Source organism: Athene cunicularia, assembly GCF_003259725.1.
Source record: "Athene cunicularia isolate RWA chromosome 5 unlocalized genomic scaffold, athCun1 chr5_part2, whole genome shotgun sequence".
NCBI classification, from domain to species: domain Eukaryota; kingdom Metazoa; phylum Chordata; class Aves; order Strigiformes; family Strigidae; genus Athene; species Athene cunicularia.
This window is the reverse complement of record NW_020799102.1, coordinates 8,082,183-8,154,271: the sequence shown is the minus strand read 5'-3', so window position 1 is coordinate 8,154,271 and position 72,089 is coordinate 8,082,183. Positions and strand designations below refer to the sequence as shown.

General features: G+C 38.9%; 1 protein-coding gene across 1 annotated transcript; it reads left to right on the top strand.

Moving 5' to 3' along the window:
- The first annotated feature begins 14,401 nt into the window (after positions 1 to 14,401).
- On the top strand, positions 14,402 to 61,162 carry MUC2 (mucin 2, oligomeric mucus/gel-forming). The gene is made up of 51 exons (XM_026850183.1): positions 14,402 to 14,471; positions 16,118 to 16,382; positions 18,767 to 18,881; positions 19,588 to 19,678; positions 20,077 to 20,186; positions 20,426 to 20,642; positions 21,078 to 21,203; positions 21,955 to 22,072; positions 22,390 to 22,528; positions 23,166 to 23,276; positions 24,299 to 24,368; positions 27,506 to 27,643; positions 28,233 to 28,397; positions 29,008 to 29,102; positions 30,042 to 30,168; positions 30,838 to 31,093; positions 31,930 to 31,982; positions 32,261 to 32,370; positions 32,803 to 32,954; positions 33,391 to 33,529; positions 34,099 to 34,209; positions 34,482 to 34,661; positions 35,706 to 35,945; positions 37,216 to 37,372; positions 38,567 to 38,695; positions 40,473 to 40,620; positions 41,515 to 41,558; positions 42,111 to 42,308; positions 42,687 to 42,716; positions 43,089 to 43,574; positions 44,456 to 44,722; positions 46,102 to 46,611; positions 48,048 to 48,748; positions 49,909 to 50,083; positions 50,519 to 50,766; positions 51,865 to 52,048; positions 52,180 to 52,384; positions 53,038 to 53,216; positions 53,468 to 53,470; positions 53,872 to 53,941; positions 54,262 to 54,362; positions 54,528 to 54,559; positions 54,732 to 54,909; positions 55,513 to 55,617; positions 56,209 to 56,249; positions 56,901 to 57,023; positions 57,508 to 57,606; positions 58,255 to 58,383; positions 59,014 to 59,053; positions 59,345 to 59,474; positions 60,916 to 61,162. Exons 1-51 carry the CDS (start codon positions 14,402 to 14,404, stop codon positions 61,160 to 61,162), a joined length of 8,157 nt encoding a protein of 2,718 aa, XP_026705984.1.
- Positions 61,163 to 72,089: the final 10,927 nt, after the last annotated feature.

The window sequence follows — 72,089 nt, the reverse complement described above, 5'->3', positions numbered from 1 at the left end:
AGGCGAGGGATCCGTAATACCAGCGCTTTAACAAGAACGTGTAAAGCATTTGGAATAAAAATAAATTTACCATGGAAATGCTGGCTATACTTTCAATGGACGATCAATAAGATATGGTCAGCTAGATCTGCCAGGCATGAAAGTGCTTGATTTCCTCCTCCTCCTGATAGTCCACCACTAACAGTGTGTTTCTTTCTCCTGTAAATCAGAGCAACCAGCAAGTAAGGTAAATTGCAACATTATTTGTGATCTCTTAATCAGAAATGAAAGATGTTATTGATTTTTCCAGATCTTAAATCAGGCCCAAAGGGAACTACAATCATGTCCTCTTCAGTGGTGTCTTCCTTGGTTTCTTTCTTAGCACCACAAGTCAGGAGTTCAAATGTTTATTCTAGGAAATATATGCCAAGTGTGAGAAAAACACAAACTAAGCATAAGAAACTCAAAACTGGATCTGAACATATAGTTTAGCTTCAGGGAGTGAATACAGTATATGAAGGATGAGCATGACTGTGCTTCTCTTTCTGTCTCTGAATTGCAAGTATAAAAATAGTCTTCTTATGCTCCCTGCCCCCAATCAGTTTGGATTCAGCAGCATATCACTCTGTAAGAAAAATTCTGTAATAAAATTAAACGTGGGATCTTATGGTAAAGGAGAGCAATATTTATTTCCAAAGTCTCTAAATTAGTTTATTTTATCTTCTTACATTCCTTCTCTCCTAAATTTCACTCATTTGCCCTTGCACACCCACAGAGTTACAATCATTGAGCCTGGGATACCAAGTTTGGCCAGGATTGTTGGTGGGCTGAGGACAAGAGACACTGCTGTCAAGTCCCCACTGCATTTTTTTCTTCTTGATTGGTCTTGACAAACTACTTTGGACAGATCTTGTAGTCACTGGCTGTTAAGATGTGGTCCTTTGCCACAGAATATGGCTTATTTAAGCTTTCATAAATCTTAGATCTAATTACTGCTCATTGCCTGTTTTTCTCCATTTGAATGATATGTTTTTAATTTGATTTCTTGGTGAACTAACAGGAAAATGAATGGTATATGTAACATGCTGCTGCTTCGTTGCCATCCTCCTTCTATCAGGATGAATGGTCTTACTCTTCCATGGTCATCCGTGCTGTGGTCTTAAGAGAGTGCAGGCTTTTCTGGATGTAAACAACACTCTTCCACTTTATCCCTGGGAGCCGTGTCTTAGGAACAGTGTTCTTCATTATAATTGTATGCTGTTCTTTCAACCCTTGTTCTGCCGATTCTTCCAGTACTTAAACACATACACACTTCCATTTGTATTACATTCACATTCATACCAGTCCCAACTCATGTGCCATTAATTCTGAAGAAGTTTTCATAGGCTGAAATGGATCTTTTACTTTCATCTATCATCTTGAACAGGTTTTTTTTCAGAGTCATAACTAGTGACTGAATGGACATTTCTGGTTTGGTCAGGCTGTAGAATTAATCTGTCTCACGTACATTGATGTTAATGTTAGCTGTCCATGGCCAACAGAAGCAAAAAGCTGTGTGAACAAATACAGTGTCACAATTGCAAAAGCAAATCTGAGGAATGTGCTGATGCTCTTATGATACCTTTCAGGATAGAAACATCATTTAAGCATCTCAGGAGTACTCAGCAAGAGATGATCTGTTTCATGGTGAGCAAGCCAAGCACATAATAAGATTTTCCAAAGCTTAATGCTTCTCACTTCCTCATTTTAAATATGTTGTTTAATATGCATCTCTTGTCATAGTGGCATTACTTGATGAATTAGTAATGTTATTTCAGACACATGATTGTGCCTCTGCCTACTAGCCTGCTGTGTCCTACGCTAAAGTGCATTTATTCAATTTTCAATTTCTTTAAGAAAAGAAGTCTTTAAAGACCAAATTTGTGGTATTTCTTTAAGAAAAAAAAGTCTTTAAAGACCAAATTTGTGGTTTTTAGAATCGACTACCAGAACATTAGTGGATCTTACCATTATCTAGTTCTGGAAATCATTGCCTTTTAATGGTTTAACCCTCACTCAATGGCACTTAATATATAACGTATACACTTAGCAATGGGAAAAATGGGGTAGAAGAAGACATGCAACCACAGTCGTCCACATTCATAGCTGTCCATATTCAGTCCATCAGATGTATCTGAAAACATCGAAGGTCCTTGTAAGTGGTTAACGGATCATCACTAGAAACTCACAGGTGAACTTTTTGACACTTTCAGGAATGCATCCCATCCTGACTCTTGTTTTTCTTCTCTGTACCTTTTCTAGTTTTAAAATATGCTTCTTGGAATAGACTGACCAGAATGGGAGGTAAGGTTTGGGTTTTTTTTTAAATGTAGTCCCTCCATGAATGCATATAGAGTATTACAGTGTGTTTTGTTATCTATGCCTTTACTAACACTATATTAAAGATTTGACTGTCACTGGTCTCTTAGATGGTATTATTCTGATACATGTCACCATGGTTTCAAGATATTTTTCCTGAGAGCTGATGACTAACATTGTGCTCTTTTTGTGTGTGGGGGTGTGTGTGAGATAGATACACTGCTTTATACTGGTAGTCACTGACTTTTTTCTATTGTTTTATTCCCTCTCAGTATTGCAGGCTAATTCTGCAGTTCTCTTTTAGTTTAGTTTCGGCTCTCCTGGATACCCTAGGATCTTAACAAATCATGTAACTTACACAGTTCACTGCTCTGAAACTTTGATGGAGCCCATTGGTTAATTCTGACTTTCTTATAGTTTGTTTAAATCTTTAATAAAGTTGCTAATCCAGGAGCTGACCACCTACAGGAGCTTGTCCTTTTAAGAGCTTTTGTTGAAGCAGTTTTAGACTTGAGCTTCTTAAAAACACAAGGAATGCCATCCAGCCTTGGCATTTTTTTTACTATTCATTTTGTCAATTTATTCTAAAAATCTCCTATTTTCATACCCTGTATTGCAAGAATACCTCTGACTCATACTCCATAAAAAGTGGCCGTTATGTAGTAGTATCTCTGTGTAGCGAGTTATCACCTCTGTAGTGAACAGTGGTAGAAAATCCTCATTTAACTACTGTCATCATTTCTTGATTGAACATTGGTTTTGTCATCTTCCACTTCATTAAGTAGCAATTTTCCTGCTTTTAATAGATTTGAATATTATGTTATTGTTTTCTAATGACTCAAGGAACTAACTGTTCCTTAAAGCCTTTTTAAGCCTGTCTTATGTTAAAATTAATATTTTTGTTATTATTTGGGTCTTACTTCCTTGTATTTGTTTGTACTAAGAGGTTATTTTGCCTCTATTACTGTGTTGTTTGGCCACACTGGCTTTTGTTCTTACTTCTAGTCCTTTTAGGTCTGTTTTGACCGGTGCTATCCACCTATTCTGAGCCTCTAATATGATGCCTTCAAACAGTGACCAGGATACTCTTTATTTTGACTGTTTCACTTGTTCATGGGCATTTCCTATTTTTAAAGGTAATTATTAATCTGCTACTAATGGCTTTATTATTGTGTTGCATTATGTACATTAAAGCATTATTATAGCATCTCATATCTCCATACCTATACCTATAGCAGACAAGTCCCCACATAAACACATTGCAAACCCCATTGTCTCTTCACTTGATAGTCAGATTCCCAACATTGTCGCTCTGGTAGTCTCTGCCTTACTGAAAATCTTATTCTTAGCTAATATCCATGTGCAAGAAAAATAAACAAAAATCCCCCCAAACAACCCTAACCCTAACATTAAAAAATAACATTATAAATGTGTCACAATAGAACTTGTGAGTCTAAGCAAAAAAAAAAAAAAAGTCACCTTTAAAACCACATGTTGATAATGTAGACAAAAATGACTCCTTGACTCAAAACTGCTGCTGTTTTAGTACCTGCAATACATCCCACAAGGATAACCCATAAGCCTGCAAAAGAAAGAGGCTACTGTGTCAACTTTCTGAAAAAACAAGTAACATATGGCTAGAGGTATTAGGCCTGTGGGTGCTCTAGATCTGTCTTGTCTAATACTGTGTCCGGCACCTATGTTACAGAGGAGATATACAAACTAATGAGTAGCAGCACTGGGGAGATATAGAGAGATCGGGCTGTGTCCCATGGACATCTGTTTGGCAGCTAGCAATGCTCAGAATCATTTGAATATTTTCGTTAGGTTTTCTAAGAGTCAAGAAAAAGGTTCCTGGGAAATTGTGCTGGTTTTTGCTGGGATAGAGTTAATTTTCTTCCTAGCATCTGGTATGGGGTTGTGTTTTGGATCTGTGCTGAACCCAGTGCTGATAACGGAGGGATGTTTTCGTTACCGCTGAGCAGGGCTTACACAGAGCCAAGGCCTTCTCTGCTCCTCACCCCACCCCACCAGTGGACAGACTGGGGGTGCACAAGGAGTCGGGAGGGGACACAGCGGGGACAGCTGACCCCAGGGAAATCCCACACCATATGGCATCATGCTCTGCATATAAACTTGGGGGAGGAAGAAGGAAGGGGGAACGTTTGGAGAGATGACATTTGTCTTCCCAAGTCACCCTTATGCCTGATGGAGCCCTGCACTCCTGGGGATGGCTGAGCACCTGCCTGCTGGTGGGGAGTGATGCATGAATTCCTTGGTTTGCTTTGTTTGCTTGTGCAGTTTTTGCTTTACCTATTAAACTGTCTTTATCTCAACTCGCTAGTTTTCTCACTTTTATCCTTCCAATTCTCTCCCCACCCCACTGGGGCGGGGGAGTGAGTGAGTGGCTGTGTGGGGCTGAGCTGTCAGCAGGGGTTAAACCACAACAGAAATACAGCTTGAGTGCTGTATTTTACACAGTATTTTACATGGTATTTTACAGTACTGACCAGACTTTTTTTTTTTTTTTTAATAGACTTTTTTTTTAACTTTTTTTTTTTACAAATTTTGACTCATATTTGTTTAGTGATTTTTGTATTGAAGCAGTTCCAGACATGTGAGATATATTTGATTACTAATAGGAAATGAGAAGATGAATGGTGGCACTGAAAGATATGAAGGAACTAAAATCTTGTGTATTTTTCTACCCAAATCACAATATTTAGGCAACCATTATTCTGACATGACTTTCTTGGATTGAATGCAAATATCTGTTTATAGATTGTGTAGAAAGTTAGAAATTTAAATCTTCTATTATTTTCAATTTCAGTATGTATCCTTGTCTCTGTTCAAATAAGAAAGCTTTTTCCTAAGACTCACATAAGACTGTGCACATACTCTTACTTAACATGCTCAGTGACTCAGTAGTACGCACTAATCTTATGTTCACATCAGATTCCTGTTATATTTTTTAAATTTACTTTGTGAAATGGGAGTTACCAGATTGTATGGTAGTGTCTCAGCAATCACACAAAGAGGATACACCTTCTTAGTCAATCAGAGAGCTTATTATGAAGGTAAATACCCTAAGTTAAGCATCAATCACTTCCAAGTTCATTCAGGTGTGCTTTGTTTACTGGCTTATTTTAATATTATTTATATAACAGGAATCAAGATAACATACAGTATTATTTAAATACTGTTTGTCTTCATAAAACAATAATCTGTTAGTTCAAAATTACTGCCTGCACCCTTCATGAGAATCTCATCTGTGCATCCCAGTTTAGGATGAGGTGAATTGTTCTTTCCAAGTTCACTGAATTCCCCTCAGATAAAAATTATTTTTTCTCTTTGCAGTTTATTTTGGCTGTGTTCCACATACTAGCTTGCATGAGAGAGATCCGGCAAGTTCAAGGTCACACCATGAAAATGATGGTTTCATCAAAAGAGGAAGTTTTTCCTACAACAGTTACAGAGTAGCTCCTCTTAAAACTCAGATAGTCCATGTTTTGTAATCTGTTTACTCAGTTCATTTTCTGTGTTTGATATAGTTTTGTGTATAATCAATACTGTCCCCTGTACACTTAGTAGCAAATTAAAATCTCGTGCACCCTCAGGCAATTCAGGGGGATTTTTTGCTTTGATTTGAATGACCCAGTCTGAAAAGTTTCCTGTGATGACAAAAGGCTTTAAGACAAGAGGTGAAAGAGGTGAAAAATGAAAATGAAAAATTTCTTTAACATATTTGTATTACCATAAATTTCTTGCAAAGAAGGGGAAAAGTTTACCCCCAAATGTATTTAACAGAAAACAATAGGTTTTTTGGATGATGGCTAGAAGTATGATTTACACTCTGTAAAGGAGGAAGAAGCGTCCTATTGAGGAGGGGGAGTGTGAGAGCTGATGGGTGTGAGAGAGCTGATGGGTGAGGACTTGCAGCTAGCCAAGGTTAACCTACCACAGCAGGAAAAATACTCCTTTTATCTAATTACAGGTTTGACTGACTAGAGCAAAGCTTAATGCAGTATTGATGAAGTACTGTTCTGAAGTGGAAACTTTATTCTGGTCTCTGTCTTGGGAAAGTACAGAGAAGATATTATCACTTATCTCCTGGACCTGCTTTCAACTTAGCCTTTTTATTAAGCTATTTGCTTACAGCAAACATCTCTTACAGAGTTGTTATGAAATAGTTTCTCTGTAATGTTTCTAACATACGGAAGCATTGCCGGAAAAATAACTGTTCTTTAGACTGGGCAGAGAAAGAGGATTTTACTCTGTTATCTACGTTCTGCACACTCTTACACATTCTGTTGTGGTATGTTCAACTAAGTCTTACTGTCTCGGTCAAGATAAGAATTTAACTTTTTATTTTAATCTTTCTCTTTGGATAAACTGAGAAACATCTTTGTAAATGACCTTAAACAATTTGGGCTTATATCCATACCCAAGATCCTATTCCAAGGACATGAGCTATATTTTGTTTCAAATGTTTGGATTAACTGAGACCATGCCCCTCCTCCCTCTTCTCAACAGCAAGTCCCTCTAATTTCTGCACTGTAGAGTCATGCTCATTCCTGCTTTCCTTGTCTTTGGAACATTGAAACTCTTAAGTATTCTGTGAAAAGTTGAAGAGTTTCAAAAGGACGAGGGAGTCTTAAGCCTAAGGTTTCAGGTATTAGAATAGAATTGTTTAGTTGGAAGGGACCTACAACAATCATCTACCCCAACTGTATTCTCACAGGAGATGGGAATGTGAGTCCCCCAAGACAGATTTAAATATGTCAGCCCTCACTGAATGTGAGCTGTAGAATGAAAAAATGAGTCCTCCTCTGGCATCATTTTGACAAAAGGATGGGTTTTGACAGGCACAAAGCACTCATGCTCATGAAGAGAGTCGTGTCTATGAAGGTATTTGTCATGATCCGCAGAAAAGAGATACAATTCAGATATATTCCTTTTACCAAGATTTTCCTTTAGCTTGGTCCAGGCAGCTCCTTGCTCAGAATGATGGATGTGTACATCTTGTTCTGAGCTCTTGCTGCATAATGCCTAAGTACTTTTGTGGTTCTGTATCTTTGGCTGTGTGTTTAATTCTGCAGTTGTAAATATTGGGACAGGACTTCTGTGGAGACACATACAGTAAAACTGTGAGGTATTCTGATACTCTGGGAAACAGTTCTTCTGGACATCAATTTGAAATGATAATCAGAATTTTTTTTTTCGAAATTGTTTTTATCCAGCCCTTCCAGAAATTGAATGTAGGTAGTCCTAGTAGATGCAACATATCACTGTATGACATTGACTGTCAGTCTCACTGCTGGTGTTTTATAGTGCAGATGATCTGCTTCTGACAATTGACATCTAAAAGAGCAGTAACTGAAAAGAAGCAGCATTAAGGAATGCTCAAAAGCATTTTTTGGTTTTCCTTCTGGTTCTGTTCTCTGTATTTTTCCCTTTCAAAAGGCACCTTAACAGGTGATCAAATTCAAGTTTTGAAAATGAATGGAAAATAAACACAAACAGTGCAAAATGTCATGGAAGTGTGTGAAGGGAAGTATTTCTCAGGTTGTCTTATTCATCTTTCCCTCTCCTTTGCTGTGTGGGAGGTAGCAGCTCTCAAAGTGTTCTTCAGTATACACTTATATTCACAATATAGATTTCTATATTGACAGTGTTGTCTTTTTGATGATTCAAAAGTTAATTATAATGTTGTTAGAAAACGTGCATGGCAGCTGGAAGACTTGGATATGAGTCAGATGTATTCTTGCATTTGACGTAGTTTTACCCTCAAACACAGCAGAAGGCATTATTAATTATGTAACTGCTTGTTTAACATACAGAAAAAAAGTTAGTTTACCATAACTATGGCAAGTGTAGTAAAATGTACCAGCAGAGTCATAATATTTGATGGGAGGAGGAGGAAGACTAAAGGTTCTTAGCTAAATGGTCATGCAAGTGAACTCAAGTTTCTGTAGTGTCCTGTGGAACCATCACCATAGTTATAACATGGCTCAAAATATTGTGTAACTCAGCTATTTGATATTAAATATTTTAAATTTATGAAATTCTGCCAGATCAGTAGAAGTATTGGCTGCATGCCATTAATTAAGCCTTTCCATCACGAGTCAAACAAAATGGGAAAAGTTTATTCTATCAGCCAAGTGCCTAGACTGGACATTTTGTAAAATAGGAGGATATACTATATTGAGCTGACATTCAGAGTAATATTTGGAGGGTTATTAAAAAAAATTTTGGTTTGAAAGCTAAAAAATAACTCATAGCAGGTCTTGACTTGGAGGCCATATCTGTATTCTGATGCAAAAAGGAAGGGAAGAGTGATGGGTCTGCTCTCTAGATTTGTTTGTGACAGTAAGGTGAGTCTGATTTCCCATATGGCATCTGAAAATATTAAATAAATGCAAACTTACTTCATTTCCATCATCAGTGTCAATAGGAATTTTGGGACAAGGAGATGGTAGAAAATATTAGTAGAGGAAAATGGCAATAAAATCAAGTATGCTCACTTTGTTTCATCTTCACACTCTCTCTAACATCTCCTTGATATGTGAACTCCATTGAGAGAACACCTGTTCAGGTACACAAGCTTTGCCTAAAATGTTTTCCAGCTTCTTAGAGAACTGTGTTTTCAGAAAGAAAAACTTCTGAAGAAGATAGAGAAAAAAAATGCACATTTTTGCTAGTATTTTTCTTGCCAGTGTTTCCTAGAGAGAAAATAAAAAAAAATTTGGAAAATCCCACTCCACTGGGGCAAAACTGCCAGAGAGAAGGGAACGTGGAGTGCAATTCCCTTGATGCCTTTTCCATGTCATCTTTTCTTGGCTCTGCTCATTGCCCTATAGTAAATCCCATAGATGCCTGAGCAAAGAACTGTTCCAATCTTTTTTTTTAAAGAATCAAATATTTTTCCATGTGTATTGATATAGAAACTGTCATGCCGAGGCTTTTGGCAGACATACCTTTTCTAGAAGGTAAGTGTTAGTAGGAAAGTTTACTAGTTAAAGTTATTACTTACTACATTTATTTCTGATCTCCAGTAATTGTGTGTCACATGTTTATCCCCATTTGTACTTAAATGGAAGAGAAAGAAATGTTTTGCAACCTCAGTCTCAGAGTATGAGCTACTGACAAAAAGAAGGAAGTATTATGAGTGGAAAATGATGCTAATCTTAACATTTCTGTGCCAAACCACTTAAGGAAGGGCATGTGAGAATGTTATCCTCCAGCTAGCAGCTAGCATCAGCAGATACCTTACAGTATTGTATTTGTCCGAATAAAAAAGAATGCAAATAACCCAAAGACTTGCTCAAGGTCACAACGATTAAATTAGTGGTAGGGCTGAGATTAGTCCAATCAGAAATTGAATACTTTAAGGTAAAACGATAGGATAGATAATTACACGATATCAACCTGTTTCCAGAAGGGACCTAGGATCAATCAAAACTATGTGGATTTTTGTAACATCTCCTTAAATAAAAGCTTGACTATTGAATACCTTACTTTTTGTAAAAGTTCTTTTTGTAAAAATAGTGATTAGTGACTTCCCACTAGAAAGTCTGAGAGAGCAATAAATTGGTTATAGCCATGGGGATTTTTGCCATTTGTTTCTAACTCTTTAATAACATAAAACCTATAAATTAATAGTTTTGGTAATTTTATCCCAGTTGCACATCTATATAAACACTGGCTGCTTTTATGTTGATAATTTTAGGTTGGTCTGTTGGCAGCACACACACCAAAAGGAAATGCATCCTCGTTACTTCTACATTATTGCTTTGAAACTCTCTTTCTGTACTCTTCATTCTGCTGCTTGTCTCTGTGTTTTCTTAAGATTTTGTCAAGGTGTATTATGGAGTGCTTACTGGTGTCTCAGTCAAGGAACTACCGTGATTATGTGTCAGACATCTCTTAATTCATAATCTGCCTATATTTTGCCAGAGCTCTTTTAGCATGTCTGCCAGGGAGTTCAAGCAACCCATCTCTGTGCTTGAGACAAAGGGAGTGATGTGTATATTGTGCAGTTGGATGGTCATGTGGAAGGCTTTGTGTGCTCTGGTGAAATGCTGGCTTGTGGAAGAGTGGCAGAACAAAATGCAGTGGCTACTTCTGCAGGGCAAAACCACCAATAGAACATTGCTTCTTGGTTGAAGAGCCTGTGGTCAGCAGCAAGTCAGGAATACACGAGCAGATACGGAAAAAATTTCAGTCACCAGGTATAATTGTACTTTCTGAGGTAGTTGTACGGGGGTCATGCTGGGATTGCTGTGACAATACTGCAGTGAGTTTTCCTCTTGGTACATCAACAGATAGAAACAGACCCCAAATTCTTGAAAAATATTTTATTCTTCCTAAAACAATAAACATAGTCAGGCCTCTGCTCAGTTTTATTTTAAAGTAATAGGAATTTTCCATCTAGGCCATTTTTTTCTACAGTGTGAGTCAGAATGAAGATAATCTTCTCTGTAGGTTCTTTTTTTAACAGCAAAATAAATTTACATTGTAATTAATATGAACATTAAAAGTTAGTTATGCTGATGGAATGGTTAGAAATAGTCTCATAAAAGTTTAAGGGTAGGGAGGCAGTGAATGCATTGACACAACTATGACTCAAACCACATTTTTCATCTCTCCTTCTGCATCTGCTGCTATAACAAACACACTTGCCATGCAATCAACTTTTTCTTTTAACTCTGAATTTTAGCACTGGCTGCTGTAGCACTGGTACTGGGCCTCCGAGGTCAGGCATATAGTGAAAAATTATGGGAACTTGTATTTCTACTCCTGGACTTTGGGAACTTTTAAAAAACTATCACTGTTAAGAATCAGCAGTGGGACCTAAATATGAAAACATTCCTTCTCATCTCATTCTGGTGATGCCACTTGCACAGTGAGAGCTTTTACCCAGTTCAGATTCCATATGTTTTCAGCTGTGGTGTCCCTACTGGGAGAGGATTGAAATGCATGCAGAATTAAGAAGTATCTTTGGTATTAAAGGTAAATGAACACCTCGTATTGGAAAGAGGAAGATGACTTCCGATTAAGATGACCAGAAGCAAGGAATGGCATGAAGGTCCACAAACAGGCCAACTCAGATGTAGAGAACTGATGTAAGCTTAAAGCAAAGATGTTAACATTAAAGCAGAATTATCATTGTTCCAAAATTGATTACTTCATGTTGTCAAACAATTTATAGTAGATAAATAATGCATACATACGGATGCAGACTTGTCTGTGTATTAACAGTAAGATTCTTCTGAATTAAAATTCGTAATCCAATAAACTGTAAGGTAGCTGTCTACCTCAAAGACTGATTATTCCTGGAAGTTATATAAAGCAGATGGTAGACAGGATCATTACCCTTCTGGCAATAAGGAAACAGAGATGGTATAGTTTAGGACACTTTCTAAGGGAGCAAAAGTGCAAATACTTGTGAATTCTGACGATAAGGATCTGTCCTTGCTTCTCCTCAGATCAGCACAGCTGTGTAAGCTTGAGTGCAAATTCTGTAAGAGTGGTCTCAGTGCTCAAAGGCATGTTGCTTTCCCTTATTCTTCAGTTTGGGATGCCACAGCTATATGTCAGAAGAAGGGTCAATGATAGATGATGGTTGGTTATTCTGAGAAGAAAAGACTGGAGAAGGAAAATAGTCCTGTTCTATAGCCCAAGAAGGAATCATAGTCCCTGTAGGGAGGCCAGAGCTGGAGCAGAGAAAATCAGTCACTAAAACTTAGCAGTGCTTGGCTAAGAGTAGCTCTACAAGGGGTTAGGCCTATCCACATCACCCAAAGTAAGGTACATCTCTCACCTGCATAGGAGAAAAACACCAGCATATTGAACTGAGGGACGGTGCATCTTTAGGTAAAGGATGATTACCTTGCACAGTCCCAGCAAATAGTAAAAAGGCTGGTTCCAGACCCAGAAATTTCATGGCAAAGATACCTGAAAGGAGAATATGCAAGCTTCCAACTTACACCAACTTACATGTGAGCATACACATCCAATTTAATCTAAAAAAGGGGTCAGGTCTGCTGTGTACATGGAGTTGCTGTTACAGTTTGCAAAAACTGTATATGAATTAAGTCATGGAGACTCTTTTTTTCTGGAGCAGTAATTGTTTCACACAGGAGACTATCTGGAAAAACATGAAAGGAAAAGAAAAGCTCAAAATAAATTCCTTCAGGAATCACCTAAATATTTTTAGAAAATATTTCTGAACTAGGAGTTTTGGTGGCATAAAAGACAGAAAATTCCAAGACAGCAGATATCTCTGAAGTATTATAAAAAGGTAAACCTGTGAAAGTAACCATGGGGAAAGGTCTCTGTAGACAGTGTGTCTTCTTTTTTACTCTATTTTTTCCCCCACTGGTTATTACTGGTTTTATTTTCCAAGAAGGAAAATTAATTTTTATTCTTCTAGTGGTAGACTCTCAAAGGAGAAAAGGGCAACTACTTAGTTTCAGTCATGAGTGTTGTGTGTCATGAGTTCTCCCACCTATGTAAGAGTGAGATCAGTGCAAATCTGTATCCTCAAATAGAAAAAGCAGAAAGTATAAAAACTTTTGAGATGTATTGAGAGAAAACAGGAATATATTCAGGTTGAGGCTAAAAAAGAGATAAAAATAGCAAATAAAAGAAAACCACAGCTAAAGACAATGCCTTTATGAGAAAAGGGTGTTTCTGGTTGGATAGAGCCGTCAAAAGGGCTAAGTGAAGAGTTTCCTTGGTGTTTTGCAAAATATAAAAGTTCTACTTGTAATTTGAGCAATGAAAGTAAGGAACACTCTGAACAATTAAGAGGATTAGAGATTTCTGGACACTGCACTGAGAAACTTTTTATGAGAAAATACAGAACCTGGGCTGGGAGCTTTAAAAAGTAAACCCTGTCAGTGTTATGAAGCAGCCGTGTTAAAAGATCTGTTGAAATAAGCGTATTTTACCTCAAGGAGTCTGTGTTTTGACTTCTGAAGAGAGCTGCAGAAACACCGTCTCAAAGGAATTTTTCAGAGTAACTAACAGTGCGTGTGGAAATCTTGTATTTCTGAAGCAGCGTTCTGAACTGGTTCTGTTTTGTGCTTCTTCTCCCAAAGACCCTCATCACCTTTCTCTGCACAAAGCATAGCTGACCCTATGGCTTTTGCAGGATCTGACAAGGAACAATAGACTGTAAATTTATCATTCACATAGAAGGTAAGCAAGAATGGGCTGTTTAGGGGGATTCTGTCTCAAAACAATTGTTATTCAGTCTGAACAGTGATGTTTTCCCCTTTCCCCCACCCCTCAAAGCTTTTTATGTTGTGAGAATCACTACAACCTTTTTGATGGACATTCTGTTGCACCATGACAATGTTTGATAGAACATCTCTTTTGTTGTGGATTCCTTGAGCTTAACTTGTCACCCCATCTCAATTATTGTTTGGGCATAACATGCTGGGCTATACCTTGTTTTAGATGCTCCCCAGTGATTTTCAAATGAAAGGAATTCAGCAATTGCCTGTAAAATAACTTTACAATGCATGGTGTATAGTTTTTTTATTTGTAAGAGTTACTGTTGTCTATGAGGAGCTTCACAAGCATCATTTAATTTTTACAGAAATAATTCTATGTGATGGTGAAAAATGTAAAATCCTTTGGCTTTGAAGCCATTGTTTGAGGGTATCATATCCTAAGCTTCCTTCAAGGGATTTCTTTGTTTGGCCACTCCAAAATTCATTATTTGTTATAGGAGTTACTGAAGGTTAAACTTGACGTGAGCATTTGAAGGATTTAAAAGCATAGCATCCTGTAGATGAAATAGAGCAATAAAAAAATTGCATGATTGCTGAATCAATATTATACCATTTCCTGTATACTGAATTCCTTAATTTATGGTTAAAAATACCTGTCTGTTTACTTCTTATCTTCTGTAAATATCACGCCTATTTTTTTTACCCCTCCTCTTTCTTCCTCCCTTTGTATCTCCTCCTCTGTGATAGAATCAATTGCAGCAGTGGATATTATATAAAGAAAAATTTTCAGTGGAGTTCCCAGTTCACCCACCTTAGCCACCATGGGGCTAAGAGTTGCCAGCCTTATTACGCTTTGGCTGGCTCTTTCCTATGCAAATGAAATAAGAAAAGGTAAGCTCTAGAAATTAAATGGTAGCAGATTGTCTCCTGTAAAAGAGGGAAAGAATTAAAATACCACTGCAGGGGTAGAAGGAGACAGTGCATTTAAATAATGCACTGGATTATTAAGGTGCCTTCGATTTCTTAAACTTTCAAATGCTGAGGCTACATGGATGGCTCAGCCAGCATAGATAGATACTGCTCTCTTTGGAGATACTAATACCTATATCTACTGCATTAATCTCTAATTTGATGCGTTTGGAAAATATTTTCAGTGTTACTTTTCTTTCCGTGTGTTGATACGTTTCTAGGTATGGCAACTACTTGGCAGAAAGCAACTATAGGAGTTTGGGAGGTTCATTGCTACAGCAATGAAGAAAGTGGATGATTAAGCCTTCTGTTACCTTGGAATGTATAAATACTTTCTTCAAAAGTGAATGTAGTAACATTGGACAAAGCCCATTTTGTCATTCCAGAATTAACAACCCTTCTGTATAAAAGCTCTAATTTTTTTGTTATTAACTTTGTTTGAAATGTTGAAATGGAGCTCTCATACTGCAAACTATTTTTTTGAGGAATAGGTGATGAATTTTGTGAAGTGATCAGGTCTGGGGTGTTGGTCTTGGTCTGCTGCGTCTTGAATTCAGCAAGGGGAGGAAAGCATTATCTTGCACTTGTTATCCCAGCTGTGAGCTCTGGGAGAATGCTGGTGTAGCCTTTTCTCTGGGGACACAAGCATGCCAGCTTGGCTGGACGTGTCTGGTGTGACTGATACCCCCAATGCACAATAACTTAGAGGCCCACTTGGTAGTTTTGACTTCTCAAATCAAACACCGCAAGAAAACCTTGTGAAGATGAGTGACATGTGTGGTTTTGTACCTTAGCAAGCTTCCCAAGTGTGCTCAGGTTTTATGTTCACCCCTAATTTACAGCACCTTGAGATTTATCAGATACTGTTAATTTGTATTATTTGTTGGTATAGATGTCGGGGAAGGGAACAAATATCATTATCTTCACCTTTTGCTATTGCAAAAAAATAATTTTTAAAAATTTTTTTTTGCTTCTGCCATAGTTATTTTCTAACCTATCTTCTGAAGAATTTCTATTCTGTACTAATTCACTGTTAGGAAAAGAAGGAATTCTTTAAAAACTCCTGTTGTGCACAAGTCCTTTCATAACATTTAACTTATTTGTCTTCCAGAGTAGAAGTGGTACTTTCTTGGTTTCCTAACTGTTTCCTTTCTAGTGCATGTTGTATCAGGGAAGAAAATAGCTCTTAGAAATATTTAATATTGCTAACAATAATACTGTGATTCAGATAAATTAATGTTTGGCAAAGCAGCTCCATTGCACTGATGTACCCAGCTTGGTAGTGATCAGAGAGTTGTTTCCCCACCTCATGCAGAGAACGTCCTTCACCTCAGTGAGGAGTATGAGACATATCCAGGTCTCAGCCATCGTTAATGTCTTATTTTCCATTAGAGATTCACATCTCTTCTGCCTAAGAGGCAGATACTTGACCAGACTTGAGATGTGTGGAATCACTGTGCACATAATTGCAAGTGGATTATACTGTAAAATATACCACTTACTTTCTCTTCACGTTAGCTCATTCATTTCACTTTTTTAATGCCTTTATCTTTTTCATCACTTAACAGGAAGGACAAGAAACCATGGCCACTCCGTCTGCAGCACTTGGGGAAACAACCATTTCAAAACTTTCGATGGAGACATCTATCAGTACCCTGGCATTTGCGAGTATAATTTTGCTTCTGACTGCCGAGAGTCTTACAAGGAGTTCTCTGTCCACATTCAGCGTGCTCTGAATAGCAATAACCACCCTGAAATCCAGTATATTCTGATAACAATCAAGGACTTTACAATGTACCTCAGGCCAAAACTGGCTGTGGTGGATGGGCATATGTAAGTACCTTTAGTGCAATAGTATTTCAGGGAGATGTGCTGGGAAGATAAAAGCAGGATTCATTCTTTACACAAGTGTCTGTCTACCATTAAGGTAACTGCTACAAGCATTTTCACAAGGAAAAAAAAAATCCCTTTGAAATCCAGCATAAAAATTGCTTTGAGGAGGAGCTTCAGTATTAATTGTCATTTCTGCACTGATATAAGGGATTATTTAAATGCAAGTCAGGAAGAGGTTTGGGTGAATTGTTCTTCTGATTGTGCAGGAATCAATGCAGCTAATGAAGTGGATCTTTCACTGACATAAAATGATACAGCTTCATCTGTTTTATGTCATCACCTTGAGTTTACCCTAGCGGATGGTCTAGCAAATCCTCAAAAATGAAGATGCATTTCTGCAGAGTCTTTTTATGTTGTATTGTGGCAGAAGAGAGGTGTTTTTTTCTGATCTTCATAAATAATTGTTTAAGGTCCTTAAGGTCCTATGGACATTCCTCAAGCTGTTATACTGTAGGTCAAAATAGACATTGTGTGTGGCAATACGTACTTTTTCAGTGAGCTATAGTATTTTTGTTCTCCTGTAACATGGTCGCACAAGGAACTAGTACTGGTGCTAAGTAGTGTCTTAACCTAGCCTTTCCTATCGCTAACCTATCCTTTCAGTCTGGGTATATATATACACACTGAAACAAGTGAAGTAACTCATAGCTTTGGACATAGTTCTGAAGATGGAATTGGCTGTTAGTCTGTTTTAGCATAATTTTAAAAAAATCCATTCTATTGTCATGGTAAGACTGGGTTTTGCCCATAACTCAGCTTTTACTCTGAAGTTTGGAAGACGCTGCAATGAAAATCTGTTCATATATAGAAAATAACATTCTGTTTTCCAAGGATCAAACCAGAATGCATAACAAAATGACATGAAGGAAAAAAAAAAAAAAAAAAAGAAATTGTTTTGCTTAAACCAATCCTCTTTTTTTCTTAGGTAGTGTTCACAAAACAATAGATGCCTTCTGAACAGGTGTTTGCTGCATGAGCAATTTAGGGTTTTTGTAGAACTTAATTTCCCGTATTAAATCCCATTTAAATGACATGTGATCCATTGACATGTAAAATATTATTTTACCCTTCTGAAGTGAAAACTGTAAAGTAGAAAAGTGTATGAATTTGCCTTTTGGTACCTAATACACTGATGGACTGAATGTCTTAGTACTAGAAAAAAAGACAAATATTCCATGTTGTGATAGCTGAAAGATGAAAGGCTGCCCAGGGTTTTATGATCCCTCTCCAGAACAATGATCTCTCACGTCTCATTGCCCAGAGGATGAACAATGCAGACAAAAGTAACAATAACGGCTTCTGAGTTCCCACTTAGTATGTAGATGTGTAAGTCATTTGGCCATGTTAATAATGCCTGAGGTAAACAGTTGGAAAAATCCCAGTGACGGGAAATTAGGAGATAAAACTCTCCCAGCCAGATAGTAGTTAAGAGAAGATGTGTGTAGACAGACATGAATCCTGATAGGTAACAATTATATTGGCAAATCTGTAGAAAATGAACTGGTTATTTTGACTGGATTCCAGTTTACTTCTGTTTGAACAGACTCTAGTTTATTTTATACGTTGAGGCTGCTTGCCACAATCCCTCTGTTGCTTTCACCAATTTGACTTGTTACATAGTGCACTAAGACAGACGTACAAGAGCAGGAGAGAGATCTAGTGAGTTGATTCTTTAGCAGACAAAAACATTTATATTCAAACTTCTGCAAAATACCTTCTGTCACCTTAACATGCCTTGCTGTCACCATTAACAAACTTGGTCCTGTCAACCCTAAACCAATGAAACAAACTACTGAATTCCTCTTACCATACTCCTTTCTTTTCAAAATTTTGTTGGCAGTCCCTGTATCTGCTTTTTGAACTCTCTCTTGAGAAGGAAGATACTTGCAAAGGAACGTTCATTCTTTCTGAAATGGTTGTCGGATCTTTTGGTAAAGAGAAGGTTCCATTTATGTTGTTACTTCTTTCATGGAAGTAAATTATTAGTGACTGTTTGAATGTCCTCTGATAATATAACAATGAGGATGGCATTTCCTTTGATTAAGTTGAAGACAGCTGGAATTTTGGCTTTTTTCTTAAAGAACCAATATCCTTGAGGAGGTTTGGCTTTTGAAATTGGTTTGCCTTTTAAAGGCAATGAGTTATTGCATGAAGTGTCGGAGAGAGAGGTTTTTATGCCTCATTAGGACACGGCATCCTGTGCAGGTGGGATCAGGTAGACAGAGCCTGATTTCTCTGTTCAGTTGGGTATTTGGCTCATTACAGACATTCATGTCACCTCTTATGCTTCTGTACTAAAGCAGAGTGTCTGAATTTCTTCCTAGTGTGAAGACACCTTACTACAGCTCTGGTGTGCTCATTGAGAGCGATGACATTTACACTAAGGTTTATGCCAAGTTAGGCCTGACTCTGATATGGAATCAGGAAGATGCACTGATGGTATGTATGATCCAAGTTTTTTTGGGTTTTTTTTTGGTGTTCCCTGGGTTTAACAGACTACTGTATGCTGAACAGAAGTAGAATATCACAAATTGAACGGAGCTAGAGTGTTAGGCTGACTCATCCAGCTGACACTAATAGTACCTTATTTTTAAAACTGAAGGTGTCTTTCTCTGCAGTGTGATGGAGTATGATGCAGTATGGCATGAGGATGATCTTACTGGTCTTAAGAAAGGGAAAAGGAGCTTTCTGAGAAATAGCTAATGTTTTTTCTATAGTACCCCTGCAATCCAATCTGCATTTTCCTTCATTTGTCTTTTAAAGGACTGCCATCATCAACTTTCCTAATTCACAACAAGACTTAAATTTTGTCCTAGAAGGGAAAAAAGGAGGAAAAAAAAAGTCCTCGATTTTAAGAATGTTTTCATCTTTATCACCATGATGGCTACTGCCATTGTTGAAATACAGGACCTTCAGTCACTTATTACTATTTTCCATGTTACCTTTTGCATCTAACTGGGTGCTTATTAACTCTGTTACAAATACCCTTGCAATAGCTACTTCTCTAAGAGTTTTGGGTTCACCATCACTTCTGTCATTTAGTGACTTCCCTTTTGAGTAAACATACTTGCTTTGGAAAGTCTTCATGCTCCAGAATCTATTTTCCGGGTTTTTTTGTGTTTTGTTTTTTCTTTCCATTATCTAGGTGGAGCTGGACAGCAAATTTAATAACCATACATGTGGTCTCTGCGGGGATTACAATGGAGTTCCAATCTACAATGAGTTTATCAATGGACGTGAGTTATCCTACCATACTGACAGTTATCTCAGAAGATAGGTTGATAAGCATTGTGCATAGGAGCATCACAGGAAAGCAAATTTCACCTGAGAGATTTTTGTGATTGCCCCAGAATAAACATTATACTCCAGTGCTGCAGTCCTGGTCTAAGGTTATTTTATTTCAGATGAATCATCTTGGTTTTTTCTCTACTGGCCTTCTTTTCTTGTTACCACTTTAAATTTTTAAGCATACTTAGACATAATTAACATAATTCAGAGTAGAGATCTATGTCTGACAGGCATAGTTGACACCATAGTAACTGTTTTCCTTGATCAGTAGAGTCCCAGGAATCAGATGCTCCTTGTTGTCAGTTTTTGGGGCTCAGCAAGACTTCTTTGTAATTTTTTCTCATAGCTGCAAGCTACAATTCAATTACATACGGGAATTTACAGAAGATCAGCAAACCCAATGCCAAATGTGAAGATCCTGATGAAACTCAGGCTCTTCCAAACTGTAATGAGCATGTGAGTATTCCTCATTGTGAACTTCACTTGCACAGACACATAGAGATGTCCTTGTACTATGGGGGGTTAGTGTGTAAGGAGCTGGGAAGATTTTGCCTCTTCCAGGGCAAATGGTTTCTTCTTCCCATCTTGATTAACTGTTGCTGTTCAAAAGATGACAGTTTCTATGACCAGACAGGAAGCATCTAGAAGCTTACGTGCTTACAAATCTCTTAAATAATATTACTCTTCCTCCTTAGCGTGATGAGTGTGAGAGGTTGCTAACTTCCTCTGCATTTGCTGACTGTCGGTTACGCCTTAATTTGGAAATATACATCCAAGCCTGCATGCAGGACAAGTGTGCATGTAATGGACACGAGGACTCCTTCTGCCTCTGCAGCACCATCTCTGAGTATTCTCGCCAGTGCTCACACGCAGGTGGCCGCCCGGGTGAATGGAGGACACAGTACTTCTGCCGTAAGCAGCTATATGAATTTTACAAAGAAACAAATATCTCATGGATGTGAATGCTGTGAAACATTTAAATTCATTAATTCTTTACAAAACTATAGGCATATGTTATACATTTCATACCAGTAGTGTGATAAACTACATACTATATTCTACCTGTTTTCTTCTATTACCCTTGCTATTAAGAAATTTTTTCATGACGTAGAAATTCTGCTCCCATTGAAAAACTGTGAGGTCTGATGCTGCATGTGGCTGGGATAAGCGCATCTATTCAAAACCAAAAGAAGAAAATATAAATGACAGAGGAAGCAGCTCAGAAATAGACAAACATGCTTTTGGGTTGCTACTGCCTTGAGGGGAGTAGGAGATATGATCTGTGGTTTCTCAGGAATGATGGACTTTACACTCAAATAACTGCTGCTGTCTTTCTCATTCTTTCAGCCAAGTCCTGTCCCGATACCATGGTCTACAGAGAAAGCAGCTCACCCTGCATGGACACTTGCTCACACTTGGAGATCAGCAGCCTGTGTGAGGAACACTACATGGATGGTTGTTTCTGCCCCGAAGGCAAGTGTTATTGCAACTATTGTACATGAACAAAACCAAGAGCTCTGGCAGAGGAGATCATGGTTAAAATATCAAACGTAGTCAAATTACATCTTAAAAATTAGTACTGTTATTCATTATTTTCCCCTCTAGGGGAACATAATTATAAGTTTGGTGGGGTTTTTTGTTTGTTTGTTTTGTGGTTTTGTTTGTTTGTTTGTTTTTTTTTAAAGTAGGTCCTAATTGATTAATTAATCAATCCATAATTTTATAGTTAAATCATATTAACACAATGACAGGTAATAAATCTGCTTTTTACTTCTCAACAAATGGACTTCTGCTAATATATAGAAAATTATGCTTTCTAGGCTGAATAGTTCTGAGACAAAGGACATCATTTGCTCAGACAGTGATAATGAGGGACAGCGAATAAAATTCTCAGCCTTAGGAAAAAACGTTACAATGATAGTCTACAGAGTATACCAGAAGATCTGAATATCAAAACATGCAAAATTCTAAGATTGTTCTTGTATATTTATATTAAGCTTTTAATCTGTGTATGGTTATATAAATGGATAGATTTAGATTTAGATAAAGGGTTTTCCAGGTATTTTATGTTACAAAAGGTAGAAACTGTATTCTCTACAGTTTTGATAATCTCAGTTTCTGCTTTCTGTGTCAAGTTGAAAGCATGCCTCCTCTGAGAGTTTATCCTCTGAGGAAATTGCTTATTTCAGAAAGAGCTGGAGTAGTTTACTGTTGTGCTTTACAGGAACTGTGTATGATGATGTTACGGAAAAAGGCTGCATACCTGTTAGCCAGTGCCACTGCAAGCTCCATGGAAAGGAGTACTCACCCGGAGAAAGCATTACCAATGAATGTGAAGAGTGGTAAGAATCATGGTTGTTTATCCACCTTTCTTTGAGTGATTGTAAATGCGTCTGCATTTTTCAACCTTCCGGTTAGTCATAGGAGACTTCCTGAATACATTCTGAACTTAATATTTATGTTGTGTGTCTACACAACCGATTTTCTGAAAAGTTTTCTTACATCTATAGCAGAGGGGAAATCTTAAAGGAAATGGTCAAAGATGCAGTTTTAAAACACCTGGGGGTATCTTGCTTTTTGCTAGGTATACGGATGCTTCCAGTGCTCTAGGATCCTGTAAAATCTACAGGCATTTATTTAATTATTTGTCTGTTTATAGCACCTGTAATTCAGGCAGATGGACGTGCAAAGATTTACCCTGTCCAGGCACATGTTCAGTTGAAGGAGGTTCCCATATCACCACCTTTGATGGGAAGAAATACACCTTCCATGGAAACTGTTACTATGTGTTGGCCAAGGTACTGTGTACTGTAGGGCTTTTCTCTTGCAAATACAAGTGTCTGGGTGCTGATACATAGCAGCTGTGAACTGCTCTTTTATTCCATTTTTATGGGATGAGGGAAGCAGAAACGTTAAAAGCTCTACTGAAAAATTCAGGATGGGCTGTCATATCCCGGGGGGGAGTCGGGCACTTAGTTAACTTAGATAGAAGACTATGTATGCTGTCATTATCCAGTGGAGTCCTTCATCTATAAGAAATCAAAGCATCCCTCTGGCTTCATGGATAGGTAGACTACAAAAATTGGCAGTTCTCAGGATTAGAAGCTCTCAGCCAGATCTGTAATAGCTGTTTCTGTGTCCGAGTGTCAGTGACAGCTGGGAAAAGGAGCCTAGGCTGCTATTTCATTCATTTGTCCCTAAAATATCCTGGCGCCTGTTCTTCTGGAGAATGGCAAAGATCTTGTTGAACTAGAAACCATACCACTGAAATTGTTTGAAAGATGGTTAAGCTGCCAGAGCGAGTGCTGAAACAGTGGTCTTAATAGCTAAGTTCTATAGTAATTATTATTGTAACTGATGACTCGTCTTTGTTTTGGAAACAGCCTGTGAGATTTTTGATTCAACTAATGGACATGTATTTCTCTGTGACTGTAGGGTACTGTGAGTGACAGCCATTCTCTCCTGGCAGAGCTGGCTCCCTGTGGCTCCACAGACAGGCAGACATGTTTGAAGACTGTTGTGTTGTTGGTAGACCACAAAAAAAATGTAAGTGTTCTGTGGGTTCTGCTAGATATGTTGAAATTAGGCGTATTTCCCTTGCCGTGGAGCAATAACTAATTCTTACGGAATTGCTATTGTGGATAGATAAGCCACTTCAGACAGGCTGAAAACCAGCTCAAACTTCTGCCTCGAGCACTCAAAATAGACCTGAACAAAATATGAGATTCAAAAAAAGCTGACATTTTCCCCTCTTCACTTCCCTGCTCTGTGCTATATGATTGTTCTCACCGTATTCCAGCCTAACTGGAAGTAAGAGCACCGTTCTTCCTCACCTCACAGTATTTTACTTTATTCAGAATTAATTTTATAGATCTTTTTAGGTCTTTTTGTACAATTTAGGACTTTTTGTACAAACTTTTTTTGGTACAGTCCAACCTTCTTGAATATTTATATTTGCATTCTCTTTAGTATTCTGTTTGGTTATGGGAATATCTAGAATATATTTATAAATAATTTTACATACATACACACATAATTTCCTTCTGTGTTTCTGGTCTTCCTTGTCCTTGTCAGCACAACTAGAACCAAACCAAACCAAACCAAACCAGAAATCCATCATTTTACGTTTCTGTATGTACAGATTACAATTTTATGAGGAAGTTTAGCAAACTGCTTTCTTCCCATGCCAGAGTCATACTAAACCATTACACTGAAGGTGTGGCACATGCTTTTATAGGGAATAGGAGCTTGCTATAGATCCTGAAGGCCCAATATTTTCTTTTACTTCCTGAAATCAAAGTGCCCAATACAATCAAGCTTTATATTTCATTACTGCTATAAATTGTTGTAGGCAGGTATAAGTGAAACACTGAATAGCAACGTGAAACCTTACTTGTATCCTACGGGTCTGCTGCCACTTTAGATTTTCATACAGATTCTTCCTTTCAAAGTTTTAGTCACAGTCCAAATGTACAAAATGTCTCCCTTTTTTTTTTTTTTTTTTCCTTCAGTAGTTCCTTTTCCTCCCAGTACCTGGAGCTTCATTGATTCTATTTGCTGTTATACAGGTGGTGGTTTTCAGATCAGACGGCAGTGTGTTACTGAATGAGATGACAGTGAACGTGCCTCATGTGTCAGGTAAGGGACATAGCCTTGTGTGTCATGTGTCACACACCGGACCTCATGTGGAGGTCTACTGAAAAGGTCTACTTTTTCAGAGGCATATGGAAGAGAGACATATGAACTTTGTTCAGATTTTGGAACACTTTTGGGATTAATGTGATTTAATAGTCATCACTGAGAATTTAATGGGCAGACAGGCTCTGTATACAGTGGATGACTGAAAAAAATGTCCCTTCACTTTTTTTATACATTTTGAATATACTTCAGCACGTAGCTTGGGAAAGAGGAATTGTCATGGCTTAAATATAAAGTAGATAACCTGCCAATAAAGAGGGGTATTTAGCACTTTCCAAGTCTGGCTACATGATATGGGCATGCCCTCGCTCTCAGTTATGGTGAGGCTTGGGCATATCTACCCCACCTGACTTCTCCATGTATTTTTTTTTCCTGTGGGAAGAAAGTCTAACAGAAAGTAACTGCTGTATTTTCTGGTCAACCAGGGCAGGAAAGAAAGATGTACCATGTAGCACCCTCTCATCTCTCAGATCACTTGAGACATCAGCATCTTTTTATATAATTAGTGGATTTAGACAGACACTTTCAGAGGCTGACTCAGATCACCTAATTCAGAAGACTAACTTGTGGTGGAAGGTTGCTATCAGACAGCAGCTGTGAGCTCTGGGAATGCCTTTTGAAAGGAATGTAGAACCTCTCTTTATCACTCCTATTTAGATATGTTTAGGCACCATACTGACGCAGTATGTGTTGCTTCTTATTTACTGGCTCATCTGCAGATGGCAAATTACTTGCAAGAAAATAATCCTTTATCAGAAAGGACAATTATTCACGGGATGGTACATTCATGAATGCTTGTGCAAAACCAATCACAGTGTGTAGCCAATAGTTTAGATAAGTTAAAGTGTTCTAGGCAATACAATAGACCACTTAATAGTGGATTAAATAGATAAATAGAGCATATGGTAATAGATTTCTAAGACATTGGTTAACCAGTACATATTTTTTGGACTTTAGCAAAGCTTTTGATACTGTCTCCCAGAGCATCTTCTGGACAAAGTATCCAGCATACAGTTAGACAAGTCCAAAATATGTTGGATGAACAATTGGCTGATGGGTCGGGTTCAATGAGTTACAGTAAATGAGGTTACATCAGGTCGGCAGCTAATCACCAGTGGGGCTCCCAAGGGCTCAATTTTAGGGCCAGCACTCTTTAATATTTTTATAAATGGCCTGGATGCAGGAGTCAAATGTACATTAAGTTTGCCAATGATACTAAATCAGGAGTAGCTGTGGACTCCCACAAGGGTAGAGACATATGGATAGACTGGAGAGCTGGGCAATCACAAGCCGTATGAACTTAGCAACAGCAAGTGCTTCATTCTGCACCTGGGATGGGGTAATACTGGTTATCAGTACAAACTGGGGGATGAGAGGCTGGTGAACAGCTGCAGAGAATGAGATCTGGGGGTTTGGGTTGATGGCATGTTGAATGAGTCAACAATGTGCCCTGGGCCAACCATGTCCTGGGGTGCATCAAGCACAGTACAGCTAGCTGGTTGAGGGAGGGGATTGTCCCACACCGCACTGGTGCAGCCCCACCTCAAGTACTGGGTGCAGTTTTGGGAGCCTCAGCATGAGAAGGACATCAAACTATCAGAGTGCGTCCAGAGGAGTAGGGAGGTGAGTCCCCCTGTAATTTGCACTGGTGAGGCCACACCTGGAGTGTTGTGTCCAGTTTGGGGCACCTCAATAGAAGAGAAATCTTGAGGGGCCAGAGCGAGTGCAGAGGAGGGCAACGAGGCTGGGGAAGGGCCTGGAGAATAAATCCTGTGAGGAGCCTTGAAGGAGCTGGGAGTGTTCAGTGTGAGGAGAAGGCCGAGGGGAGACCTCATCCCTCTCTGCAGCTCCTGACAGGACATTGCAGAGAGGCTGGGGCTGGGTTCTGCTCACAGGGGATTAGTGACAGAACAAACGGGAACGGCTTTAAACTGCAACAGGGGAGAGTCAGACTGGGCATGAGGAAAAATGTTTCATCGAATGAGTGGTCAGAGAGTGGAACAGGCTGCCCAGAGAGGGGGGGAGTCCCCATCCCTGGGTGTGTTTAAGGGCTGTTTGGATGAGCTGTGGGGGGATGTGGGGTAGGGGAGAACTTTGTAGGGCTGAGGGTTGGACTCGATGATCCCAAGGGGCTTTTCCAACCTGAGTGATTCTGTGAAGGTGACCAAGACTGTGAAAGTTCTCAAGGGCAAGACTTGTGAGGAGCCGTTGGGATCACTTGCCTTGTTCAGTTTAGAGAAGAGAAGGCTGCAGGGCAACCTCATTGCCAGCCTACAACTTCCAGCCTACAAGAGGGAGGTGCTGATCTCCTCTCTCTGGTGACCAATAATAGGACATGAGGAAATGGTATGAAGCTGTGTCAGGGGAAGTTCAGATGGCACGCTAGGAAAAAGTTCTTCACTGAGAGGGTGGTTGGTCACTGGAACAGGTTCCCCAGGAAAGTTGTCAGGGCACCAACCCTGTCTGAGTTCAAGAAGCATCTGGATGATGCTCTTAGTCATATTGTTTAGTTTTAGGTAGTCCTGTGAGAAGCAGGGAGTTGAAGTCAGTGATCCTTATGGGTCCTTCCCAACTTGAGACATTCTATGATTCTGTGATGCTAATTAGGAAGCCCGGTTCCTCCACTCTGCTGATTTTGTATGTCAGTTCTGATGATTTTTCTATAATGGCTTGATTATGTATAAGCATCTAACTTTTTATTAGTAGTATTTAGCTGTGTATTGGTGTGTAGAGTCACGCCTATTACTTATTGCATTCAACAGTGCTGAGATAATGTTTTCTCAGAAAATCTCTTGCTCTTCAAATTGCTCAGAATTAATGAGAACACTGAAGCTGTATTGAAGAAAATACGAATTTGGTTCTGATCCCAGGAATGGGTCATTATAGATAATCAACATGTTAAGTAAGTGGGGACCAGCATTGTATCTAGATGGCCAGCAATCTTCAGAAGAAAATTAGTAATTTGATCCTGACCTCAGAGTTTTCATGGCAGGTGATACCTTAGAATCTAGTAAGAAGTGTTTCTTTCAGCAGCTGAAGGTATGCTTTCTCTACACAATTCATGTTTTGTTTTTCAGCCAGCTTCTCAGTATTCAAGCCATCTTCCCACTACCTTATCGTACAAACTTCTTTTGGGCTTCAACTGCAGATCCAATTGTTTCCAGTCATGCAGCTGTTTGCGACTGTGGATCAATCAGTTCAAGGAAAACTTCAAGGCAAGTGTCTATTCAAATGGGAAGCAAATCCATGCTGTTCCCAGCTGAAGGGTCATGTATTCTTTTCATGAGTGATCATTTGTGCTACTTATTGATCCAAGAGGAGGAATCTAAAAGCAGAAACCAAAACATTGAAAGAGAATTGACTAAAGCAAGCTAGAAATCCTTTGTTATTATTTCATATGGAAGTGACCTGTCACTCTGGTGCCAGTACATGAATATAAGTATTATATAATATATATATATTCAATATTCTGTACTTTTTAAATCACTTTAATTTTTAACTATCCACAAACTCAGGCGTTCAGTGCATTTTGTGGTTTTTATATCATCATAAAACTAGAAATACAGATTAGGTCAGTGATCTCCTGAGGCAGCGATATCTTCATAAAGACTATTCTCAGGAGGTTGAAGATTTAAAACAGGGCTGGTAAATCTTCTCTACTGATAGTGTGCATTAATAGTGTGGAATAATCAGCTGTATGAACTTCTGCTTCTAATGATTGTGATCAGTTGTCCCTTTCCCTTTAACCTTTTATAATGAAAATGAGTAATAAGTGGGTAAAACTTTTACCCTCTTTTTCAATAGGTCTTTGTGGAAACTTTAATGGAATGGAGGGTGATGACTTTAAAACTACTAGTGGGCTGGTAGAAGCTACAGGATCTGCCTTTGCTAACACATGGAAAGCTCAGTCCACCTGCAAAGACCAGGCAGAAAAGCTGGAAGACCCCTGCAGTCTCAGCATTGAAAGTGGTAAGCACACTAATAAGTCAGATGGTTGGCTTCTACCAGAATGAGTAACATTTGCTTTACGTTTCTGCCAGAAGTGTATAACAGTTGTAGTGTGGCATGGAAGTTTTTTTAGAGGACTGTCAAATTAATAATTAATTTCTGCAAGTATGTACACAGATGAGTACTGATTTCCCATCAAACTGAAGTGAGAGTTTAGAGGATGATTGTAGAGGAAGCCTGAGCTGGGAGATAGAGAAGCGAAGTCATTTATTTATATTATCTAGAAGGGCAGCTTGTATTTCCTAGTATTATTTATCCCTGTGTTTAACTTAACTTTATGGTCCCCAAACAGAAAGAGCTGTCACAGGTCCGTGTAGATAAGTTACAGCAGTAAGATATGGTTTTTGATTTTATGGTTGCATGTCTACTGCTAGAGAACTGGATTAGAGAATAGAAATATATGTACAGTGATTGCATGCAGTTTCTTCACTGCCCAAAGTGCACACAGTTCTCTCCTTTGTATTGTCGCATTGCAATTTTCTGACAACATAACTAGACGTGTCACAAGAAAGATAAGTGAATGGAATAAATATAATGACATAGTTTGATTTTTCTCCCTTTTTTTCCCCAGAAAATTATGCTGAGCATTGGTGTTCTTTGCTGAAAAACCCAGAGGGTCCATTTGCAAGATGTCACTTAGTCATTGATCCTTCAGAATACTACAAGGTATTGTACTCTTGCATCGTTTCCAGTACTGCTTGATTTCAGACGGATGACTGTAAACATTTATTATTCTTCAAACATTTGAGACATTACTGAGTAGCTTGCCCGTGAGAGCTGGTGAAGTTTTTGCAGTGATTAACTGAGGCAGCATGGCATGCATCCAAAGAATCTCTTATGATGAGATTCTTATGGAGTGCTGCTGAATAAAAAGGTAGATTTGTTCTGGTTTCTTATGTTTTGTATTTAGAATACATTTTTATTGGACTGGATATTTGAACTGGAAAGATGATTCAAGAGATTAAGGTGTGCACAGAAATTTTAAGGTTACCCTTACACATTAGTTGCTATTAAGTCAGGGGAAAAAAAATTAAATTTCCTGGATTGGTTGGAATGTAACAACACCAAATCATTTTTATGATAGAATCCCTATGGGTTTTTTTTTTTCCCCCGTGCTAATCACTGTTGAGTGGTAAGTGAGGCTTACCTGATCAAAAAAAGAAGAAATTCCTAAGACTTTGCTCATACCTAGAACTCAGTCTGAGCTCAAATTCTGTAAAGATCTTCATAGATCTGGTTAATATTTTGCCATTACGATTTTTAATATTTTTATTTTTAAAAATGTTTTTATTTTAATTTTCAATTTTGATGGTTCTCTGCATTTCTAAGTTGTAACTAAGAAAGTACGGTACCAAAATCCTTTAAGAAAGTTGCTGTTAGGAGCTTGGCTATATTTTAAAGGTTCAAGAGGCTTGGTTAGGTTAGGATAAGCATCCAAACATTTTCATTTGGAATTGCACTTTCAGGCTCTGCTCTTTGGCTGTTCCTTGCATTGTTCTCTGATTATAGCAATTAACATCAGAAAAATGGACATTTCAAAGCAACTGAGTTACAATTGCCCACTGGTTTCCCGTGGGCTTACTGACCCTTTTGTTGTTTTTTCAGAAATGTAAATACGACACCTGCCTCTGTGAAGACAATGAAGAATGCTTGTGTGCTGCCCTGTCCTCTTACTCAAGGGCCTGTGCTTTCAAAGGGATCATACTGGGAGGCTGGAGAAAGAGTATCTGCAGTAAGTAGTGGAACTGTAATCCCTATGGAATTAATTAGCCATAAGAAATAAGTGAGTTCCTTCTGAATTTGGTACTCAGTGATCTCAGTGTTAAGGGATTTGGAGTCTCTTAGAAATATTTAATGGATCTAAAAGAGACAATGCTTATAATGGTTACTAGCTCACGTTATATTCTTTAGTTGTCATTTGTTCATGACATATTTAAAATTAGAAAGCAATATTTTGCACTTCCACCTTCTTTCCCCGGTTTAAATAATAATGCTGTTTCTATCTTTGACTAATGGAATCCCAGCTATCATAGCTTTTACATTGTCTTTGCTTATCAGTGTCTTTGTTTATCATTGTGCTACTTTTTTGTGAGCAGTACAATACTGTTGAGACTGGGAGTTTATTATATTGTACTCTCTCTCTCTCTGATTATTAGTATGTGAAACAAATATGGCTATGAAAGTAGAAACTGTTAGTAGCAGTTAAAAAGAAGTCTGCAGCTGGGAAACAAAGTTAGGCTATCTTTACTCGTGACTTGTGATATTTTTGTACTTTAATAAAATCTAAGGGAGTATTTTTACCATTACATGCTGCACAGGCGGAGAAACAAAACCGGAAATGTCGAGGTTAAATTGTCCATCCTGCATCCCTTCTTTATCAGTTTGTTTATTTTCCTTCCAGCTAATGAAGTGTCTGCCTGTCCAGGAAATCAAATCTTCCTTTACAATCTTACAATGTGTCAGCAAACCTGTCGTTCCCTTGCTGATGGTGAAAAACATTGCTTGCAAGACTTTGCTCCTGTGGATGGCTGTGGCTGCCCATATAATACATACCTGGATAACCAGGGTACCTGTGTGCCCATCTCCAAGTGTCCCTGTTACTACAAGGGATCATACCTGGAACCAGGGGAATACATCAGAAAAGATGGAGAACGTTGGTATGTTTTATTGTGGCTCCTTGTTTGTGGGAAAAAAGCCCTTTATAAATTTGCTTATTAGGTATAAGTGGCTTAGCTTTTTTTTTTGTGCTTTAATGGGCACTTGTAATATGTTTCACAACATCTTCATCCTGTTGCAGGATGATTTATTAATAGTTGGGAAGTACAGCTTTGTTTGGAGGTGTGAGTACTGGCCTTCACAGATAAATGTTACCCTGAAGCTGCACGGTTAATAGGGCAGAGGGCTAGAAGGAAGATAAAAACCATCTATAACGTTTTATTGCTGTTTCCTTTTCTGTAAGAGACAGATTGCTTGTGTTTTGCACTGGAGACAGGTCCCCTTGATATGTACTTACAGTAGCATAGGTGTTTGAAAGTAACTTTCACGGTTCTGGTATTTTTTATCATGAATTCTGACAACAGTTTGCTGCATGAATCATCAGTACGAACTGTGAAATACTTCCTTCTCTCATCTGGCAGATGAAGCATACAGGCCAATACATTTGCAGTGTGTGAATTGAACAGGCATGAAAATACACTATGTATCTAAATGAAGGCTTTGATTTAAATTATCGTTATTAACTGTTTCATTATTATATGTTTCCTGAGTCATCAAAAAGCATAGTATTAAGTATTAATAGCATAGCTGTCATTCCTTGAAACATAAACTTTTCCCCAAGTGAAAATTCATGAGTGTACCCTGAAATATCAGTAGAAATTATGCAGGATCTCTCTGATAAATACTTTCAAATTTATATAAACAAATCCTTAGACTTAAATTGAAGACACTGAGCTTACTTTTTAAAAAAATTTCTACTACTTCATTTCTTTTCTAGTGTGTGCCGAGATGCAAAGGTCCATTGTACTTCAGTGACAACAGGAAAGAAAAGTAAGTGAAATTCTATAAAATAAAACAAAAACCATAACCCGTGCTCCAAAGCCAAACCTACACTTTCCATTTGAATTCTCCACTTGCTTGTTTTGCATGTTTGTTTTTTCTCTTTATGTGAAACAGTTACGCATTTTCACTTTCTTTTGTCTTCGCTGACCCTCTTTTTTCCATAAGGATATACATGCCCTGAAATTTCTGTCTCAGTAACTGCAACTTTTCATGCACATTTCTTTTGTCTTTTCTTGATACATCTAAACCAACAATGTGCCTTTCAGATACAACAGCGTGTTCTTCTAACAAGAGGTACTTTGACTGCAGCACATCCCCAAAGTGGACTTCGCAAACACCTCTACAATTTAGCTGTCATACTCCTCGAGCTGATCATGTAAGTATTCAATTTTTCCCCATGTCATGTTTCCTTTATTCATTTTTTGTGCTTTAAATGACACAGTGCAACACAAAAAATGCTGTTGTAACTAACAGTTTATTTCTCTCTGGTAAAGTTTCCTGTATTTTCTCCCCAGTGATATTACTCTGTTGGCAATTTCATGATGATTCCCCTTATGGTCTCCTTCTCCTTTTTCTTTTTACTGTGTCTTCAGTAGAGTTGTACCTCCCAAGTGAAATGTGATTTGGGTTCTTAGACAATCAATAAAGAAAATAAAAACATTAGAAGCTTAGAAAGAAGAATCTTATAAAACTAATCAATATTATTCTGTTTGGTTATAAATGCAGTTTTTACCAGAATGTCTATGAAGAAGTGGAATTAAAATGCAGTGTTTTTCGTAAAGTAATGATTTCTCCCTGTATTCCCTAGTTCCAGTCAGAGTGTGTCTCAGGCTGTGTGTGTCCTGAAGGTCTATTTGATGATGGCAAAGGTGGCTGTGTTGAGCAGAAAGACTGCCCATGCATCCATAACAACCAGTGGTATTCTTCTGGACAGCAGATAACAGTGGACTGCAACACCTGGCAAGTTATAATTTGTACTCCCTTCTAGAGTATTCTATGCAGTAAATTAATAATCGTGTCTAAGCTTATGTACTACAGTGGCCGTGATAGCTGCAATTATAAACATTTTCAGACATACTTTTTGATATCTGAGGAAATACAGATTGTACTGAAAATATTGGGATAATAACTACTTCTGTTTTAAGTAGGCATCTCATATTGGGAAAGCGCACTCATTTTTAAAATATAAACACTATCAGATCTAAAAAGCGTATCCAGCCAGATGTAAAAGTCATGTTATAGGTTTCAAAGCAGGCTAAACTATTGAAGTTAAGACTTAATACACTCTGTAACACCAAAATGGGCACCGTCATGTAGCTGTTGGTTTGTTCTGCAGTTTTCCAAACAGTACGCTCTTGGAGAGACATGAAAATAAATTTCTTCTGCTCTCTTCTAGTGTCTGCCAAAAAGGGTCTTGGAGCTGCACTGAGTATGTGTGCTATGGGACTTGTACAATATATGGAAGTGGCCATTATATCACCTTTGATGGAAAATTCTACGACTTTGATGGAAGATGTGACTATGTGGCTACTCAGGTAACGCTCATCAAGAGGGCTGAAATGGCATCTGATTGCCCTGAGGATCTACTTTCATCTTTGGTTTTGTCATTTCTTATTGCCTGTCATCACTGTTCCTGAGATGTTTTCACATTCTGTCAGGATAAATTTTGTATTTTCAGTGCAGGCAAGCTGTGTGAATGTGTTGGGGTTTTTTTTGACACAATGGTCATAAACTGTAACAAGAGTATTTTATAGTGAGAGCTAACAGTTCATTATCAATTCTGAAATAAATGAAAATTCTAAGTTTACAGAACAAAGATATTTATATTTAAAGATATATTCCTCATTTTGTTTTATTGTCCCCCTTGTTTCCCTGGTTTTGCCACACATGAGACTGTGTTAACTGTCTATGTGTATGTAGAGATGCATGTGTATATCTTGGTGTGTCTGTAAAAACATGTGTATGTAAGATTTCACATATGAAGCAGCAATAACAATTTATACATTGTGGAGATTTAATTATTTAAAATGATTTAAATCATATTAAAAAATTAAATAAATATTCTACCTAGTTTTCTTATGCTCACTTTTATCTTTTTCAATAGGATTTTTGTGGTGACAGGAATTCCAGTGGCTCGTTCAGTATCATCACAGAGAATGTCCCTTGTGGAACTACAGGAGTCACCTGCTCAAAGGCTATTAAAATGTTTCTAGGGGTGAGTAATGATGCTCAGTAAGTATATATCAGTATTCAAGCATTTCAAAAACAGTAATGCTCCAAAGCCACAGCCAAAAAAGTAGGTATAACAAGTGAAGGTTAGAGCCTCTATCAAACTAATTTGTAAATGTAAAGATTCTCATTCTATCAAAGGTGTTACACCACTTTCTGTCAAATTGGCTTTGGATTCAGAATGAGTTGTATTTGTATGAGCGTCTAATATCTCATCATAAAAGTTAGTGTTATAATATTTTTCTTTTTCTCTTTCAGAAAACTGAACTGAAATTGGAGGATAAAGATTATAAAGAAAATCAGCGAGATACTGGTGATGATGTGCGTTATTGGAACAGGACAGTCGGCCTCTACCTCGTTATTGAGGCTAGCAATGGTGTGATGCTTATCTGGGATAAGAAGACTACTGTTTTCATCAAGCTGACCCCTGATTACAAAGTTAGGACCTGTCTGTCTTCTTTTTTTTTTTTTTTTTTTTTTTTTTTTTTTTTTAAGTAGTAGTATGAATAGACAAATGAGATAAGGAAACATAAATGTTCTTTTATTCTGACTCTGTTTAATTCCTATATCCTCTGCACATTAATCATTAGCTTGCAGCATTACTATCACAGCTTGCAGAGGTGCTGCCAGAGCTCCTTACAGTCTGTCACAATGCATTGCAGAGGATGCAGCAAAGCTAAATGTCTAAGGCATTCTGAGTTTGTGAGCATTAAGAGCCAAGCATCCAAAGTAATTCAGGGGATGAGAACTGACTTGGAAACCTGCATGGGATCTCAGCTCTGAGTTGAAACCACACTCCGTGTGCAATGTATGGAGGTGGTTCTGATTTCTGAAAATCAGCATGTTGAATTATAGAGTACTGAATTCACTGGGCTGAATGAGGAGCTGTGGGGTTGTATAAACAGGGACATGCTGTTGCTTGGTGGGGCTGATGTACCTTAAATACCACTACCAAAAATTCACTATTGTGGGTAAGCTGCTAAATTATTTCTTTCAAGAAAAATGAGTCCCTGTATTTTATTTTTCCCATGGGTGAAGAAAAGGCACTCATTATGTTAGAAGCATTTAATAAAACCATTTTTAATCAGAATGAAATTCCCTCAGGCTTATATTAATAGCTGAGTTATGCTAAATTGAGAAGAATGGAAAACAAATCAATTCTTCTCAGCTGAAGGATGCTTAGCCACCCTTTAGTGTTATAAGCTGTATGAAGGGCCACCACAGAAACATGGAAATACACTAGATATAATTGGTTTCAAGGAAGGAAGTCGTGGGAGCTGAATAGTTCACTGAGTACGCAGACAAATAAAGGTTTGATTTCTGTAGAAATTATTTGGAAGTAAAATGGAAATGTGTAATTTAAATGGAGAGTCAGTTGTCCTTTTAAATGTCAATGTTTTGCTCTTATTTACTAGCCTGTTTCTCACTTCCATGGTATATTTAAAAGCTGTGGATTTAAAAGCTGTTAATTTTCTTTTCCAGGGCAAAGTGTGTGGTTTGTGTGGCAACTTCGATGACAAGTCTAACAACGACTTTACAACAAGGAGTGGGGTGCAGGAGACTAATGCTCTGAAGTTTGGGAATTCCTGGAAACAGTCTGCCACGTGCCCAGATGTCACAGAAGAGATTAAGCCCTGTGATGTGAAACCACACAGGGAGTCCTGGGCAAAGAAAGAATGCAACATCATCCGGAGTAAAGTCTTTGAAATTTGTCACTCTAAGGTTTGTAGAGGGCAGCAAATGATGGCACAGCACAGTGCCTTTCTGCGATTGCAGATGCAGAGGGACCCTCAGAAATGGATGAAGAAAGGGTTAAATAGAGTGATCTTCAAGTCTTTAGTACAGCTATAGGTGTCATCACATTGCAGCTAGCCTTAGTCAAAGGAGTTTGAGTGTCTGTGGCAATGGGACCGTGTCAGTAGCGGTGCCAGCCACGGCCATACAAGCCCATACTCCGTTTCAGCGCTACTGCTGTGCAAGCTAGCTTCATAAATCTACCCTGAATAGGTCTGTGTGTGCTGAACAGGTCTGCGTTGTGCCACTTCTTGTTGAGAGACTCACTACTTTAAGTTCTAAAAGGTCTTGTGATGATGAGATCGCACTTCTGATGGAAATGCATACGATAGTTGGAGGGTGGCTGTTGAAGAGACCACTGCTCTTTGTAATACTCAACCCGCAGAAGGGATCTTCGTGGCAACCACTGACATTGCGCAGTTTAGACGGGCTTGGCTGCTAGTACTGCGCCTCCAACTGTGATAGCATACACTATGCCAGGCCCGCAGCTTTCAGAGCACAGTGCAGAGAGCACTCCTCTCTTCCTTGTCTCTTTATAAAGTATGGTAATATAATGATTATTATATTATGTTTCTGTTGTATATAACTATTCTTAACACACAGTGGAAAAGTCATACAGAATGATTAATTTAATCGACTTAGCATGTGTTTCTATGTTGATTCCTTCAGCAGCTAAAATCCAGTCTCAGTTTCTCCTCTTGCAATCCCAGGCAAAAAAAGTGGACTTTTAATATTTTTTTTTAATATTTTTTTTTTTTTTGCTAATGTGTGATTGGATAGACTCCAAAAACTGGCAAGCACACAATTATCTGCTTCATATTTGCTGTGAAGTGCAGCCTTTCACACTTGGTTGTTCTTGCTCACCACTTGGTTGACAAAGCTTGTTGGAAGATAAGACTTCATCGGCGTGAGAGCAGTAAAATGGAGCTCTGTTAGAAATTGTGGGCACTTCCAAGAACTCTTATTTTATTTTTTCGGTCATAGCAAATTACAAAGGTACTATATTACTTTAAGTCTATTATTACCCAAAATACATGAAGCAGCTTCAAGCGTATAATGTTTGTCTGTGATATGGTAATCCTTAGGAACAGCCTCATTCCTGCCCAGCTCAATTCCCCTATCCCAAGAGCTCTCTCAGGCTTACTAGTTTGAAAGCTACTTCAGAGATGAACTGGGGCATCATTTCTTTCCCCAACAGGTGGACCCAAATCCTTTCTATGACGCCTGTGTTCATGATGCCTGCTCTTGTGACAGTGGTGGAGACTGTGAGTGCTTCTGTTCCGCGGTTGCTGCATACGCTCAGGAATGTACCAAGGCTCAGGCCTGTGTTTTCTGGAGAACTCCTGATATATGCCGTGAGTAACAGTTAAACACAACTGTATCTTTCTGGCTGCTATCAGAAAGTCTGCCAAATAAAATAATACTATGACTGCAAGGTTATGCTGGCAATGAAATGCAATTTATTTTTGGAGTCTATCAAGGAATAATGAGAACTAGTAAGTTTGTATATTTCAATTATCTTTCATTCAGCCTGGCTTTTAATTTTTTTCTTTCTTTCCACCTTTTTAAATTTTTCTTCTCTTTACTTTTTCTTTTTTTCTTTTTTCCTCCTTTTCCTTTCCTTTTCCCCTTTTCCCCTTTCCTTTTCTCCCTTTCCTCTTACTTTTTTCCTTTTCCTTTTCCCTTTTCCTTTTTCTTCTTTTTCTGTTTCTGTTTCTTCCTCTGTTTCTGTTTCTTTCAGAATTCAATTTTAGCAAAATTATATAGAAGTACTCCTGTGTAGATGAACTCAATCAGTACTGAGTATATTAAGCAGTGTCCATTAGCAGTGCTAATGCTCATACCAGTATGTCATATAATAATGCAAAATGAGATTTAAATTAACGTTTCCCAAAGAAGTGCTCAAATCAAAATTTTTAGATTCTAAGTGGCAGAAATGTAAAATTTTTCTTTAAAAAAAAAATAATTCTGATTTGGAATTGACTGCTTTTAGATTTTAAGTGTAAGAAGGCAGTGAAACAGAAGTTATAAGTTTCAATCAGTTCTGATACAAGTTTATAAAAGCTCCTTCCTCTGTCCGTAGTCATCTAAATGGATTCTGCTTGCTCTTGGCCTGTCCATGTGATACAGCCCGTGTGATACAGCAAGGCAGAACTATTTTGAATATACTGCAAGAGCTTTTAGGTGTTTGCTAGTAATTAAGGAACAAAAATGCTCTCAGAAATTTAACCTTAATTTTAAATTAAAATAAACTTCTTTTTTTTTTTTTTTTTTTTTTTTTTTTTTTTTTTATTTGTGTGATTTGGATCAAACATTTTCATCCTGAAGCTTGAGTGTTTAATATGAAAATCTTGGGCCCCAGAGTTTTGATCCTAAATTCTGATGAAACATGTTTAAGTACAGTAGAAGAAAGTCCAGGACTCATATGTCACGAGAAATTTTGCTGTCTTAACACGTAGACTCATTTAGCTTCTACCTTTAAAGAGCTCATCAGAGCCGCATTCTGTCAACCATGTTTTGAATCAGCTTGTCCTTTTTTTTCTCTTCAGCGATATTTTGTGACTACTACAACCCTCGTAATGAGTGCGACTGGCACTATGAACCTTGTGGCAGTAATGTCACAACCTGCAGGATGATTAATAATGTCAGCACCAACTTTACAATGCCATACCTGGAAGGTAATAAATTCCTTGTCATTTTAAAATTTTATTTTGTATAACTTTTTCCACATATCACTTAATGAATATGGAATAGTCAGTCAGCTTGACAAGTTGTTCCTACATCTGTTATGTTGAATTTGTCTCCAGTATTAGATAACTGTTTCTTATAATATAATTTATTATTTATTAATATCAGTGACTGATAGTTGCGTTATTGTGAGCCATAAAACTAGGTCTCTGCTTGGATAATATCCTGAAACATGCAAGATTATTACACCATTCTTATTTTGCATCCCATCCCAAGAGCTTTTCGGGAGAAGGAAAACCTTTCACATGGCAAAGAAGCAAGTTACTGATAGTTGAGGGTTCTTTATCATTCTTTATGTATCAGATCCATCTGGACTTTATTAATGTACAACATCCTCCTATCTTTACAGTGGAAAATATCTTTGATATCAAACACACTGATGCTGCTATATGTTGAATTCTTAATGGAGACCACAACATGTTGTCAGAGGGCTACAGGGAGCTACCTGCATTTTTAGTGTATTTCATTTGTAGATATGATATTAATAGGTTCAAGTTCTTGTGCTTGATAACTGAAAAGGAATCTCATGTCATAACTGCATTGCATGACTGCAATGATTCATTCATTGGATGGAATGACTTTATAAACATATTTCATTTGCCACATGATAAAGTTGGAGAAAACAGCCATGGTTTCAGCCATGCAGTCTTTTTGGTCTTGACTGGAAGCAGTTATTTCCAGTTTAGGGACTGTAAGGAAATGCCCAGAGTTTGACTTTGTTATTTTAATCCTTGATCTTCTGGTAACAAAACAAACAAAAAAAAAAAACCCAAAACCTAGCCAAAATATTTTTTAAAACCAATTCTATGTTTTCAAATAGATTGTCTTAGATTATTAGAAAACTTTGGGAAGTATCAGAAGGCAGATTATTATATAACTAATTCTCTTTCTAAATTATTTTTTATTTTTATCTTCAGTGGAAATATAGATCATGCTTACTTTTGTTAGGACATCTTTAGTACAGTCTGGCAGTGTGAAGTAACTTTTAAGTACCAGTTACTTAGATTGTCATTCAGTTCACAGGCTGTTTAGAGTTCCAGTACGGTACAGTTAGAGTAATTAAGAACCGGATTTCATGAGAGTTTATTTGGAAGCAAGACACAATAAATTTTAAAAGTGTGTTTACATGAAAAATGAAATGAGAATTGACAGACAATCCCTTGCAGGTGGGGTTTGGGTCACTGAGCAAAGATATGGAAAATGCAGATAAAATTATCTGTTTGGGTGGAGATACCTCATTTATTAAAGGCACATTAACAAGGTCTAGTGTTCCAATAAATGTCGTGAAAAACCTGTTTGTTAATGAATCCACTTTCACATTCTTCACAAAGTATTATTGATATAGTGATCACATTTCAATATCTATAGAAAAATAAGGAAGTTTCTTTCTCTTAAATTACTAGCTGCCCATAGAAATTAATACAAATTAGGGTTTTCTCCAAGATCTTAAACTAGGAAAAAACAACTACCCTAGTTTTCATGACTAAACTTTTAGTCAATCCTCCACACCCCAGCATTATCAATGAGAATTCTGTGATTTTATGTCTTTTGGAAAGACTAATTGTCCAATGATTAATTTGCACTGGAAATTCTCAATTTCTTTCACTGTGCTTGATTCAGTGAGAATCATTTACCTTCAGAAGCTATCCTATCAGTTAACTCCTTACACTTTTTCTTCATTCTATATACTATTCTTGTCATCAACAGGTTGCTACCCCAGATGCCCTCCAGACAAGCCTTTTTATAATGAAGCGACAAAGGAATGTGTGCCTGAAGATCTGTGTTGGTGTTACATCGATGGAATTCATGTGGCCCCTGGGGAGCAGATACCCACAGAAGACAACTGTACACAATGGTATATAAAAAAATGCAAAAACATTTGCAGTAATTAAGAAAAGAATTTATGTATGCTGAGCCCTTCATTTACTTTATTGGGCCTCAAGCATATAGATGTACAACTTCAGCTGAAGAGCTGGTATATTCATTCTAACATTTATCTATGCAAATAAGAGGAAAAATGCTGTTTATTCCAGTTGAGACTTAAAAAATGCTGCACTTATGATATGTACAGATTCTAAACTTTTCATTCATAATTTTCCAAATCCATAATAATCAAGATTTCCAGCTGATAGTGTTGTCATAATAAGTGTATTAACAATTTCATTTTATATATATAGTCTTAGAAGTGTCATAAATTATATAATGGCATGGAACCTGGGTGTGTCTCTAGAACAGCCTTTTGATTCTCATGGCTCTTTGGGAAGAGAGGGGCTACTCTGCCTTGCATTCTCACTTAAAACTGGGATTCCAAACCCATTGTAATCGGAAATGATCTGTACTAGCCCCAAAAGATAGTTGACTCCTAACTGCTCATTCCTAAAGCATTTCTAGTGATAGCACTGACGTCTATGACTCTGCACAGTGACCGGAGACAAACACTCCACCTCCCCACCCCGATCTAGCTATAAATTCACTGCTCTGAAAAACAGTTTTTATTATTGCACTACTGCAACTTGCAACACAAAGCAATTCATGATAGTTTTAAGGTGTTATACTTAAAGAATGAAAGTGATGACTTAGTCTGAATGAAATAATGATAGGCAGTATTGGGAAATATTACACCCAGAAAAATATCCAGTAGTATGACTAAAGACAAGTGACAAATTTATACAATTCTGTGCTCTTGGCTCTGCTAACAGGTGCCATAAAATATCTGTAACATTTTAATTTTTGAAAATTTTGCTTTTAGTGTCTGTGGTCCCTCAGGATCCATACAGTGTACACCACTCCCAGGTAAATAACATTTGGTTTTTTCTACAAATAAAAAGAAAGAATGCATGGAACTGCTATGTTTGTCTCTACAAAACACTTAGTACTGATTTGGAATAATCCTTTCCAGTGCAAATGAAAGTTGTGGCCAAAGAAAATTGAGCAGCACTTCTGTTGAACCTTACTGTTAGAACTTCTTTTTCAACATTTTTCTCATTTCCTTTTATTCTTTCTCCCCATGTCCCATACATAAACTAATGGAATTCGCTACAAGACTTTGAATCCCAGAACACGTAGTATTATAGAAAAGTGTCAGACAGTAAATTGCAGTTGTTATTTTTCTCAGAACATTTTAAAACCTAGTTTGTAAGTCTGTTCTTCCAAGTGTTTTATGCAGGGCATTATTAAATATGTTTTAATGTTCCTCTAAATGTAAAGATAAATTAGTGTGATGTATTAGGTCTAACTCCAGGTATAGCTCTGAAAGCTATGATTCCTGCAAATGCTTCCTTGTCCATAAGTATTCTGCCTTTGTCTCTTACCTGGTAATAGAAAAATTGCTCTCTTTTTTTGCAGGCTGTCCTTGTGTCATCAATGGAACAAGTTATGAAGTGGGTGAAGTTGTGGCACAAATACAAGATGGCAACATATGTATAATATACATTTGTGCAGAAAATGGTTCTGTAATTGTTGGAAGTACTTTTCCTTGTCCGACATCTACTTCACCTACAACCCTTTCAACCTCTTTTCCTACCAGTACTCTTACCACCACAGGTAAACCTTTAACAGAGATGCACATCTAAAAATCATTTTCTTCAAGGAAAATACTTTAAAATAGGATGTAGAAGTATAGGGGCTTATGGCTGACACAGATAGAGCGATACTTATGAATAGTTTTATCACAATACACTAAGAAAGATTTTTAACATTTTGAATTTATTTACTTCTCATGGAAAAAATTGTAACTATAAATGTACAGAGTGACTTTTTAATTCTGTAAAACAAGTTAACATCTCAATATCCATCTGGGGTAGTAGAAATTGTCTCAGTAGTGTCACCAAAAAAAGATAATATATTTAAAACTATTATTATGTATTTTTCTAAAGCTTGAAGATGCTGGATTAATCTTTTTTTTTTTTTTTCCTATTTCAGTTATGTCTACAAGACCTCCAGTAACTATAAGTAAGTTTTAAATATAAAACTAAGTTGTTAAAGAATGTCAAAGGAACATTTAAAGGAAGAGTAAATTAAAGACATCCACTACAGAAAAATATATTTTAAACACAAATAAATACATTTTTTAAATTGCAAAATTATGTTAAGTATAGAGAGAAGAAAGACCTTTAAAGGCTTCAGATTGGTGATTGTATTTTGATGCAAAGCTTCCTCTTGAAAAACCTGGTAATATAGAACCAATTCTAGAACTTTTTTCTCTTGGTAAAAAGAACAAGTTACAGTGCATTACCCTAGTCCTTAATGGAAAAGAATACAAAACTAATCTTCTCAGAATGTGGTCTTTAAGCTCAGATGCTGAATCTCTGTCTTTTCTTTCAGCTCCATGCTTTGGATTAATCTGTAACTGGACTGAGTGGTTTGATGTTAGTAAACCTGAAGAAGATGGTGGTGACTATGAAACCTATGATGCAATAAGAAATGAACATGGAGACAAAATATGTGAAGCTCCTGAAAAAATTGAATGCAGGGCTAAAGAAAAGCCCGATGTGAGCTTAGAGGAACTTGGCCAGAAAGTAGAATGTAATGTTACATATGGACTAATCTGTAAGAATGAGGAGCAAGATCCAACTATGTGGCAACTTTGCTATAATTATGAAATTAGGGTAAACTGTTGTGAGTGGCATGAAATTCCTTGTGAGACTCCACCAACTCTAACACCATCTTCAACAACCACCAGCACAACAGTACTCACCACCACTACCACCAGGCGGCCAACAGCAAGTACCACCACGCCCATACCCACCCCAACCATCACAAGCGAATTCACACCATCAGTCACCACCCCAGTAACTTCAACCTCTCCAGGTATTTAGCAGACCAATTATCTCTGCTCTTGCTTTGCCATAGGAGAAATAAAGGCCTGTTGGTTCCTAAAGGCATGTCATCTCCATGACAGATATTGAGCTGCCAGGAAGTCTTATTGATGCTGGTGTGGAGCTCTCTCCTTCTGCTGGAGAGCAGCTTTCTAGAAGGACCCGTTGTACAAGATTAGCGTAGGCCTTGATTAAGAGTACCATCATTTTAGGCGTTTTCTGGGCAGGGCTATACAGAATTCATTCTCTTTCTCCTGCTTTCCCTCTGTCAGTGCTAAAGTTTGCATGTGGTTATAGATCTAGGAAGGAAGGATTCCCCTGGCAGGCTTTCAGGAAGAGTTTCACTCTGCAGGCTGCTGCTTGCTGCGAAGTGTGGTCTTCAGCTGCCGAGGTCCACTAATACTCTGTAAACCTCTTTATCAGGCCAGCATTGCAGCACGGGGAAATTACATGACCATCAGGCGGGAACATATTTCCATACATGCTTCCTTCCCAGACCACAGCATCCCCTCTCAGTTCTTACTTCATAAGACAGCAAGGTATTCTAAGTAATAGGGTAGAAATAGAAAGCCTCAGAGCCTTACTCCTCCTTATGTCTTAAAATTTGTAGGTATTTTTGGTTTAGTGAGAAGCATATTACATCACTAGTCTCCTTGCTATCAAAGGATTGTCTGGCACTGTCGGTGCACTGATTTTGAACTAGTCTGCTTTCCGGGGGCAAAAAGGTAGACCTAGTGATTCACTGTGGTAAGACTGGACAGACAGCTTTAGTTTTCTGGTAGCTACCTAAGGTGTAACTTGTATTCAGTGTATATTACATCTAACTTATGCATCTTGCACCTCTGTTTTCCCTGTCCCTGTTGTTTCTAACAGCCCCATCTTCATCCACAACGAGCACAGTGTCCTCTACACCTGTATCGACAACCACTACCCCGCTAACACCACCGGAGATTCCCAGCAGCACCACGATGCCCCCCACCAGCACCAGCAGCAGCACCACGATGCCCCCCACCAGCACCACCAGCAGCACCACCAGCAGCACCAGCAGCACCACGATGCCCCCCACCAGCACCACCAGCAGCACCACAGGGAAAACGACGACTGTTACTGTCACAACAACACGACCCCCAACTACTCCAAGTATGTTCCCAGCACCAGTAATAATCACCAAAACCCCGCTGCCTCCAACTCCAGAAGCAATAATCAATTCTCTGGTTCTTTGTCATCTGTTGCTCTGCTATGGGAGAAAACGAGGTTTATTGGCCGCTTAATGTGTGTCTTAAATTTTTCACTTTGAGGGAGTGTAGTTAATGCATGTTTCAAAAAAATTCATAGCATAGTTTGGGTTGGAAGGGATGCATTTAAAGATCTTTTACTCCAACTCCCCTGCTATGTTTTAGCCATCTGACCATTTTTGTGGCCCTCCTCTGGACCCTCTCAAAGAGTTTCATGTTTTTCCTTGTACTGGGGACCCCAGAGCTGGAGGCGGCATTGCAGGTGGGGTCTCACGAGAGTTGGAGTGGAGTGGGTCCTGTACTGAGCTCTCTGGGGGAGAAAGTGCACAACATCTTTCTTGTTCTTGATTCTATGCCTTTGATTATTGGGAGCATTAGGAGGTTTTCCATCCTTTTCTCTTTTCCATCCTCTGCCCAGCTTAGACAGATACTGAAGTGATGGGAAAATCTTGCTTTTGCTGCTGTGGGACCTCGTCCTTCATCTGGAGAGAATGCACTCAGTGGGACCCATGGTGTGCAATGGGAGTGGGGCTTGGTTTTTGGCACTGTCATTTCAGACACTGTTTGGGCACAGCTCTCTGGACTGTCTTCCCGTTCTTCTCTTGCATCGCCTCAGTGGCCATTGCTGCCACTCACCTGCAGTTCTGGCTGTAGGAAACTTTAAAGCTTTTCCCTGGCAGGACTTGGGAAAAGGTTTCAGAGTATGTGTTGCCCCTTGCTATGGACCAAGGCTCTGGGCAGCCAGGTTCTCGCAGTGTTCCCACAAGTGTTGTTCTCCAGCTGTCTGAGCACTGCTGGGAAGCAAGCTGATGTTTTGGCAGCATTGTGTGTCCTGTGCCTGCTTGTTTTGTGGTCACGGCCTTCCCCGGTGTTTGGTTTCTCCCTGAGATAGTGAGAGGGTGTGAGTGGCACGAGAAAGTGAGAGTGTGGTGGGAGTCCCTGCTTAGCCCTTCTCCACCTCGTGTATTGCCCTTATCTGAGTGGTTTTGCACATGGGAAGCCAATACAGCAATGTGCCCTAGGTGCAAGGGGGAGACACACATGGTTTGGCAGTGCCTGCATCCTGACTTGGCCCTAGTATGCTTTGTAGGGTCAAGAAGGGGAGGGCTGCACACACAAGTGATCTTTGCTGTGGCCATGGTTGGCTGACGGGTGTAGCAGTGCACGAGAGGCACCCTTATGTGCAGTGGACGCCCAGAGCACCACCCGCGAGCGTGCTAGTACCCCGGCTTGTTGTCTCTCCTCTGTCGGTTTCTAATTGTTCCTCTTGTTGCTGTCTCTCAGACTGTGAATGCATCTGGACGGACTGGATTGACGTGAGCTACCCAAATAGTTCTGACAGAAACAGTGGTGACTATGAAACCTTTGAGAATATTCTGAAGCACAACTCCTCCTGGGTGTGCGCAAAAGCTGAGAATATTTCATGCAGAGCGGAGCGATTCCCTGAGGTTAACATTGAAGATTTAGGGCAGAAAGTGGAGTGCGATGTTAACACAGGGCTCATCTGTAACAACAGTGATCAGGTCATGGGAGGTATAGTACCAATGCCTGTCTGCCTTAATTATGAGATCAGTCTCTGCTGCGTTCCTGACATACCAGAGTGTATTACAAGTACCACCACGAGTACCACGACAGCACCACCTTCGTCCACAACAAGCACAGTGTCTTCTACACCTGTATCAACAACCACTCCCACACCAACACCACCGGAGACTCCCAGCAGCACCACCAGCACCATGATGCCCCCCAGCAGCACCACCAGCACCATGATGCCCCCCAGCAGCACCACCAGCAGCACCACCAGCAGCAGCAGCAGCACCACGATGCCCCCCACCAGCACCACCAGCAGCACCACAGGGAAAACGACGACTGTTACTGGCACAACAGCAGCAACCCCAAATACTGAAAGCACTTTCTCAACACCAGAAATAAACACCAAAACCCAGCTGCCTCCAACTTCAGAAGCAATAAGTAATTTTCTGCTTCTTTGATATTTGTTGCCTTGCTATGCAAGAAATTAAGGTTTACTGTCAGCTTAATGTGTGACTTAATTTTTCTATTCTGAGAGAGTGTAGTTGATGTATCTTTCCAAAGCACTCATAGAATCATAGAATATTTTGGGTTGGAAGGGATGCATTTAAAGATGTTTTAGTCCAACTCCCCTACTATGAGCAGGTATCTTTCACTACAACAGGTTTTTTAAAGCCTCATTCTTCCTGTCCTTGTATTTTTCTAATGTCTGGGCATCTACAACTTCTATGGGAAAGCTGTTCTAGTGTCTTACCTCTCCCATCATAAAAAAATTTCTTCCTTAAGTTCAATCTATAGCTACTCTTTTTCAGTTTAAAACCATTGCCTCTTGTTCTGTAACTACAGACCTTGGTAAAAAGTCTCTCTCTGTCTTTCTTATAAACCCTACCTCTATACTGAAAGGCCACAATAAGGTCTCCCTGGAGCCTTCTCTTCTCCTGGCTGAACAACCAAACCCAACTTTCTTAGCCTCTCTTCATAGGGGAGATGTTTTAGACATCTGACCATTTCTGTGGCCTTCCTCTGGACCTTCCTAAAGAGTTCGTGTCTTTCCTTGTACTGGGGACCACAAAGCTGGAGGTAGTACTCCAGGTGGGGTCTCACAAGAGTTCAAAACCGTCTTGGAAGGAAAAAGCAGAAAAGTGAATACGGGGTTCCTAGCATTCCAAAATACCGTCTGGGTGAGTAGTCTTAAGGGCCTGAGCATTAGATATGGAACACAAATTGCTTCAGCAACTGCTCAGTTTCATTAGAATCAAATGACTCTGAGCACAATAAATGCTGGTATGAACATGCCACCTGAACTACCACAGGGAACAACGGTTTATCTATAGAATACAGCACAACAGAAATACAGTATTAACGAAAGAGTTCGCTGATCAACTCAATTCCCTAGATTTAGGACTGCTGAACTCTTCTATGCAGTACAAAGTTTTAACAGTACACAGAGCTGTTCCATCTGGCATTAATGGGTCATAAAGTGTTTACATCAATATCTCCCATGCAAAACAGGAGATTTTTAAAAATAATCTGCCTGTTATGCAAAAGCCTTTAGTAAAATACTTTCTGCTTTATTCCTATCTAAACACAATATGCTTAGGTTAGTTGAATTTTATTTTCATATTAGAAAATGAAATGAAATTAATAGCAAAAGCAATATGCCTACTAAAACAAATTATTGTGTCTTCTCTGTCTTAAAGAGGAAACAACAACTCAACCAGGAACACCAACAAAGACAACTACTACAGTTACCCCTTCATCTACCCCATCGACAACAACTAGAACGACAGAAACTGAAAGTACAGTGTCCACGAAAAGCACCACTAGTCAACAGTCAACACCACCAGGACCAACAACCCCAGTGCCAGTCACCACTACTGGAGTCACTGAAACAGGATCAACCACCAAAACCACCCCTTCGACACCCACACCCTCATCACCCACACCCCACAGCACCACAACAGTGACGCCAACATCTACCCAGGAGACCACTACCACCGGGACAGGGAGCCCTCCAACAGGAACGTCTACTGCCACCATCAGCACCACCACCTCTGCACCGTCTTCCCCAGTGTCTACAGCCAGCACTACCCTAACACCACCACCAGGACCAACAACCTCAGTGCCAGTCACAACCTCTGGTACAACTCCAACACAATCTTTTACCACTACTTCAGGAACAACCTCTGTTAGTGTTACGACAGTCACTGCAACCACTACCACCTCGGAAATTACTTCACCTGTCTCAACTACTACTTCTGGCCCAACTGCAACTTCTAGTGCAGTCACTGTTGTAGGGAGTTCTACGTACAGCACAGTTACTCCACCTGGTTTAATTACAAGTCCACCATCAAGCACTCCTGGAAAAAATTGTTCTATTTTACCTAATGAATCTTATGCAGTGAGTAGATTTCATGCAGTTTTTTTTAACCTTCTTCTTTGCATGGAAACTAGACAAATAATTCAATGTTTATAACATACAAAGTCCATGTTAATCTGGATAGAAAATGAAGTATCAGTCCTTTCTATTCCCTTCTGTTTTCTTGGTTATTGGCATGGCTTCCAATGATCTTCAGTTTGATAGCTTATATACTACTATCAGTTTTTCGGGGATAATTTTTAAAAGGCTTTCTTCAAGAGGTTGTATCACTGCTCAATATTTCTCTCTATTGTAGTAAAGCTTTGATGAAGAGGTAACCATGGGTTAAGTGGTTCTAAGGTATCATTTCTATTTCTGCTTTTGAATAGGTTCAGAGTGGGGTAAAGTTGTTTGTGTGTTTACAGTACCGCCCAACAATAAACCACTGGGCTATACTAGTTGAGTCTGGAATGAGGTCATACTTCATCATAGTCTGGTTTCAGGAGAGGACTGTGAAACAGATCACTATATTCAAATGCTCGTGAAATTTGATTTCTGAGATTTTTGGAACCCTCCACATCTGAGACAGACAACCTAATGTTTTCTATATTTCTAAAGCCTCCTCACAGCTTAAATGTCTATCAACTTGCTTAGTAGATCCGCAGGGATAAAAATTATACATGGCTGAAAAACTGGTGGAATATAGAAAAACTGTGTACAGTCAGAATGCATGCACATAATCACCTTAGACATTACTCCCCAAATAGCTTTATTTATCTGTGTCTCTTTGGCTGTTAATCTGTTCTAGGCAATCATGGAAGGGGATTGACCATGTATTGATCACTGATATTGATTGGTGTCTTTCACTGTTGATGAGAGAGGGATAAGATTAGATCAGACGTTTAACTTTTAAATAGCTGAAACTAAAAATGGCAGTTCCCACTTCAGGTTACCGGCTTGACTTTTGTAAGTAATGCTTTTCAGTCAGCAGCTCTCCGTAGTGCTAGTTTATTTTGCAGGCCTTGGCGGTGCTGACTGCTGCACTTCCTTCCCATTTTCATACTTCTGGTGGGCAAAAAATTGACAATAAACATATGGCATTTGAAAACTCTGCAAAAGATATACAGGCATAACCGTTGTCAGTCCCACTGCTTCATAAGGTTTCTGTCTCTCTTCCCCATCCCTTCTCTTTCCAAACACAGCCAGGTGAGTCGTGGTGGCTCTGTGAGTGCTTTCAGGCTATATGTATAGAGGACAATATAATCCAGGTGGTTCCCATAGTCTGTAATCCACCTCCTAAACCTACATGTGCCAATGGGCTTTCTCCTGTGCAAGTCATTGATAAGGATGGATGCTGTTGGCACTGGGAGTGTGATTGTAAGTATATATTTTGTTGAATGTTTTATCTCCTGTGGGAACAATATTACTGTCAAGAGCAACAATATTTATTAAGGGACGAGTATCGCACAAGGCTGTGACACTCAGACTTCCAGTGTTGCTCTGTTTGGTGTGCTTAATTGTTTCTTTTTAGCTAATCAGGAGCTTAAATTACCATAATTGCTACATAACTGGAGTGAATTTAGCCTTTTTCTCCATTGTCTATCAGAAATATCAGATGACCTGTGCCCTGAAATTACCTGCTTTTCTCTGTTAATGATGAGTTCTAGATAATGAGCTCATGCTTTGACATATACTCTCTAAAAATCTAAACATTTAAGTTAGATGAGATGAATCCCACACAGATTTTGTTTGTAGTCTGATCTGATCCTGTAAGTTGCCATAAGAAGCTAACCTAGCTGTACATTTCTGTAGGCTACTGCACTGGCTGGGGAGACCCACATTACATGACTTTTGATGGACTGTACTACAGTTATCAAGGGAATTGTACATACGTCCTTGTGGAGGAGATTAATAAGAAAGTTGACAACTTTGGTGTCTACATCGATAACTACCATTGTGATACACGGGATGTAGTCTCCTGTCCTCGAACACTCATTGTGAGACACGAGACTCAGGAAGTGCGCATGGCAACAGTCAAACCAAATACTCTACAAGTAGAGGTACTGGATAATGTTACCTTTGGTTTCTTGATTGAGAACATATTCACAGTGTTAGAAAAAAAATTAAAATGAATCCGTGGTTTAGATTTAATACCAGTTTGGATTATAAAATAGGACATCTCTGAAAGTCTGCTTTTTTTGGCTCTGAATATAGGGGAAAATTTCCACAACTTCTTCCCTTTTTAAGCTCAAGTATTTACAGTGCCTCATCTCTCCTAAATACACAGATATGGACAAATTGCTGAGTTAAGGATATAAAATAAATTAATTTATAATTAATATTAATGTAACAGAAGAAGAAAATAAATATTGAATGGGAGTATACAATGTAAACTAGGCATAACAATAAAGTACTGGGCTTAAACATTTTTTAGAAGTACCATTACTAGCTTTGATTGGTGTCACCTTTTTAATTTTTCAGAATAGGGGCACTTATGCATTTGTTTTGTTGATAAATATGATGGCCTGTCTTTGGGTCTTCAAAATTGTGTAAGAAGAGTTCATTTTCAGGCTTTTATGGGGTTTATTTTTGTACGTTACTGTGTGGGAATATTACAAGTTAAATTGCATCATATTTATGAAAATTTGCAACATTTAGACCTCTACAAAGCAAGGAAACCTACCACTGCTGATTGAAAGTAGTGGTGTTAGATCCATAGGCATATCACGGCTACTGCATTTAAATAAATGATACAGATTTTGGCTTATTTCTTTCATTTAATTTTCCTACAAGCGTGTTCCCTTTATGCCAAGAAAATTAAAACAGTGTGCACAAGGAATTTAGGAGAATTTTATATTGCACGTTCACAGGGTGTCCTCAATGCCATAGTCACTCTAATAAATCTGTTGAGTGTTGTAATTTAGCTGGTTTAAACTCTGAATTTTAGCCTGGTTTATCAGCGGCTCATAGGCCTATTCTTTGATTCAGAAATTTTAACTTTCCAGTAACATAAAAAGAAACACAGGGATACTTTTTACAAACTTAAATCATGTTATTTGCCTTTACATTCTACCTCTAATGCAAAGTGATGAACAGCCAATGGTTTTCTAAAGTCAAACTAAATAAAAGCCTCTTTTCTGTTCTCTTTTATCTATTAGGTGACAGTAAACAAACAGGCAGTGGCTTTGCCTTATAAAAAATTTGGCTTGAATATCTATGAGTCAGGAATAAATCGTGTAGTGGAAATCCCTGAACTAAAGATGAATGTGACCTACAACGGCTTGTCCTTTTCCATCAGAATGCCCTACAGCCTGTTTGGTAACAACACTCATGGACAGTGTGGTAAGGCTTACTCTTGTAATATTCGTTCTCTCAGAAAACCACAGACAGATAATCGACAGCCTTGCCACAATGATGAATGGAATTTCATAGCAAATCTGTGAGTGAATTCTTTCTCCCGTTACCAATTTTAGGTACTTGCAATAACAACACGGCAGATGACTGCATGTTGCCGAATGGAAAAATTGCAGAAAACTGTCAAACCATGGCAGATCATTGGCAAGTTGTTGATCCCTCCAAACCACAGTGCTCTCCAGGCCTGATTCCTACCAAAGCACCTATCACAACCCCAGTGAAGCCTTGCAAAGAATCTCTCATCTGCGAGCTACTTCTGGGAAGGTAGACATTCCTCTGGGGTTTATAAGGCTTTGATCTTCAAATTAAGGGGCAATTTTAGGATTAATTTCTCAATAAAAAGTGTTTCTAACTATTGCTCCATTTCTTGTAGCTTTGTGAGTTGCTTCCATTCTTTTTACTGTTTCTAGATGTCATTCTTTGCTGACAGTTTGCTTCCAACCCTCTGGCTGCTACATTAACCTTTTTTCATGTTCTCATGCTATTCTATGCTGTCTGCTCCCCATTGTCCTATGCTCTTGCCTTTTCCCACACTCAGCAGAAACCAGAGTCCAACTGAAAACAAAGATCTGCATTTTTAGAATGTCGTGTTAGAATTTAAAAAAAAAAAAAAACAAAACGACCAAAACCAAAACCAAAAAAACCAAAACCACAAATATCTTTAGAAAAAGTAGTTCATGTTTACAGTTGATAATATTCATGTAGCTCCTGGACAGAAAATATTGGTGCCTGAGTGTTTTGTAGGTGAGGGGAGAACGTTCTAATCTATGTTGAAAGGTTACAATCCAGATAAGTGCTCTTAGTGAAAATGTCTCACTAATAGTCCTTGTTCACATCTCCTTAATCACCATGTTATATACTTTGAAGAATTTATGGATTATTCAATAACTAATAATGATAAATATTTCTGCCTCTAGTGTGTTTGAGCCATGCCATGGCTTTGTCCAGCCTGAAAAGTACTATGCAGCCTGCGTTTTTGATAGCTGTGTGCTTCCCAACTTAGACCTGGAATGCTCAAGTCTGCAGATCTATGCTGCCACCTGTGCTGATCAAAGTGTGTGCATTGACTGGAGAAGTCACACCAATGGTGTTTGCTGTAAGTATTTTGCTGTTTATCTTGAACTATTAGGGAAGCTTATGTGGAACTTTTTCAGCAATAATGTCCTAACAGTAAGTCATATTGCTTTCTGAGCAATGAAGATATCAATAAATCACACCAGATACTTTCCTTAAGTAATTTTATAGGTAACATTTTTAACAATGGAAATTATAAATGAGCCTGCAAAAATATACATCTATTGACTGTTCCGGAAATACCTGTATCAGTAGATACATTTTTGTACATAGGCAGTTTTGTGCTTTGCAGGCATCAGCAGATCACTCTGTATTTAGTGCAATATGAATTCATTTTCAGCTGTAGCAAGATGACAGAAAGTAGGAATACACTACCCTCTGAGAACTTGTGCAAAAGAGACTGAAATGATGAAAAAAAATGTAATCAAGATGTAGACTCTTGGCTTTATCTCCTTAATGTAAAGTATGGTGCTACATCCCTATGGCTAAATCGAGTAAGATAATTTCATTCAGAATCACGAGTCTGATATCTGGGTTTTTTTCCTCTTTGCTTCTCAAGACTGTCAAAGATACACAGGAAAATGAGTAGTCAGTGTTTAATTTCTTGGCATAAGGTCATGGGGCTTTTATATGATATTGTTATTGAGCTCTTCCTCCTTTTTATTCTCCCATTCCAGCTTATAAATGCCCCTCAGATAAAGAATACAGAGCATGTGGTCCTCTTATAGAGACAACCTGCAAATCAAGGTAAATAATTTCTTCACTGTTAGTTATAGTTCATACAACTGTTCAGTCACATGTAATGAACAGGTGGATGAGAGAAATCAGCCTCCTGTCATGTCTTAAATTGATTGTCAGATTTGGTACCACTATTCTCTTGGTCCTAAATATGTATGCCTGCACTGTTTATGTTGTTTGGCTATGGCAAACATGAACACTGACGATCCCTAAATCACAAACGTGTGGACCATTTGCCCCTGTATCTCCAGTGAAAAGTTATTTGGCACAATCCTCCTCCCCATGCCTATGAAACTCTTGGTGTTCATCTGACCTTTTGTCTCATGCAGTCAACAAAACGAAACTTCAACTAAACAAGTGGAGGGCTGTTTCTGTCCTAATGGAACAATGCTGTATGACTCTGGTGTGGACGTCTGCGTGAAAACCTGTGGTGAGTATTACTGCTTCACTTGGATGTGTGTTTGTTTCCTCTTTGTTATTTCCTTCTCAATGTATGCAACATAGATCTGACTGCATGCAGTACTCATACAGCAAATAGTAGAGATGTCTGCTGTTATATGAGTGGTAATGGACATTTATTTTTATATTTTCACAGGCTGTGTTGGAGTGGATAAGATACCAAGAGAGGTACGCTGCCATATGCTTTTGTATTTCAAGTAGAGGCTGGGGGTGAGGAGAGGAGACTGGTCTCCAACCGATGCAGCCTTGTTTTGTGGTGTCCCAGCTTTTCGTTCCTGTTCTTACTTCTGTTCTTTTTAATTGGTAACCCCATAATCACTCTATTTTTCTTTTCTGACAGTTTGGGGAAAGGTTTACTATAGACTGTCAGGACTGTATTTGCCTGGAAGGTGGAAGTGGCATTGTGTGTGAGCCTCATGAATGTGCCAAACCAAATAAGACCAGTTGTGACGGAGAAGGCTTCTATGAGGTCAATGAAGTCAATTCTGAAGACTTCTGCTGCCCCATCGTCACCTGTAGTGAGTTTATGCTTTTGTTTCTAATCTTTCTATATCTTTTAGGAACAGAAAGAAAAAGAGAACTGAACTAGCTTAGCACCAGAGACCTGCAGCAGGGAGTCACAAAACAGTATCTCTCCTCATGTGTTCCTCCACTGTTAGGGAAAGCATGTTTTAATATCACAGTGATTCAGCATAACTGAATTTACAGTTATGGGATTCAAAGTAACTGAGTCTATAGTTACAGAGTTCAGAACCACATTTTATTCAAGTAAAATGCAGATAGATTATGGAATTCTATGTGGATATTCATTTTAAAGCAGTTGCCTATAACCTTGGAGACAGTAACTGTTGTCCTCTTCTATCCTGCAAAGAATTGTGATACATTTTTACACTTGGTTATTACATAGTAGAAAAAGTTTCATAAACTAGTGCAGTCCTCCAGTCCAGTGCCTGAATTTGCTAGGAAAAATATGTTTTCTTTCTGCAATTTGTTTCTTTGAAGAGGATCTGGACTGTTTCCTAGCAATGGAAAGTCTATCCTAAGATAGACTAAGATAGATGCCCATTTCTAGTAGCTGTGATTTAGTGTACTTTCTGACCTTTTTTTTTTTTTTCCCCCAGAATGCAATACAAGCTTGTGCACAGCTAAAGCCCCCAAATGTAAACTGGGATTTGAAGTTCATTCTCATATTCCCAGTGGTCATTGCTGTCCTGTGTACGAGTGTGGTAAGTCCCTTGGAAATATACTACAATTATTAGCATTATATATTACATAATTTAGTATCACAGTGAAACTGTATGCAATAGCCTATTGAAAGAGGAATTACACAGTCAGATTCTACAAACTGTTTACTATTAACATTGGTTACTACTGCTGTGATTATGAAGGGCAGCTATGAAATCAGATATAGCTCAGGTGGCTCAAGTTCAGTTTTATTGGTTGTAAATACATGGGAAGAAAGCTGCAAAATTAACTAGGACTGTAGTCTTACCTTAATCTAGCAAAATGTCCCTGTAAGCATCCCCAGTAGAATATAGCTTTACAAATTGTAATTAAAACAAGGAACCACTTGTACCTTTTAAGTGGACGTTCTTGGCTATGGGTTGGATTGTGTATACTGGGCTGAATCTTCCTCCCTTTTTGCACATGCAGTATTTACATATTCATACGTGCTCCCAGAAATGAGGAATAACCAATATATTTGACCATATTCATATATGATTCATTGTGGAAGAAATTAGCTTGACTAGAGTGGGGTGAAAATATTTTCTTATTTTTTCCCCTATGTAACCACCTAACTTCTTGTTTGTTAACAGTTCCCAAAAGGGTTTGTGTACATCAGAATGCTGAGTTCTTGGTAAGTTTCTTTTTCAACAGTCTTCTGAAGATGCTTAAAAGACCAGTTAATATACTTTATCAGAAGTTCTATGAGGAGGGTTATATAGTACAATCAATATTTTATAATTTTTTTAAATTCCTGTCAGGAGTTCATCAATTTTACAAAGCCTGTATCTTATCTGAAAAGGTTACTGTGTATGAAAGAGACCAAAGAGTTGTTTGTATATCTGTATCAGAGAGAGATTTGGGTTTAGAGTTAGTGTGCATGCATTTTTAAAAGTCAATCCACATCTGCTCTTAGCACATTATTGAAGTTTTAAGACTCTACTTTTAAAAATGAGAAGATTTGTAAATAAGTATTATTCTAAACAGACTTAGATTCCTAATAAATTTTGTTGGGTCTAGTAATTGTTTTATTACAGATATTTGTACACCTGTCTTTTTAATATCTGAGTTCATCATTGCTATATAGGACTTCAGTAAAGACACATGATAAATTAAATCCAGTATTTCAAATGTTGTCTTCATAAATGGCTAGCCAAATACATATCCAATAGTCTTTATGATTGTTTCCTTTGTTATTGCTTTTTTGAAAAGTAAGAAATGTCTGTCACACATGTCATATCTCATTAAAATATCAACCTTTTTTTTTTTTTCTTAAAATTTATAGCCCAATTCCTCAGTCTTTGTGGATAAATGTCAGAATTGTTTCTGCACTAATGAAGTTAATGTCAGCACTCAACTGAACATAATCTCATGTGAACATATTCCGTGCAACACATACTGTGAACCGGTAAGTGACAAACTTAAGCAAAAAAACCCCAAACCTAAACAAAACAAAAAAAAAAAAAACCAAAACAAATGTACATTAAAAATAGTTTGATCAATGAGTTATAAGCAAAGGACAGGAGCAGAAATTCAGAGTCCAACTCCAGCGCTGATGCCAACTGTCTGTGAGCAATCTATTGCTTGAAGCTTGATTGTGTAACTTACAGAATTTCATTCACATTGGGATGATTAGCTGGGAAATTTCTGTGGAGAAATTAATGGAATGGTATTTAATTATTAGGAATATTTTTTATAGTGCTTTAATTTATTCCATCCATAGCCTGCTTTTATTACTTGTCTTCCGTTGGGTTGGAACACAGAAAGGCACAGAAAGGCACAAATCTAGAGTGCATGTCAAAGCATAATCAGTTAATTCATTAGCATGTTTTCATTTATTTCTCAAAAATGAATGTATTGTGCTTTCATTTTTAATTAATTTTAATATCTAGGGATATGAACATCAACCAGTGCAAGGTGAATGTTGTGGAAAATGTGTGCAGACTAAGTGTGTTATACGTACAGCACATAATTCGCAACTCATTTTGAGTGTAAGTATGCTCTACATCTTACATCTCTATCAAATTTGTAAAGTTTCCCCTTTCAGAGAGGGAACGTCTCCTTGTCAGAAGTAAGGCTTATTGTAAGTTTGCACCTGAAAGGTCAGAGGCTCACCTAAAGCAAAGCCTATCTACAATTTTTTTGGCCTGGAGGAAGGACCCATTAAATCAAATTTTCTGGAAGTCTCTTCCTGTAATGACAAATGCAATGCCATTGGAAGGATTTTTCTTGCAATGTCTGGAAGCTTGGGCTTTTTTATATTATTTGATTTCTGTGTACTGAAAAACACTGGTAAAAGCTGCATATGAAACAATTTTATTACCCCTGTAGGGTGAAAGGTTAGAATTGTTCTTAATTACCATATAATAGTTCAGCTTTCCCTAGGCAAAATCCATTGATGAGTTTTTTTAATAACTCTAAATACTTTGGAGGGGTTTTTCTTTTCCAAGGGAAATCCCATGTAAAATTGAAGATTCTATCCACATACTGCAATAAAAGTAATAACCTGTATCCAAAACAGCCATTAGCCTAAAAATAATTGTCTGGGAAACAAGAAGAAAGTCATTATCAGAGGACAGGAAAATTTCTGTCGGAGCTCCCGTCAACTTTCCTTGTTACATTTTGTATTTTGCTTGCAGCCTGGAGAGTTTAAAAATGATCCCTACAACAACTGCACCATTTATAGCTGTGTAAAAGTCCACAACCAATTTGTCTCTTCCACATCTGAGATTACCTGCCCAGCATTCAATGAGGAAAGCTGCAAACCTGTAAGTAAATATAGAAAACTTACCCTCTAGTCAATGTATAGATCACTTCAGTGCAGCCATCTAACTAGAAACAAACATCAAATTAAGCTCTGACGACCTTTCACCAGTTTCTCAGTCCCAAGGGCAAAAGTTTCTGCTGCATCCAAGCACAGACCTACAGAGAGTATAAAATAAGATATCTGGGTGAGAGTTCAAGGCTTATAACTGCCAGCTGTCTCTCAGTAGCCAAGCTCTGAGATATAAAATCCTCACTGACTGCTCTGTGTGGTGTCCTGTCAGAACAAGAACCATGTGTGATGAATGTGACAGAAATACAAATCTTCAGTCAGTAGGCTGCTAGTAATATGGTGCATAGTCCCCGAGAAAACATTTTTTGGAATTGTTTCTAAGAAAAAAATTGTATAATGTTAACTGTAGACTTCCTTCCAAGCATTATTTCCACAATCCCTTGTAAATCGGTAGATTTCAAGTCTTGAAGAGAGCATTATCTCTATTTATTCAGATCAACACTACAGTTTTTGATGGTTATTTCCAGTCATTGAGAAATTGCTCTCCTCAGTTATTGGTCTAAAAGTCTCTTTAATATAGTAAAAGAAAATAATATTGTTTTTTATTTCTTTGTTCTTTTAGGGAACAATTACATTCTTACCTAACGGTTGTTGCAAAACCTGTAAGTATGCCAGTGTACCTGAATCAACAATGCAGAGAATGAATTTTCCTCTTAGATCACCCTATTGTCCAGCCATAGAAGCTGATCTGTTCGTGTTTAAATAGATAGTTCTATGTTTATGTTTGTCATTCCAAGCATTCACTGTCCAATCTCTCCGGGAAAGTTTAAACTGAAGCAGAAAGACCACTTAAGACAATTCTTCGAGTGCACTAGTGAAGCCCAGAGAGTACTGAACTGCAAGGAACTTCGGGAACTATTTCACTGAAACTATTTTCTAATCTGTCCCTACAGGTGCACCTCTGGATAGTACATCACCATGCACTGTCCGTGAGAGAAAAGACTTCATTGTCCATAAGGGCTGCCGTTCTGTGGACAGAGTTGTCATGACTGAATGTGAAGGAACATGTGGAACCTTCTCACTGTAAGTAAACTGATCGGACAATGAGATTTTAATTCTGCCGGCACAGAGTGTGTTTATATTAAAGGGACAATAAATAGGTAGACTACATTATGGTAGAGGACCTGAAACTATCAACTCTCTGAACCATGGGCACAAAATCATTAAATCTGTGGCTGAACAGTTGATTCATCCTAATAGAAAGCAGAAAAGTGTATTAACTCAGCTTGGGACACAAACAGCTATAGTAAGGTCTATTAATCTATTAAGAGCTGGCTTGGCTGTCATTTGTGTCAGACTACCTTGATCTTCATCATAGAAGAAAATGGGTTATTTCCTGTAATGGGAATGAGCCCAGAGATCAGCCAGATCCGATGCTCATAAGCTGAAAAGCTGCTTCTCAGTATTTAATGTCTGAAATGAAATACAGACACATCTTCCAAAGGAAGATTCAAACATGCACAAATTTTACACAGTAAAGAAATTAGAAAAGAAATGCTTTAGGGGTGGTGAGAGTAGAGTAGTTTCCCTGGACATTTTTATGTGAAATGAGAGAATCTACAAAAAGGTGGCTAGTAGGACACCTGGTACTGAGCTATTAAAATAGTGGAAAAACATAATTCTAACCCCCCAAAGAAACGGTGACATGATGCCTATCATTGAGTATGGCACAGGGCACCTTACATGGGAGAAAACTGATCTTTAGTCTCAGATTGAACCCCAGTTAGCAAGGGGGTTTATTAGGATTTTGAAATACCTTATCATCTTAGAACCTCGTTGTGGTGACCTCTGCACACAAAAAGAAGAAAAAGATGGCACTTGACACAGTTTATAGCCTGATATTGACAGATTCTTCATGTTAGGAATGGTGTTTGGGAAGCTGTTGAACACAGGGCTGCAAAAAATACTTTGCTGTGAGATAGGAATAGAAAGAGCTGCTGCTTCCCCTTCCTGTTAACACTGACTGGTTTGGGACATGCATTTTGATTTACACGACGCAATTGTAGCCCTTGTAGCAAATTAATTGATGTGATGCCATTGTAGGTGGAATTGTAGCCACTTGTCTATGCAGTTTTCTTATTCAGGTCAGGACATTGTCCTTAATTGTTGATCTGGTGTATTTAACATCCATCAGCACTGGGATGGTGAGAGGAATCTAAGAAAACTGGGCTCCTTCAACTCACCCATTTTTTTTTACTAGGACTTTGATACCAATTGTTTTACCAGAAAAAAGTCTCAGCAAATGCAATGATTTTTAAAAGCATATTGTTATAACCACTGCTCTCTCAGATGAGCTTAACATTTCCATTAGCTACAACTGTGACTCTTCTACATATTATTCCAAACCTCTCCGACTCTTCTACATATTATTCCAAACCTCTCCCAGGAGTTTTGTACCTAACTTCACCCTCTCTGTATGCTGGCTTTTGGCACAGAGTAATGTTGCCATTTTCCATGTTAACAGATACTCTGCTGAGGCCAATTCCATGGACCACAAATGTTCCTGCTGCAGGGAATCAAAGACTACTGTGAAGAAAGTGATCCTGAAATGCCCTAATGGGCATTCCATTTCCCATAAGTATATATATGTGGAAAGCTGCAGCTGCCAAGACACCACATGCGGCACATCACACTCTAGAGAGTCGCAGAGCAAAGAAGAAAATGACACTTTGAACCGTATCAAGAGGGCCATCAGCTTAACATCACAGTGAAGGGGAAAAAACCTACCAGCATTCGACTAAAAGGACTATGCACCATTCCCATCTTCCTTGGCTGCTTTTGAACTTTGCTTTTCCCAGTTCCTTTATCCTGTTTGTTCTCTGATTGTTTTTAACAGTGCTCTATTTATTTGTGCGCAAAATAAGAACACAAAATTGTATTCTTCCAAGTGCACAGCCTTTTGGATCCTTTTATAATCAGTTTATTTTCTCCTAGTGATTAAAAGCACATTTCAAAAAACATGGGGTTTGTACTTATTCACGTGCTGTCTTGATGAGCCTGAGTTTTAAAAAAGAAAAGTTCTTTTTCAAGTTATAGGAGGTCAGCTGACATACTTCCTAAATTTTGGGGGCATTTACTTCTGGCTCCTTAAAAACTGAAATATCAGAAGCTGTCTGGAGGACCCAATGTGTAAGGTGGGACAGATATGATGCTGTCTGGCAGAACAAAACCAAAGATGAATAATGCATCATGAAGTGATTCAGATGACTTGGAGGAACTTCTAGTTCAGCACCAGATCTCATTTTAGCAGGGCTGAGTATGTTAGAACTGTCTCAGTTCATCACAGTTATGTATTTTCACTCAGGAAGTAGTCCCTCAACTATGAGAATATGAAGTTCAGTCAGTGTTTGAGTGATGTATAGTTAGTGCTACAGTAGGAGGTCTCCAAATTCCAACGTTTGCAAAACAAATGTTCATCGCCAAGTTAATAATACAAGGCTTTACAGGAAATGGAGACAAATAGCCATTTTCGAGATTAATTTGTCTCACAACAAAGGGCATATCCAAAGGAGATTAGCTGAACTGCATTCTAAAGTGCCTGTTTATCTCATCTTACTGTAAGGGGAGATGAAGGAGATTAGCTGAGAGATGGATATCTCTCTTGAATCTTCTGAAGTACAATGAGGGTAATCCACACCTTCTGTTGCATGTGAAAAATGCTTCTGGTATTATTTTGGCTCTGTTAATGAACACTAATTGTGCTTTATCCTTCTGAGAACTTAAAGTAACTGCTTGGTCCACAGCCAACTTTGCGACCTAAAGGATTGATGGCACCATTTTGTGCTACTACTAGCCCTGCCAAACGTGTTGCAATGTAGAATGCAGACACTGGTGGGAATGTACTGGAAATGAAACTACAGAAGTTTTGCATCTTTAGAATATTATGATTAGACAGCTAATTTGGGGAGGGGGGGGAGGGGTGAGATTTGTGAGCTTACAAAGCAAGCTTCAGAAATAATGAAGTCTAGTTTCTGCTTTAGTATGGGTTTCTAAGGATTTGAATCTCTAAGTCCATTGTGAGATGTGATTGGGACTTACGTCCTGGGCCACTTAGAAGACGACTTTCCTCTGCGGATTCTTTCTTGTCTATCAAATTCTGTGCTGACACTACAGCCATACTTTTCCTTGAGTTGTTTGTAAAAACCACTTTTCTCAAAATCTGTTGACATTTAGCTGTCTTTGAGACCTTAATTTTTGCAGTTAAATTTGACTGATGGCAGCAAATACCTTCTGGAGACAAGGAGATACAATGTGAGATCAAATCTGTCTTGTTCCCTATTAAAAAGAGTTAAAATATTCCAAGTCAGTGGTGGCATTTTGCTGCACACTATATTTACACTGAAGGCTAAAATCTCCCTTGCTTAATATTTTTCTTTTGTTCTTTAGTCTCTTTCTGTCCCTTCTAGTGCTGGACAAACTGCTTCTAAACAAGGAAGTTAAAAGATCCTGTATAAAGCCGGTAAGGCTGCAGATTTTGGCTTCACCACTACAGGGCAGTCTATGGCTAATAATGTAGAATCACTTAGGACACAAAAAAGCAAGCTGCCTCCAAAAGGGAGTTTGTACTTCCTCAAGTACAGGGTTTCACCTCTGAGAAAAAATGAATGTTGGTATTTCCCCAAGACAGCTGTATGCTCTTAATAAGCACTGAAGAAAAATTATTCTGACAGGAATTTACATGCATGCACAGCATGGTGTACCTTGCAGTGCTCTGGATTATAGCAGCTGCTTCGGTTTTGGTGCTGGGTCAGTGCTGCCCGCAAACAGGCTCCAAAGTGGGTGATGTCAGAGAATTCTTGCTTACAAGTGTTTGGAAGTTCCAGGTCAAACTGTACATGTCAAACCTCCACCCCTTTCTGCATTTTTAATCACCTAGAACTTTGCAGTTCAGTCCACACCTGTATTTCCTTTGGAACTAGATGACAAAATTGGACAGATTAAACTTTTTCCAGCAGAGAAATCCACAAATCATCTTTTGGAGAGATGGAAGGAAATAAGTTTTAACTGTGTATGTCTACAAAGAGAGTATTTATATATATATATATATAAAACCCCAGCAGTGCTACAGGCTTGGGGAGGAGAGGCTGGACAGCCGCCAGTCAGAGAGGGACATGGGGGGGTTGATAATGAGCCATCAGTGTGCCCAGGGGGGCAAGAAGGCCAATGGCATCCTGGGTCGTGTCAGCACTGGTGTGGCCAGCAGGGACAGGGAAGGGATCTGACCCCTGGGCTCAGCACTGCTGAGGCCGCCCCTCGATTCCTGGGTTCAGTTCTGGGCCCCTCACCCCAAAAAGGCCATTGAATGACTCGAGCGTGGCCAGAGAAGGGCAACGGAGCTGGGGCAGGGTCTGGAGCACAGGTCTGCTGGGGAGCGGCTGGGGGAACTGGGGGGGTTCAGTCTGGAGAAGAGGAGGCTGAGGGGAGACCTCCTGGCCCTCTGCAACTCCCTGCCAGGAGGGGGCAGAGAGGGGGATGAGTCTCTGGAGCCAAGGAGCCAGCACCAGGCCCCGAGGGAATGGCCTCAAGCTGCCCAGGGCAGGGTCAGGCTGGCTCTGAGGAAGGATTTCTGTGCAGAAGGGGCTGTTGGGTGTTGGAATGCGCTGCCCAGGGCAGGGGGGGAGTCCCCATCCCTGGAGGTGTTCAAGAGTCATGTTGACATAGCGCTGAGGGATCTGGTGTAATTGGAAACTGTCAGTGCTTGGTTAACGGTTGGACTGGATCATCTTCAAGGTCCTTTCCAACCTAGATGATTCTGTGATCCTATTAGTGACAGTGAGCAGCACTTTTGCTTGTTTCCACAACCCTCTTGGAAGTAAATGGAGATCTGCCCTACCATTTTCTTTCTTAAGAAAGAGCTGTTGGGTCTTCAGATCACAAACAGAGATTCATCTGGAAAACCCAGGGGACAAACTGAAGAAATGACTCACAAGGCAAAGTCAGCCCTTTAGGAGCTCAGAGGAGATGGTGGAACCTTCTGATCCCATTGTGTCCCAGGCAGGACCTACTGCAAAGGACATTGGCAGCTTCATAAAAATCATTGGTGCTGGAAGAGAACAGACTTGACTCCAACCGTCCTCCAAGAATGATTCTCCAGGAATTTCCTTGTCTTCTAGAGTCTAGCAAGAAGGGAGCAGTAGCAAGAGCCCCAGAAGAGTTCATCTGGGTGGCAGAGTAGCTAATACGTTGTCATGTCTCCATGCCCAAGTCCTGTGTTCATCTCTTCTTAGACTCTGTCTAGCCTCCTACTTTCATTGATGCCAAAGCTTTTCTGTTTGTTTTGTTTATTTTTCTCCAGTTACTCCAGTTTCTTAATCTCCAGTTACCCAACAATTTTTGTTTTGCCTAGAAAAAAGGGGAGGGGCAAGTGGGACTTCTAGACACACAACCTTTGAAGGCACCAAAAGTCAGGGTACTAGGTCTTGCTCTCCAAGAGCTGCTTGGTTTGGTCTCACGTTGTCACATTGTCCCTAAGCAACAGATGAGAAGAGTTTCTCTAAGCATGAGGTTTGAACATGTCCCCGGTGCCCTCAAAGAATGACTTGAACCTGCTTGGACATTCTGGTGAACAAAACAGAACAAAGTCATGGCCTTATTGCTTCTTTCCCTAAGGGAAGGAAGGGCAGATACAGGCAGGATGAAATTCCCAAGTACAGGCTGAAGCTGGGATTTACCTGAGCATGATTATTGCCTTGATTGCCAGAGGTTGTGGTTTTGAGTCCTTGCCTCAGGTGCAGACTGCTCTAAGGCATCTGGAAGCTCAAGAAAAACCTTCCCAGGCAACTGCAGTCATGAAGGAAGCTCCTCACAGCATAGAGCTAGCTGTAGGAGACCACTGCCAAATGCTGGACCAAACCCACGTGGGTTGGCTGCAGCTCAGGGAGGGTGCGTTGCCACAAGAGTAAAGAACACCGCAGCTGAGGGCCTCCCGTGCAGCTCTTGACACACTTGGTCACTCTACTAAGCAAAAAGAAAAAGCTCACTGCCCTATTGCAGTGGGTTCTTTGGGGGACACACACAAGTATTCCCTTAGATGCACCCCAAGCCTTCCTTATGGTAGGTTACATGCCTCCCTGGAAGCAAGGCAGTTGTGGCATGCACTGTATCTGTTCCCAGTTGTAGTCTTCGCCAAGGTAGACTGAAGATCAGACAATTTCTTCTCAATTACCTGGAGTTGCACTGGAAACTCAGTGTTGTTAACGTAAGTCTACGGTAATACAGTGAGCACTTACGTCTGGAGTTAAAAAGGAGTTCTCAGAAGATTTGCTGATGAAGTGAGCACAGCTGTATGAACTGTTACTGGATAAGCATTTTGGGAACACTAGGGGTAGAAATAAAAATATTGTTAGCAGTATGGAAAAATCACTGCTGCTATCTGAGGTGAGGCAGATGGGCTCCGGAAAGGAAAAAGACAGATGCAAACCACAAAAAAAACATCCCCAGTATAATACAAGGTAGAGATTTCTGATCTAATAACTACCTTGTTTAGTGATGTAACTATGTATTATAACGTTATCACTTTGTGCTGTAGAAGAGGAAGATGAAGATAAAATTTTCTGTATGTTTACTGTTGGACTGTATTTTGCTAAACCACACTTCACTGAGCTAAGTACATGTAAGTCTGCACGTAAGCCCCAATGAAAGGACCAGCAAAGGCAAAACCCAAAGTAAATAATCATGTAGTTACTGTGCTTGTTATTTGAACTTGTGGAGCAAAGCAAACTCAGATACTGGGAAAAGAGGCAGAAATAGACTTACAAACTCTAAGATCATAGGAAAGAAAATACTTGTGAACTTTATGTCCTACAAAAACTGAAATAACTAAATAACTGTAGAACTGATTTATAATTTCTGAAATTCCATCTTCCAGAACAAGCTTTGAGGGGTAGGGGCATTTTAAGGCAAAACAACTTCTTCAAGTTAAGTAGCACTCTTCCTAGGCCAGATTTACTAAATTAACTCAATCTTTTCAGGCTGTCACAAACAACTGCGTTCTTAACTGGCAACCTCCCAGACTAACTTCCAACTAGGCTTCATAAGTCATATTTCCATCAGTAACATAGAAAATTATCTTTCTTTTTCAGTGCCAACCTTTTAAAACCTGAGATGTTCAAACTGGACTTCCTTTAACGTTCCAGTTTTTCAGCACTCATGTAATGTTCTTGAATTTCTTTCACAAATTTGTCTCTAGATCAGTGAAAAACATTACTGTAATTTTTTCCTTATTTCAAGACTTTGAAAAAAACTCACCAAACATAGTAGAACTCATAATGTGGTTTTGATATTGCTTCAGTGCAACAACTTGCATATCAGAATGTCTTTCTGTTGCAGAGTGGTTTAAAGACAGAAGACACTTTATGTTACCTTTTGCTGTGCTTTTGGCTAGCCTCCTCTCTGCATCTGACAAAGAAACGGGTTCTCCCACCTGCCATTGAGTTTCCTTCATGCCAGGAAGTCATGGATCTTCCAATGATAAGCAATAGCTTACAAAAAGCAGCTGGTAAGAATCATTTGGACGTCTGTTCCTGGTCATATTAAATTGTATATTTGACAGGTGAAAGCCTTCTCATTCTCTTGGAAGTCTAAATAGAAGGACTAGTCATGAGAGCCTAATTCAGCTAGTCACACAAATGCTTATCTTCACACGTAGAAGAAGCTACCACCTGATTATACCAAGGCTGTTAATCTCAGTCTGACCTAATGATAAGAAAAACATCACGGATTTTCAAATCATGCAAAGATCAGCATGTATGTGGGGGGCAAGGTAGAGAAGTAACTTTGGATACTGAGTTAAGCAAGATGCATACAACTACCCTAACTGGCAGAAATCAAGTAGAGAGTAAGTATGGCAGAGCTGAGGTTGAGAAGGAGCACCTTTGGTTCACGCAGCTCTCTTCTAAGCAGAAACAAAAGGCAACAGGAACTGTGATCAAGGAACACGGTCTTACACGGTGCCTGTGACCTGACACAGAACTGAAATTTCCATAGACTCTATCTTTGGACTAGTGCATTTGAGGATTTTTTTGGACCTATGAGAGCTGTACACTCATTCTTCTCAAAAACACAGGGAGCCTGAGCTAAACACAGCACACTAAGGGCAGCTAGTTATTGGGTGGCTAAATCTGCAACACGCTAAGCAGAGGCCTGAGGAAAGACGGTGATCTGATTTGTCTGTTTTTTCCTCTGTCTGGATAGTCATTTGAATTTAAAAGAAAATTGATATTCAGCTACCTACAAAACTGCTTTGGTTTTACAGTGTTCAAGAAAAGGCAAGCTCTGCAACTTGGATGACATAAGAACTCCAGTTGCTTACTGCAAAGTGCCACAGTTCATGCTGGAAGGATCATAATCTCATGAGTCCGGTAGAAATGCTCTGACAGAATTTTAAATCAGATCCTTAATAGAGACATAGTATAACTCAAATTTATAAGAATAACAGGCCAAGGTTGCTTAGCTTCTCGCATCATCCTGTTCTCTGTTCTATCTCTCTGCTTTTCTTTTGTCTTGCCATAAGTTTCAGTCATGGTGGATGTGGTTACTGTGTATGAAATTTCATGTACTTTCAGGGTCATAGAGACTTCAGTATTAAGTATGCAGTGGCTTTTTCTGAATTGTCTTGGCATCCATGAAATAAGAAGTTGCTTTTTAAAAAAAGGGGTGGAATCTGCCTTAGACTGAAACCCATAAAGCTTAAATTCTTAAAGCAGAATGTTCATACCCTTCCCCACACAGGGCCCTGGGTTCCGTTTGTTCTGCTACTCATATTTTTCACTGGGAAGGCTCTTTAAGAAAGAAAAATCTTTCAAGTAGAAAAAGCTCAAGGGCCCAACCTCCTGGTGAGATGGCTTTCTGTGCAGGGAGTCTTTCTTACGTGAGGAAGTGCCAATAGGTCAATGAGACCTGTGTGCACAAACACAAATCAGACATGTCATTATTCCTTGTATGTGGATTTTGAAAGATCTACATCTTAAAAAAACCCAAACAAACAAACAATAAAACCAACCAAAAAGCCTCACCAGAAACCAGAAAAGAGCAGCTGAACTGATTCCTTGCAAACAGGAGTAACTAATGTCCTTGATTATTTCAGGAAAAGTCAATAAATCCTATGGCAGGAGGGGACGTTAAGGAGCTTTGTGTTCATTCTAAGGCAAAATGTAAGAAAACACCCAACCATCTCCTATCAAAATTAAAATACTGAAGACATTTTTCATATATTTTAATTGACATTTAATGACAGAGATCCATTCCTGGCTTTTCCTCTAACTGTTATAGATCACCTTATACTTACTGCCAGTCATTTCAAACTGAGGGGTGAATGCAAACCTGATGGATCAAATAAATTTTGATGTGAATTTGCTAAATTTTATGTGATTATATCATGGCTAAATATATGATCCATGTTGTTCTTGAATTCTTCTGACAATTTAGAATGTGCAAATTAGTGTTGTAACCATCAATTATGTAAAATATTTTGCTAAATTAACTTCAGATTCTTTTTATCATGTGGATTATCAGCACAAGAGGGCTTGACACCAAACCCAAAATATTGTTTCCCTAGCCAGCATTATCTTGTTAATGAAGGAGACAGCATTTCTCTAGAGTCATTATGTAGGCATTGCTTGTAGAACACCATTTTATTGTGGACTGACATTTTAAGAAGCAGTATCAGCTTTGCCTGAAATGAACTAGAATATTAGAGAACATCCAAACTAAACCCACCAGTGCTTGGACAGCCCCAGGATGGTATGTTTGAAAAGTCTTGGTATCTGAACACTTTACAGTACGTATGGGATCGCTGTTTGACAGAGGAATATGATACAAATGCAACTGCCAGGCTTCAGTATGGTGGCTGGCTATGAATGGCATTAATTCACCAGATGTCCCCAATCTGAGTGACTCTTTACCAATTCTGTATTAAAAAATATGAGATGTGAGTCACTGGTGTACTGCATTAGCTTCATAGTGGCTTATCTCCAGTGAGTCAGTGGTGATAAAGAAGCTGAGTTAATATTTACCTATTGTATTTACTAAAATCACATACCCTTTAATGGCAAATGATCCATGAAATGGGCTGTAAAGGGGCCAAGAGGAATTGTTCTTTTTGCTAGTACAGCTGCAGCAGATTGAAGGCCTCTTATGCTGCAGGGCCCAATAAAGGGAGGAGTTATTTATCCCAGTATGTCACTGCAGGGGGAATAGTTATCATTTGCGTGCCTGCAATATCAATGATTCGGTGGTAAGTGATCACATATTCACAAGCTCCCTTCAATCTGAATTTCCTTCTAAAAAGCGACCGTGTATTTCTTCCAAAAACCTCAGTGTTGCCACACTTAAACATAAAAACATAATTTGAATGCAAATATCCTTCCCCTGTCAGTAGCCCTGAAATCATTGCAGGGGATTGAAGCATCTGGTGATTTCTAAGGAGTGTAGCCAGCACTCTGTGTGGAGAAGTCAGAAGCAGCAGCTCTGGTTAGTCACTGAGAGGAACTGTTATCCCCAAGAAATGGTAAAGGAATGAAAAAAATAACAGAGCAGACAAGCAGAGGTAAGAAAATGGCTAGATACAGAGCAAGAGGACTGGTTTTCCTGTTTCTCTGAGCAGTAAGTGATGTACTCTTGCTTTTTCTCAGGGGAGGATCTCAGGTGACTAATATTCCTTTTTCTGATGAATGGATGGTGGTTCGATGAACTATTTATTTTATTCTGTCTGTTCCTTTGACACAGTTTTAACATGTGCTGTTCATGTTTTTCCCAGACTAAACTGGGAATGTTTTTCCTAAGTGCTAAGTGGGGCTTGGAGGGGGAAATCATGCCTTAGCTCATCCCTCCTGCCCACCCTGTCTTTCCCCTGAACCACCCCACAAAGGGCTGGGAGTTGCAGTGGTCAGCCTCACCGTGTCTTTGTTATCTAAGGACTACTTACAGGGTGTCGTTGGCAAGTAGTTCATATGTGGTTCCTGATGGTTTTGTGCTGCCCACTGGGAATAAAGTGATTTTTTTTTTTTTTTTTCCTAGGGTCAGGAATCACACTCCTAGAGTCCTGATCTTCTTTCTGCTCTCATATGAATGAAATAGGTGTCTTGATTTACTGGGTGGGAATGGGAAAGCAAGAGGACCATGACTAAAAAAAAATTGACTCTAACTCAACAGAGTTCTGCATTTGGATTTTGACACCGTCTTTGATTTGGGAGAATTAGTAGGTTTCATCTTTTTGTCTTTATCCTCAACTAAGCTCTCTTTGTCAGTGTCTGTGGTCTACTGACCCATGTTCTTCTCCCTTTCTCCCACCTGCCATTAACGCTGTGCCATGAACAAGAACTCGATTTGAAAGTTACCGTGGGGAATCTGCTAAATTTGAGTGTTACTATTGCACTGTACTCGATTTCAGATCATTCTCATATCTACAATGTCATATTCTCATGGTTCAGTTTATCTACTAGATATTCTGCTGGTTTACTCTGTAACTATTCGGATGGCGATCAGCAGGCAGATATGTTGTGATTAAAAGGAAAACCATCAGAAGCCTATTACTCCCATTACTGGTGCCATAAAGGTTGTTCATTCTGTATTCCAGCCAAATTGGCAGGGCTTCAAGAACAGACTTTACCTTCCAGTAGTGCCCTGCCTCAAGTGCGACTGACAATGGAATTAATGGGGCACGGACAGTGGGAAAGGGGTAACGTGAACTCATGTTTCATGTACGGCACAATGCTCTCACCTGTTAGTGCAGGATTTTCTTAAGGGCAACAGCAGCAGCAAATCTTCATCTGGCAGATGTTTGTACCCGCAGTTCTATAAGTCACTTGGTAAGCAGGTCATAACTGCATAGGGGGAACGACTGAAAGAAACAGTGGGCCAGCTCTGGGATGCAGTAAATGCCAGAAAGCTTGGTAAAGCAGTGAGCAAGGCGCAGTCCTCAAGGACCAGCTTGCTGTCTGCCAAGCAGATAAAAGGCCATGCATATTCCCCAGGGAGTGCACAGACACACTCGACCTGAGGACTTGCAATAGGGGTGAAACTACTCCCACTTCAAACTGTATTTGTGCCCACTTACTACTGGCAATCGTTCTGGCATTAGTGCACTCCCAAAGGCGCATGGAAGAGTTGAAAGTGGGGGAAGGACTGTTACCTGTGTTTGATTTGCAGGGAAGAGGTGAGAGGCTTCCTCTGTGTCAGGAGCAGCTCCCACATGGCACGAATAAGGTGAAGAAACACTAGGTCAGCTTGTGCCAACAGAGCAAGTAGATCTCTAAAAGAGACCCTAAAATTGCTGACATCAAACAACTGCGACAGGGTCTCTAAGAGCTGTCCTACTGTGGAATGTAGATGAGTTCATAACTAAGCCCACTGCATTTTTTATGGGTGTGAGCTAGGGTATGAAAGCACTCTGATAGCAAGAGTGTAATACATAATATGGGAGGTGAAGGAGTGAATTGTGGTCTACATTTTGGTGGGACTTGGGCCCTGCTTTTTGGAGAAAGTGGTGTTTGGAGAAACCACCACTTCTGTGTGCTTAAAGAATAAATTAACTTTCCATGTCTGACTGATGCAGTTGAATCCCATTTGTGCAGCAGAGGTGAGAAGTTTGCACTTCGTGCACTAACGTCACTCCTAGTCTGTTGAAGCAGTCTCTGACCT

What these genes read in the sequence shown, in the direction of transcription:
- MUC2 (XM_026850183.1), top strand. Translation starts at nt 14,402, where the DNA reads ATGGGGCTAAGAGTTGCCAGCCTTATTACGCTTTGGCTGGCTCTTTCC. An exon ending in TACAATGCCATACCTGGAAG is followed by an intron (nt 38,696 to 40,472) that starts GTAATAAATTCC and finishes TGTCATCAACAG; the next exon opens with GTTGCTACCCCAGATGCCCT. An exon ending in CGTCTGCGTGAAAACCTGTG is followed by an intron (nt 54,363 to 54,527) that starts GTGAGTATTACT and finishes ATATTTTCACAG; the next exon opens with GCTGTGTTGGAGTGGATAAG.